We start from the raw sequence: 53,384 nt of genomic DNA, 5'->3' as shown, positions 1-53,384 counted from the left end.
TAGATTGAAGATATGTAAAATGTACCAAAATGACCTTTAATCTTGTGGTCTTAAACATGCATGTGGAAAGTTGAAACTATAGAGTTTCCAAAAAAGGAAAGAGACATTCCTTTTGAAACGGACGAAGGGGGTGTTGGATTGGCTTTTTTAAAGTGACTTGTATGCTATAAGCTAAAAGCCATAAGTTTGGGACACCCAACTTTTGGCTTTTTGGCTCTTTTTTTTAAAAAAAAAAACTTTTCCAGCCCTAAAAAAAGTGTTTGTTTCCCAAACAATTCCAAAACTAAAAGGAGCTTAAAATCCAAAAGCCACTTAAATTAAGCCAATCCAAACACCCACTAAAAAGGAAAGAAGGTCAAACAAATTGAAACAGAGGGACTATGACAATTGTAAGACAACAAGCTCTAAAGGTCATCCTTTCTTTCTTATACTCCCCGGTCCATGACCCATCAAATAGCTTCACATAAATTGACATAGTGCAATTCATATAAAAAATCAAATAGTTCTTTTTCAGATGAACAAGTAAATGAGCTTTAAAGTATTCCAAATATATGTGTGTTCAAGAATATTAAATATTATCAGTTATAACTAGGTATTTTTACATACTTGTTTTTCCTTAAAAATATATTACCAAATACGAATTTAGTTTTCTAAAGGCAAAAAAGCATCCTTGAACTTATTTCGGATTTTTAGCTACAGACTTATACTGTGTCCATCCTATTACCCCTATACTTCTTAAAACAGAATAAATAAACACCTAAAACATGAGGACTCGTTTTGTATGAACGGGTAAAATTTACGCACCTGAAGTGTATATTTCTATTTTTCTTTTAAAGAAAAATTCTCCCTATCCCTTTTTTTCTTCTTTTCTTTTCTCTTATTCCATTTTCTTTCCTTTGCTTTTTCGTTCCCCTTTCTTTGAAGTCTCAATCTCACCAACGCCCTTTCTTCCATCAGTAAAAGGATGATAATGGCTTCAAAAATCCATGTGAGGAAACACCTTAAAAAATCCTATGGACACCTTTCTTCTCAAGGATACTGAAGTTTGGCCCATCTTTTTACTCCTTTGATTAGTTGCTTTCACTAATTAATCTCCAATGCGTTTTATACCTTGGGGTAGTGATGAGATTGAAGATTGAATTGGAAGTGATTTTTTAGGTGGGGATTTTCTCTAGATTTGGAATTTTTGTAGTGAGAGGAGAGTTGGAAAGTAATGGCCGTGGAAGCCAGCGGTGAAAGGGAGGAAGATGGTGGAGACCTCCAGACTGATTTGTGTGTTAACGGCTATGGTGGATTGCTGTGTTAAAAAGGTGGCTATGGTGGATGGCTGTGCTGATGATCATTTTGGGAGACAAAAAATGATTTTTTTTTTGGAACGATGAAATGGTCCAGGGAAGAGGAAAAACAAACGGGAGAAAAGAGGTGATAGCCAGTTGTGGTTCTCTGTCGGTAGTGTTGCTGTGACCAGTGACTATAGGCAGTGGTGATCAATTTCTTTTTTCAAACGGATGATTAAGTAAGACGAAACTTATTAGAACTAGCTACCATGAATTTAAAATATTCATCCAAAATAGGAGCAAAACAAATGATGCCCTGAACAGATACATCCTTTTGACAAGAAAACAATATAGTAAGTGGTGATTGACCGTCTGTTTGGAAAAACAAAATAAATAGGAAATGAAAGGAAAAAGGAAGAGAAAAAAATCCGTCAATTTAAAAAAATAATGATAATTAATTTAGTGTAAATAAATGTGATGTATCCAATTAAAAAATGAAATTTAGATGTACTAATCAGTTTTAAACTTATTTTGCACGTCACATGCTTATAAGAGTGAGCAAACTTTCTGCGCTACATCATCAATCAAGAGTGTATTTATTCTGTTTTTAAAATCTGAACTACACCAATAACAAAATCTAATAATGCACTCAGTTTTAACTTTTGTATAGAGCTGCTGTTGCCTTCAAAGCACTTAGAAATTTCTCTCTTTCCATATAGTCCACCATATTACTCTGCTGGGACGATTCCCCATTTGCTTTTGTTAGTGCTGCCTTCCAGGGGTGTTCCAGCTAATGTAAGATACTTTAAGATATAAAAGCTCATAAAAAATGTAATAGCTCCAAAAGCAATACATCTTTGGAAGACGAGAAAAAAAGAACGGAAGAGAAGAGTGTTAAAAGAATAATACATTTGATAGAGAAAACTAAAAGAATTTGAAAAGTCACCTTGTAATAATTACCGGCAATTCATTTTTTTTTTTTGAAACAGTTTCTAAATAATTACTGGCAATTCTTACCTCTCTCTTGAGAATTGACGAGTTATTTCCCACCTCAATTACACTCAATTCCATGTTGAGCAAGTAATTATTGGCCAGCCAAACACATCAGAATCTTCAGGGAAATGACTCCCCTGCCTATTTTCAAGGAAAGAAATAGAAGCTGCTAAGAAGTTCGCACACCATGCACAGATTCTGTGTTCTAAGATACTATGTTTTTTTTTTTTTTTTTTGGGGTATAATAAAAATAGATATGTGAATGTAATAGCTTATTATATGGACTGATTGATCTCATTGGAGTTGACTTTTTTTTTGTTTACAAATCATGTAGAACCTCCTTGGTTCCTCTATTTAAATGAAAACAATTATTTGCTGATCGGAAGAAAGGATCATTTTATTTTGCCAAATTCCAATGATGCCTTGGAAACCACAGTATGCTAACCCTGAAAAGACTAAAAAAGAAAAAGTAAAGGAGGTAAGAGAACAAGCATGGAAGATGATGGAGATGGGTAATTGATATGACATTCAAGCCTTATAGTAGTCATTACTTACTGGCACCCAAGGGTGTGGCCTAGTGGTTAATGAAGTGGTTTAGAACCTTGAGGTGTCAGTTCAAAACTCAACGGAGACAAAAAACACTAGGTGATTCTTCAGCCTTAGCCTTGGTGGACAGAGCTACTCGGTACTTGTTGCTGGTGGGAGGTGGAAAGTATTCCATGGAATTAGTCGAGGTGTGCGAAAGCTGGCCCAAACAACACAGCCATCAAAAAGTAAAGAATAAAAAGTAAATAAAAAATAGTCATTGCTTACTGAAATGATGTTTTAGTTATCAGTAAGTAATTCTGTTTCTCATTCCTAATTTGCACCATTTATGGGCAGAAACCAATATGATCTGATTATCTTGACTGTTGCTTCTTTCATGTCAATTTTGATTGCTATGACCTGTGGTTTGTGTTTTCTTTTAGAGCATAAAAATGTATAATCTTTCTTTTATCTTTTAGTCTGGATGTGTTGCAGTTCTAAATGGTCTGCTCATGCCCTTTGACTTGCAGAGGTTTTGAAGATTATATGGCTTCAGGAGTAGAATCAACTTACCAACAGCTATGCAGTGAGATCACTGCTGAATTTAATGATTGTTCAAAGCAGGTCAGTATGGTGGTGCATCGTGCAGATATTAATCCAGCTTCTAGTTTGTTTTGAAGGAGGGGGACAGGATTAGAGATCGGATCTACCTGTGTATTAACAGTTCACTCATACTGTAATCCATACTTAATTGGTTAATCCTGCCTATGAGAAACCCCTCCTTAATTGTTAGGTTCTTATCAAAAGAAGAAGACCCTCCATCCGGATAGGGATGAAAAGTTCATCTTTGACCCTTTCCCTCCTGATGACCCACACCAAGCGCTGCCACTCCCAACTAATATTTATAAATTTTCTTACTGCATATAATAGTTGTACATAGTCGAATTATTCAGAGGTAGACAACTTTAGCCTATGTTGCTCGGACTCTTTAAAAATATCGATGGGTGTGTGTCGGATACTTCAAAATAGTGTATTTTTGGATAATCCGGCACCTGTGCGAGAACATATTTGGAGGGTTCGAGCAACATAGACCTCAGCTACCATCCTACACTTAATGCATAAGCAAACATGAGGTGTAGTTTATCCATCTTATCCACGAGCTCCTTGATAGTACCAGTCATGATCCCTTCACTTTCATCATTCACTATACCTCAACTCTGCCAGTGGTGTTATAATCCTACTGTCTGCCGCCCATAACTGTGGTTTGGCTTATAGCTCTGAACAATGGCATCATGTTTGCAATTTCTGAGCAATTTTCATCACTCCAGGTCCTTGAGATGGAGTCTCAGTTTCTAACTGCCCATTGCTTCCGAGAAGATCTGTCTCTACTTTTGAGATCTGTTCAAAATCAAGAAAAGATGAAGCTGCAGCTGGTATTTCTGTCATTGAATTTGCAGTTATTTATTATAGATATTAGCTGTGAAATAGTATATGTTCTGTTTGACTTTTTGTTTCTGTGCATCAGTAGAACATGCCCAGTGTAATCCCACAGTGGGGTCTGGGGAGGGTAGTGTGTAGGCATACCTTACCCGAGGTAGAGAGGTTTTCGGAAGACCCTTGGCTCAAGTAATGCATATCAAAGCAAATTTAAAAGGAGAAAACAAAAGCAAGGAAGACATCACAAATAATGGGGGAATCATTCTAAAACATACAAAGAAAAGGAACAATAACATAACAAAATGAAATGATAACTGAAGCGCAATAAACATGTAGTGGCAGAAATTGAGTGACCAGGAACTTTGAGAGTTTCTGTGCATCAGTGGTCTTCTTAATGTAGTAAAAACATTGAGAAAGTACATAAAATGCCCCTCCTAAACTTGTCCTGAAAACTTAGTTACATAATTCGACTTCACAGGTGATTATTTACCCCCCTATTTTTTCGTCCGAAGTGAATTTAATACCCTTTTGAAAATGAAGATCCAATCTAATGAGGGGCAGTATGTTACACACACAGCCACGTCATATGCCACCTCAAACAACATACCCAGTGAAAATCCACTTAATTTTTTAATCACTCCATTTACACTTTTTTCCACTTCCACCATCTCCAAATTTCATATACTTCTGCCATTCCCTCTTCTCCCACGGACATTCTACCACTCCACGACTCCCTTTGCTTCAACTGTTACTCGACTACTTCATCTTCTCCTTTTATTTTATTTTTAATTTCCAATCACCATTATCCTGAGCTGCCAACATCAATATACACCTACAGCCATTGCCAACAACCTACAATATATTGTCCTAGTCTAATATTGTTTTCAAAACTATCAGAGTATCAGTAACATTTTTAATCACAGAAAACAGGAGAAAAAAGTGAGAAAAATAATCCAGCACACACCTAGATCGTTGAGATAAAGTGAATAAAATGAATCACCATCTTGTAGGAAAAAATGGTGCCGATGAGCACAAATCTTCCCAGGGGCCAGGCAATTGAAAAATTTCCCTTGATTTCTAATTTATTTTATTCCACTTTTTCCTTCTTCATTTTGTTTAATTAAGGGCTTGTTTGGAATGCCATATGGTAATTGGATTTCAGTGTAATTGGGTGTAATTACACAGTTTGACCAATTTGTTTGGGCATGCAATTACTTGGAAGGGAATTGGGTGTAATAGGGAGTGGATAATTGCACTCTCCAATTTTCAAGGGGGTTGAGAATTGAGTGCAATTGCATCATGTAACAACGAGGTTACTTTTAAATTTAATTCCCGTGTATTTTTATTTTTATTTCTTTTCTTCATAATTTATTTTTTCTATTAATTTAATTTAATTTTTTGTATTTTTACATTTAAAATTATTTTTAAGTTCTAAATGTATTTTTCTTTTATTTTCTTTCTTCTCATTCCCAACTTTTAGTCCTTGTGATTCCATTTTTTATTTGTTTTTTTTTTTTTTTTTTTTTGTGTAGCTACATTATTATTCTAGTTTTTGAAATTACATATATTATAAAGAATGAGTCATTAACACACTTGATATAGAATGAGGTGATGTTATTTAAGTAGAATTTTGTTGTGGAATGAGGTTATAGACTTATGCTTTCCCTTTCTTTTGGATTGTATTTACTTAAGTTCTATTGAAGCTTACTTTGTATTATGTTGAATTGGACATAAGAGTATTCATAATTATGTTAAACTTTCTTTTTTGGATTTTGAATTTAAGTTATATTTTTGAATTCAATTAATTTGTTTTATTACTATTTGATTTGTTATTTCAAAAATGAGGTCTTAGGTTCAAAACTCAGTGGATACAAATAAAATACTAGGTGATTCTTCCCATCTGCCCTAGCCTTGGTGGAGGTGGCAGGTATCTAATGGAATTAGTCGAGGTGTGCGAAATTTGGCCTAGACACCAAGTCATAATTTTTTTTAATTTTTTTTTTGTTATTTTAAAAAATAGTGTGATAGTTGAAACACAAGAAACAACATATGGCCAAAACTACAAGGGTACAACTAGCACTACTATTGACACTAATAATCCTAAACCTTTGCAAGGCAAGACAACACTCTATCTCGACTAACCTTCTATCCTAATACGCAACCTCCACTTCTTCCTATTTAGAGTCATGTCCTCAATATTATGAAGCTACGCCATATCCTGTCCAATCACCTCTCTCTAATACTTTTTTGGCCTACCTCTTCCCCTCCGCGTACCCCCAACATCCAACCTCTTGCACCTCCTTTTCACATGCCCAAATCATTTGTCTCGCTTCCCTCATCTTGTCTGCCACATAGGCCACTCTCAGTTTCTCTGGATAACCTCATTCCTAATCTTGTTGCTCTTAGTATGCCAACACATCCATCTCAACATCCTCATCTCCACAACATGCATCTTCTGGACATGTGACTTCTTGATTGGCCAACACTCCACCCTATACAACACAATCGATCTAATCACCACTTTTAGAACTTACCTTTAAGTTAAGTGGTACCTACTTATCGCACAAGACTTTAGAGGCAGGCCTCCATTGCATCCATGCCTCCCCAATGTGATTTGTGACATCATCGTCGATGTCCCCACTACCCTGCATTACCAACCTAAGATACTAAAAAATTTCTCTCTTTGTAATATTCTGTGTGGCAAGCCTCACTTCCACGTTTGCTTTATCCAACGCAACACTGAATTTACTCCAAATATTCCATCTTGGTCCTGCTCAACTTGAACCCTTTGGACTCCAGAGTTGTCTCCAAACCTCCAACCTAGTATTAGCTCTGTCCCGTGTCTCATCAATCGGTGCTATGGCATTGGCAAATAACATACACCATGGAACCTCCTCATGAATAGACCGCGTTAACTCATCCATCACCAAGGCAAAGAGGAGAGCTAAGAACTGATCCCTGGGGCAGCCCCATCTCAACCGGAAAGTACTCTGAGTTTCCTCACACCATTCTAACTCGAGTCTTAACTTCATTTCAGATGTCCTTTATCGTCCTAATCTAAACCATCTAAACACCTCGTGCCTCAAGAACCTCTAGAGGATATCCCTTGGGACTTTGTCATAGACTTTTTCAAGGTAACTGAACACCATATGTAGGTCTCTCTTTCTTTCCCTATATTTCTCCACTAGTCTCCGCACAAGATGAATGCTTCAGCAGTCGATTGTCTCAGCATGAATCCAAGTTGATTCTTGTTAATGGACACCCCTCTCCTCACAGTCTTCTCCACGACTCTCTCCCAAACCTTCATAGTGTGACTTAACAATTTTATACCCCTATAATTGTTACAATTTTGGATATCACTTGTACAATGGAACCATTGTACTACATCTCTATTTGTCAGGCATTTTTGCGGTCTTAAAAATTGCATTAAACAACCCAGTTAACCACTTCATACCTGGCTTCTCTGTGCACTATAAAAATTCCACCGAAATCCCATCAGGTTTGGTCGCTCTTCCTCTATTCATCCTACTAATAGCATGTATAACCTCCTTAACCCTAAAATACCTATATTGCCCGAAGTCTTTCAAAGTACGCCAACTCACCCAATACAATGTTTTTGTTCCCTTCTCCTTTCAGGAGTTTGTGGAAGTAAGCTTGTCATCTTTACTAAATGGAGGTTTCTTCCACCAACACCTTGCCTTCCTCATCCTTATGCACTTCACTTGATCGAAGTCGGAGCCTTTGTCCCCTAGCTTGACTACGTTGTAATTACTAGGATGTGTAATTACTACCCTAGTAAATATGCCAATTCTAATTATCTAGTGGCTTTCCAAATAGACCCTAATACTAAATTCACCAACAAATTTCTCTACGAAAACATAGTGTAAGGAGGAGGATAATATATTTTGACCAATAATTTATCACCTATTGTTCCTCAATATTATGTTCCCGAAAACTACATTAACTATGGTGAAAGAGAATGTAATATATCTCTGAGTGAAGGTAGAATTGAAATTAATAGTGGTATTAAGGGAGTGGAGAAAGAAAGATATGTTTGTCTGTTTAGGGAAGAAAGGTGATTGGGAAGAAGACAAACAAGAAAGAAGAATAAAGAACAAAATAAAAAAATGGAAAAAGAATTAAAAAAACCTAAAATGAAATATGTTATAAAAACTAATTAAATACAGTTACTTTTTTTTAAAAAAAACAATAAGAAGATGACAAGTATATGAGTTTGGCTGCTTTTGGTATTTTCTCTTCTCACGCGATTTAAGACAAATGATAGCACATCTTTTTCCAGAACACCTGTTAGGGGGTATTAAATTCACTTTGGACAAAAATAGGGGGTTCTTAATAATCACCCGTAAAGTTGGATTGTGTAACTAAGTATTCGAAACAACTTTTATTACATGCTTAATGCTCAAAAGGTTTACATGTCAGATCTTGAATTATTTTGCCATGCATGACTGCATGGCTTAACCCAGTGGCGGAGCCATAACTTTTAATAAGGGGGTTCAAAATCTGAGAAGTAAACACATGAACTAGTGGAAGGGGGTTCGATATCTATTATACATACCTAAAAAATAATTTTAACCATGTATAAATAGTAATATTTTTCGCCGAGGGGGTCCAAACCCCCTCATTATATGCTGCCTCCTCCCCTTGCTTAACCCTCAATTTCTTTTTATGCTCGTGTTGGTACATTTGTTGCTTATTTGGTTCGAATAGCTTGTTTAGGTTTCATGACCAGTGATTAATATCCATATATTTAAAGCATTTGTTTGATATGAGAAAGACTGGTCCCATTTAATTTTTTTTAGTCATAACGTTGGTGGACTTGTTTATTATCTATCCCAGTAAAAAGGTGATGGAGATGAAAAGCTTATGACCACCTACAAAAGTTAGCATTTGATAATTGGAAGCAATTCTTGAGTACTCCATTTTAAATTAAATTGTAGTTCGAGGATCTGTCTGAAACATATTGCCAGAGTGCTTACCTTTGCAATTGGATGATGGTAAGGCAAATATCTTAAACTAAAGTTGGCAGGGAGACTGATAAATGGAATAGGCTGGTACAGACAGGCCTGATTCCAAACAGGAAAGGAACATGTACTGTATTTCAAGGGCTTTATAAAAGTTGAAGTGTATTTCAAGGATAAGAGATTACGATAAGGGGATAGTTGTTAACGTTATTAAAATAGGGGTGGGGTGGGGGTGAGGATATTTATCGAACAAGTTCTGGCTCTTCTTGTTACTGGACAGAATATGGTTTGGATACTCTTGCATTCCCTTCACCCCTAAAACCCCAAATTTGTTGCATTTCAATAAATTCATGCTGATGAAAACAAAAACAGTTAGGGTGAAACCTCATTATTCTCCTTTTGTGTGTGTGCGTGCACATCATTGTTTAAGTCATCTAAAGGTTTCATAATAGTGTGATGGATTTCTCTGAAGATAATTTCTTTTTGATAACCGAGAAATCCATTAGTGACCCGCCCGTTGGACCAATCACAACCTTTTAAACTCAGTGGATAACCCCTCTACCCTTCTCCACTTAAATACCGGGCTTCGCTTTGCATGGTGTGTGGCTTGATCCTGCGACCTAAGCCACAAATCCTCCACCTTTTGCCACTCAAGCTAGGCCTTGGGGGCCTGGAGATCATTTATTTGTATGACTTATTTTCTTGATATCGCACATCACAGTATTTAAAGAATATCACAGTACCTCATTCAGTTCAAATGTCAATCAGGACTTGACTTCCAATCTGTAAATGTGGTCCAGACTAAGAGAATGTTTGGATTGTCTTATTTTAAATGCTTTTAAGCCAAAATAGCTTTTAAGCACTTTTGTAGTGCTTAGGTTAAATTTGAAAAAGTGCTTATATGAACCGGGTTATAAGTTAAAATGATAAATATAAGCCAAAAGTCCTAAGTTAGAATTTCTAACTTATGGCTTTTGGCTTATAAGTCAAAAATCAAAAGCCAACCCAAACAGGCACTAAGCTTCTATGCCGCAACTTCAACTTAATTTTAACAACTTTATTCATTAGCCTTACATTGTTACCTTTCTTACATAGCTACCTTTCATAATCCTGAGAAAATTACTCTACAATTCCCTCTATCCCAAAACTTGTAATGGACATTTTTTTTCATACTTGAACTCACATCATAATTTTGTTCTCAACAAGAAAATTTGGTATATGTTTGTGGATTATCTACTAAAGAGAAGTTTGAGCGAAACTAACTGTGATTTAACTGTTTAGACTGTGTGCATTTTAAGTTACATTATCCGTAGAGGTTGGAGTTTGGAAAATAGCATAACATTAGCCTGTGCTAGTTTTGTTGATGTTTGAAAAAGTTTCATTCATAAGTGTTGTAATACCAGATAAGAAACATGTTATTTTTGTAATCAAATACCGAATAGAAAACGTGTTATATTTGTAATCAAATACCGAATAGAAAACGTATTGTATCTGTAATCATATTACAAATTAGGAGTTCGAGAGAAAATAGCCGAGATATAATTGCGCTTAGACTATATATCTTAAGTTACTTTCTTTGTAGAGGTTGGAGTTTAGAAAATAACATAACACATCAGCTGTGCTTGTTTCTTTGATGTTCGAAATTTTCACCGTCTTAACTGTTGTATTTGTAATCAAATACCAAATTAAAGGAAGTTGTATATCTGTAATCATAGTTGTACAATTAGGCGACAAACTTGAATGAGAGCTTTCTCTTCTTGTAAATGCTTTGCATCACTGAGTTTGCTCAGTTACAGGGATTCGATTTTTTTTGGTAATCAATTTTTAGTAGCCTAGCTCTGACCAAAGCAAAAAGTTTCAGAAAGTTATCCAGAAAATTTTAAAAAATATTTTCCAGAAAATAAAGCCGAAGCTAATGGTAGCTTCAATTAATAAGCATGATGAGAATGATAATAGATGTGTTGTTAAGAACGTTATAATGGCGGTAATGCACATACATTTAGACTTCTAAGAACTACTATGTTTATTTTCTATGGCGGTGTTTGGCTGGACACGACTTTAAGAAAGAAAGACTGACTTGTGATAGATTACCTAAAATATATGACAACGAAAAGTACCCTTAAGGATCTAATGATCTTAAACTTGTGTCACACTTCCGTTAGGAGGATCACTTTAAGAGGAAAATGGAGCTGTAATAGTTTGTGTTTCTAAATGTAGAAAGGTGTCGATCTCTTAAGCAACAAACTAAAAAAGGGAAGAGTTCTATATAAATCTGAACGTGGGAACTGGGTATAATTTTAATCTTCTCCAGAATCCATGCCCAAACTATCTTCCCATGATTAACTTCCCTCTTCTTATGTATCCTAGTTTCAAGAATTAGTCCAAATATTTGATGTTCAGAGTGCTGCTATGTATGTTGTCTATGTACGTGAGACACATGGCAAGCTTCCATTTCTTTTTATGACTTTGCTTGATGTTTTGTCACAATTTGTCTGGCAGACCGCCACAATACAAGTCTTGAAAAGAGCTGGCCGCCCCTCGGAGCGTCTGGTGAGTCATGAAAATTGTAGATTTAGTAAGCCAACTGGACATGAATGCGTGCATATCCAGAAGATAACCGAAGCTTCAGGCACTGAAGAAGCAGAAGCTGATGCAGAATTTGATAATGCTCTCAAGGAGGCTATCAATGGTGTTCAAGATGCAGTGACGGCAATAAATGAACATTTGGAAGAAGTTAGGTATGAGATTGCAGCACTTGAAGACTAAAGATGTAGTCGGTTGACTTTGCCTTTTAAGTTGTTAAAGGCACAATGCTATGAAAAGTCACCCCGTAATTCCATGGCAATCAAGACGTTGTTCATCATAACGGTTCCATTCGTATAGGCGGCAAACATTTTATTCTTGATGGTGGCACAGGGAGGTGATATATGTATAGCATTGAGAAGTCTATTTGAGCTCTTAAATTAAGCTTTCAAAATTTGGTGCTCAATTTTATCATAAGGAACCTAGGCATTGTTAAGCTAATTTGTCTTGAGCTTTTATGTCACTGTATAGTAAGAGATAAATATGTCAAGTTCCATGCCATTGATGAAAGAAGAGAAAATGGCGGAAAGCTCACTAACCGACTCAGATATTTGCACAAGTAGGAACGGTATTTTATTTTGTTGAATGACAAGTGCTATATAAGCTAACTTCCACCTAACCACAATAGTCAGTAGAGTCTAAAACTAACTCTAACAGCTTAGCACTTAACAATAATTAACCAACTAACAAGTTTAAGTAGTTAGTCTGCATTTATCTCAAGCTAGGCACATTGAGAATATTTTTCAGTCCTAGCTTGGACAAAAAATGCGTGTGTTGGTGAGTGTCTGCTAGTAGGCAAGTAGAGGACAAATATGATGGAACTAGTAGACTGCTGAGTCTTATCTCGGATAAAATGACAATCAATATCTATATGAAATGGATGATTAGCAGCAATTGCAGTTCTGCATAGCAGACTTGCTATGACAATTCACAAGGACAAACAAATAATTCTTTGAACTCACCAACTCTAGGTGCTAAGCTCCTATTAATCCTCTGTTGAGCTCCTTGATATAGTTACCTCCTTATATTTTCAAGAAATCAAAGAATCACCAAACTTGACCAAATATCCTGTTAGACATCTTTTGGTGTTGGGGAACAAGTTGTTTAGAGTAAATACCCAATCTAATACAAGCTTCCATGTGTGAAACCTTGGGATGTTGCATCAATTGACTAAGACACTGAACAACAAAGCTGATATCAGGTCTAATCACTGTTAAGTATAACAATCTCCCTATAAGTTTTTAATATTGTCACGACCCAAAGTACATCCAGTCGTAACATGGCATTTAGGACCTCGAGAGACCCAATACAAGCCACTTAGCATACACATACAAGATAATAGAATCTTAAAGAGTTCAAAAGACATATTTGAATCATAAAGAGTTCCATCAAAAATAGAAGTCTAACATAAGTCTCAAAGCCACTTTCCACTATTGGAAATTGATTGAGACCTAACCCATACATCACAATATGAAAAGAAAAGATTTGAAAGCAATAAAGAATCTTGGTCCTCGGAACATGAGGACTCACCAATCTTCAATGTCTATATGGGATCACTGGTCACGAGTGTGCGGAATGGAAGCGTCGGACCCAACATTAGTGAAACAATGTAGGCACAAGTATGCATTAGTACATGGAATGTACTAAGTATGATAACAATGCATAAAGAGTTATGAAATCTTGCTAAAAGGGACTTTATATGACATGCAATGATCAAGCTAAATCATAAAATAACATGTTAGAAGACATAAGTCGAAATCATGGTCAATGCATGCTAAACATCTTTAAAACACATTTGAGATACTTCTAGAAGTAACCTTAGTTCATTCTTGTGGGAAGTTTGCCATTAACTGACATAGACCATGTGAGCTATAACATGGAATCTAGTGTCTATTCCACATCGAAAAGAATGTCTATTCCACATCGAAAAGAGATGTCCTTACTTGCCAAGGTAAGAACCATAAACTTCTAGCTTAGGTGGATCCACTAGCTTTACTCTATCTAAGACAACCTATGGTGACACATAGTTATGTGATAGGGAGATTGCTACTAGAAACCCAACCTCAACTATGGGAGAACTTCCATCTTGATATCCTCTCGGTGCTAATTAAGCAAAAATCCCACGGAATAGTCATTAATCTTAACTTATCTTATTATCCATGGAAGGGCACATGAAGTAGCCAATCAAAGCTAGAATTCATTAGAGCCAATCCTAGGTGAGAAAACCTTTCAACCTTATGAATCATTTATGTGAGCAAATCCTTTCACAATAACTTCATATGTGAGAAATCCTTTCACAACAACAATTCATAAAGAAACATGCATATCTTCATAAATTCATCTTTCATATTTCAAAAGCTTCATCATATAATCAAAATCCAGAAAATTATGGATCATGCATGGGTTCAATTGCATTGAACTTAAAAACATGTAGTTATCTCAATTCATGCATAAAAATACATAAAACAATCAATTGGATCATAATTGAGAGCAACCCATGAAATTGAATAAAATCCTAATTTCAATTGGAGAACTCTAACTTGTAATATTGGAGAATTTAGGAACCTTATGGAGGAAAGAACTCCACAGGTGAATACTATCATACCTTGATGTCAAAAACCCCCAATCAATGGTAAATTTGGAGACTTGATCCTGAAACCCTAGACTAGTTTATCAAACATATCAAACCTATTTAAGAATGACAAGAAGGTACATCTATTAATTGCCTGTGTAGACTTTGGCCTATTCAAGAATGACAAGAAACAACATGCACTAATTAGTTTTTGTACATTCCGGGTTACCTAAAATGTTAACAATAACATACTTTTTGCAGTCTTCCAACTGGGATCTTTGAAGAGTAGGATGTAAACAGATCTTACCTTTACCTTCGTAAGTCAGAGACTGAAAAACTCTCGATTCAAAAGAAAAGTACCAAGGATACAAAAGAAATGCAACAATAAGAGGTTACCTAAATGTTACTGATGGTAATCGTCCATAAAATACAAAAAGTTAAATACATTCATGTATAGTTGGCTCATCACTTCGTTTGAGTTGGGTGTTGGTCTACAACCATTGCAGGAGGAATCAGTACTAAGTAATCATGAAAAGGAAATTGAACAGTTAGAGCAACAACAAAATACATGTTTTATCGCAAATACTTCTTAACTAAATCAATCTACAAAGAAAATAAAAACAACACTCAGCTGCAAAATTCTCTTTTGTATTCAGATTGCATAACGACAATCACAAGAAGCTCAGCTCAAAAACATAAAAAATTGAATTGTATCGCAACTTCAAGAAACATGAGAAATTGTAGCTATAACTTATAGAACAACCTTGAATTCCTTAAATACCTACAAAAATAACCTATTATATTCAAGAAACTCGCCTTGAAACTATATACTCAAGTGAAATCCCCACTAACCACATAACTGAAAAGTAGCAATAAGATGATTTTCAGTTCACTCGAGTAGCCAACATGGTCTATAGATATGATTGCACAAGTGTATAAACAAATTCGTAACAATGAACATGATTTAATTTTCTGACTGTTCTTCCCTCATTTCAAACAAATCATACTAATTACTCCCAAACGCCAAAAAAATAATAATCAAACCATTTAAAGACAAAAGCATAAAGCACCTGTAACAATTAGCAAAGTTCATAAAAAAAATTCAATTACAATACTTAGAAACCAGTAGAACACGAATTGAAAATATTGATTCTTAATTTCAGCTTCAATTCTACAAAATTTGAAACAAGTAGAAATAGGAATTACTTAACAAATCATATATATAAATATATCAAAATATATTAAAAACTCGAAGAAATTTAACTCGAAGCTCCAATTCTCCTTCAGAAATTCATACTAAGAACAATTCTTCTTTCACACACACATACACTATCATAGAAGGTTGTGAACGTGTGAAAATTTCAGAAATTTCTCAAACTTGTGAGAAATACCAAAATCCTACCTGAAACGAAGTTGATGAAGCAAGATCTTCTTGCTCTGAAGCAAACTAGTAATGGATGACCCACTTCTCAATGGACTCTTCGTTCAAGACCTTTCGACGATAACCCACACACCACCTCTTCCTTATATGCCGAGAAGAAACCTTGGTTTCTTTCCATTTCCTGAAAAAATCAAAATCCCAAAATATTTTTCAACCAAACAAATAGCTTAAGGGTTAGCATGAATGAAATTTCTAGGTCATAAATTGCATAATCACATAAGAGAGTAGAATCTAGAAAGGGCACTTAGCTGAAGAGATGGAGCAAAATTCTTTAAGAATGAAATTTAGGTCTCTATTTCTATTTTTTTCTAGTAATTACTCCTGAATATCGACAATGTCTTCCAATAATAGCATTACAATCAAAATGGTATATCATAACACACCCCTTAAACCCTATTATCAAGAACCCTAATCCCCTTTTCCAAACCAAAACACATCAATACCCAAAAAAGAAAAAAAAACTAATCAGATCTCGTCTTCATGAAGAAGCATATTGGGAATGCCTTTACTGAAAGGAAATTTCCGGCCAGTCTCGGACAAACCAAGGCACCCTCTTCAAGATGAAGCTCAAGAAGGGCATGATGAAACTTCTGAACAAAATCATCTAAGTCGAACAGAGCAACATCAATATTTCAGGCAGTTCGGCGTAACCCATGGTTCTAGAAGCTTCCGCTAGTTCCTTCCATTCAACCTTAAGGAACATGTTCTTGAGAAAATCAATATTAAAATCAACCTCCTTCTCTACCCATTTCACAACCTTGATCTTCAACAGAAATCCATTCGCGACTTCCTTGATGTTTGATGATAATATATTGTGAGTTAGCAGCCTCTTTTGGAAGTTGGAAAAAATTTGCTAATGCGAGGAACTTCTGATTTTATAGGCCTTGGACGGCGCCAGAGAAATTGTATTTTCAGTCGTTTACGGAGGAATCTTATAATTTTAGCCAAAAATGATACTATATCCCATAGTAGTCTTATTTTTTAGAAATCGGGGGAAAATTATATGGGAGGGACTCTTATTGCAATTTTTTTTATGAGAATTAATACGACACACTTATAAAGTGTTGTTTTTTGACTTATAAATATAGCACAATTTAAAGTGTGACTATATATATAAATAAGTGTTGACAATTGTTCTATGATTTGGCAACGCTTATTAAGTGTAGCGTATAACTTTAAAAAGCACACTTTCAAAGTGTTGCCAATATTTTTGTCGCCAAAAGCTGGATATAAAGGTCACACTTTAAAAGTGTGCTCTTAGATACTTTTTGCAACACTTTTTAAGCATTCTCTAGAATTAGTGTTGCCATAGGCCAAATTTGTTGTAGTGAGAATAGTCAATCCTAGGTGAGAAAACCTTTCAACCTTATGAATCATTTATGTAAGAAAATCCTTTCACAATAACTTCATATGTGAGAAATCCTTTCACAACAACAATTCATAAAGAAACATGCATATCTTCATAAATTCATCTTTCATATTTCAAAAGCTTCATCATATGATCAAAATCCAGAAAATTATGGATCATGCATGGGTTCAATTGAATTGAAGTTAAAAACATGTAGTTATCTCAATTCATGCATAAAAATACATAAAACAATCAATTGGATCATAATTGAGAGCAACCCATGAGATTTTTATTAAAACCCTAATTTCAATTGGAGAACTCTACCTTGTAATATTGGAGAATTTAGGAACCGTACGGAGGAAAGAACTCCATAGGTGAATACTATCATATCTTGATGTCAAAAACCCCCAATCAATGGTGAATTTGGAGACTTGATCCTGAAATCTTTGACTTCTTCTTCAACCTTTAGAGAGAGAAATTTTGGGGGAAGAACTTGGTCAACTTTTGGGATTTTAGGAGAATGAGTTCAATTAGGTAATTTGGGGGTTAAAAACGTTTATATAGGGCCTAGGGTAGAAGGTAAAACGACATAGTATTGAGTTAAATCAATTATGAAATTACCCAAAAGCCCTTAAAATAAAATTGCCGAACCTTCACTGATGGTTCAGACCTACAGTCTGTAGGTCCTTCTACGGATCGTCCTGGTCAACCGTAGGTGGGGTTCAGGGACTTGTTTTTAGACCTTCAAAACTAAGCGGCCCATGTACGGTTGATAGGTCTACCTACAGACCGTACATGGCCACCGTAGGTCCTAAAAACTTCCAAAAAATTTACTTCTTTTTTCCTTGTCACCTCTGCATGCCACCTACGACCCACAAGTGCTGTTACCAACCGTAGGTCACACCTAAAACCCAGAAACTGCATTTTCTATTCTTCTAAAATCTGAGGTGTTACAAATATCTCCATGGATCGGGCAAATATCATATCATAATTATCACCAATATGTTTATCAAATCCAACAATGATGTACTTGAGAGTAAGCTCCATGGGAGATTGATGTTTGCATAATCAAGACACAACTTCCGATGCAAGTTTCTACGATCGTACAATAGTTTAGTAACCCAACCAAGGGTTGGGGTCGAGTCCCAAGGGAGTGGGCGTGAGAATTAGTGGTTAATGACGAAAGTGCTAAAGCTGTTTGTAGCTAAAGACTTTGGCGAATGAAAACATCACAAATTAAAAAGGGTGACTCAAGCGTCAAATATGAAATGGGGGTTTGTAAGCAAGAAACAACCAAAACAGTGAGAATAAGGAAAATACAAGTATGGAGACGAGATTCTTAGGATGTGATAAGAATATGGGATAGACTAAAATCATTGGGTACATGCTTTTGATATTAAATTCATTCAGTATTTGTGACTAGGCTAGACTTTAAGGGGGTTAAGCTCTCTCTCGAGCAACTTACCCCGTTTCAAATGCGTTCCTCTCGGACACCCACTTGCTGCATGAAGAACAAACTCCACCTTAACCCACTCACTCTCTCGAGCTGAGTGTGTGGACATGGAACTAGGGTTCACTCTCTCGAGCTAAACCTCATATCGACCCACTCACACTGGCCATCAATTTAGTGGTCTTAGTTTTACGACTTCTCTCTCTCGCAAGTCGAAAACACATAAATAAACTTGTATTTGCAACTACAAATTCACTAAATTCATCCACAATCACTAAACAAAATCACATTTAAACTACAAATAGACTATCAGTAAGCAAGACCCAATAACTAATCTAACCCATATTCACAAAATCACACCGCAAGAATTGGCGTTTTAGCTACGCATGTAAAAGAGATAAAGACGTATACCAATATCAGTTTCCATCAATGGGTATGCAAGATTAAGTCTTCAAACAAGCCAAGAGTGGAGAACCCAAGAGACCCAAGTCCAATTCCTTGAATTTGAAACCCTTTGAAAGTTCCAAGTTCTTCAAAACCCTCTCCAACACTTAGAGAGAATGTTAGCAAAACTCTGTCTCAAACTTAATAATTTAAAAACTAGATAAAATAAGGTAACATTCTCCCCTAAGAATAAAACTGAACTAGTATTTATAGATTTCAGAAAATATGCTCTGAAGGATCTTTCAGCGATGTTAGTGGGTATCACTGATGCATTCGGCGATCCGCCCTTTGGTCTACTTCGTCGTCTTTCATCATTTGCCTTCAACATCTTTGTGTCCTAGATAATTGGGTGATGTAGTACTACTTCGCGGAGTCGCTTGGTGATACGCCGACTGCTTCTTTCATCGCCGATTTGCTCCTTTCCTTCAGGGCTCAGCACACTGGAACAAAAGGCGAATATTCGATCTATTGGCGATTCGCCGAATGGGTTCAGCGATTTGCAGATCTTCATTTCTTCATTCTTTTAGCTTCTTTTGCTCCTTTTTGCTCGATAGTGTCCATGCTTTCCCTCAAACTTCAAATACCTGAAACTTAAAAGGTTTTCATCAGATATCGAGATAAAACATGCATTTGAGGACACTAATTTCATCTAAATATAGCCTTAAATGAGTCTAAATCGTGGACTCATCAACACGCCCAACTTAAAATTTTGCTTGTCCTTAAGCAAACTCAAGTTTAGTCGTTCAAAAAAGATGTCTTGAACAGTGTTACAGAAGACTCGATCATGAGTGCACACAACAAGACTCAATTTACTTATACAAAGATCAATTGTGCACTCAAAGATTCAAGTAGTGACTCACCAATATCAGAGAATCTCATGCTTATAATACTTGCCTCAAATGCAAGTTCAAGCTCAACTAAAGTGTTTGAATGCCCTCACAGAAAGAATGATTCCATAATCGCTCATAATGACTTAATCATCTAAAATTCAGGAATCAGATGCAACACTCACACTCACAAAGATGAAAACAATGCATGCTTTCACCCATAGGTTTGCCCGTATTTTCCAATTGACATTTGTTTCAGCTTTCTCAAGATCAAAAAGGTCTTTTCAAGGCTTGTAATGGGGCTGAGTGCAGAGGTATGGTCATTTAGGCTTAGTGGCTTTCATCCTCATGAATTGTGGTGCTCACAACACTTCCTTCCCTTTTCCTTCATCATTTTCTTTAGTGCTCATAAGTCATCCTCATTCACTTTCCCATAGTGTGTTGGAAACCTCCTTTTCTTTTGCACTTTATTCTCAACTTTCTTTTTCATTCTTTTCTTTTCTTTTTCTCTTTTTCTCTTTTCTTTTTATATGGAGGAGTTCCATTTTTCTCAACACCATGGGTTAGCGGTGATTTCCTTTGCACTTCTTGATTTTCCCTTTTCTTCTCACCACACCCCCAACTTAGGCTTTTGGCCTAAGTTGGCTATTTATTAAACCACAAATCAAGAGGATTAACGGTAATGGATTAAAAAAGGTCTAATTTTTATCAAGTTTCTTCCAAAGAAGGTTAAGGTTCAAGGGGTGTTCAAGAGAGGTTCACACACTCACAAGGTAGGCCACATAAGCGGTATATGTCAAATTGGCTCACACTCTTCAAAGTTACCTAAGATCATGTCAAGAGAAAGCTTTACTAAGTCGATCGGACCAACGGGGAAAATTCTAGGATCTATCATGCATGTTTCAAAGTAAGCTCATCACACTAGGCATCGATACTATAGTCAAACAAAACTCCACACTTTCCCTAGTGTACAATGGTCATTACAAGAAACTTGATTCGATACCAGGCTAGTTAAAACGAGATGCAAAGAGTTCACATATTGTCTATGCAACTTCATTTGGCCTCATCGTAGCTGCGCATTCATGTTCATTTGATTTAGAGCACTATTCAAGTCATCGATATTGATCGGGATTGAGACTTAAATTTTGCAAAAGAACAGCCACACTCATCGCACAAGAGGTGGCAAAAATTTTCGGACGGGTTAAAATCATTTTGCAATAAAATAAATAAAAGGAGCCATAAGCTCAATCATCCACAGAAACAGATAAAACACAGTTTTAAAACAGAACAACCCAACTATATACACAAAACACAACTATCAACACAAAACGTGTGGGCCTCACCCCACCACAATTTAAAAGTATTTGTCCTCAAATGCATATAAAAGTATCCAAAAGTAAAAATATAATAAGACAGAGAGGGAGGTAAATAAAGGTCCTCTCTATGCAGTCTCTCTCTGTTAGGGTATCGGTGGCTGGTGTAGCAGTCTGTATATGGGCATCAGTGCCCGGAGTAGCCTCAGACGGAATAGCAATGCCAAATCCACTAGGAGCTGCTGTGGACGTCCCAGTCGGCAATGTCTGGATCACCGGCTGCACAACCGTCTCTATAAGATCTGGCAAGTCTCTAAATATGCCCTTATCTCTGCTCTCCTCAGCATGTACTGATATCAAATCCTCGTCGGTCTCTGCATTCGACTCTGCATGTGTTGCGCCATCCCCTTACACATCTCTGGTAGTCTCAGGAACATCCTTATAGATGCCCTCTCTATTAGGGAAGTGAAGTCAGTAGACTTAAGATAGTCTACGTCCTTCCTCAAACTTGCAATCTCGACTTTTAAAGCCGTCACCTCAGAGGCCTCCCCCTGTCTGCTCTCACAAGCAATGACTTGCACTGTCAAGGCATCAACAGAACTCTGAAGGAGGGTAAGTGTTGCTAGTATGGCACTGTCAATCATCCCCGGGATGGATCTCTCCAATCAGGTAGCTCTTACATCAGCTGAATAGGCCAACTGCCCTATCTTCAGGATCATGGCCTGAGTAATCCTGGTAGGCTGGGAGGATGAGGAAGCACCTGGAGCCTGTGAGGAAGAGGAAGAAGGAGCGGGTATACCTGAGGGCGCATAGGTCGGATTAGGCGAAGGTGCCTCTGCTGGTAATGAGTGACATTAACCTCTGAAGAAGTGTCTGCTAGAGCTGCTCTCCTCCAGTTAGCCTTCTATCGAGTGAACTTGGCCTTAATACGCAGGATGTCCATGGAGGATGAAGGGATGACTTCTATATCATTTGCAGGATCTCGGGGTAATTCGACACGCCGACATAACTTTGTGATCAAAACCGGGAACGACAAAGAGGTAAGTCTCTGCTTAGCTTTCATGGCCATCTCCTGCGAAGTCAATAGTCCTAAGTTGATCCGTCTCCTGTCCATGATAGAATCGAGGCAAACCGCCTTAGGGTGGCACAGAAGTAAGTCATTCTGGGATGGCATGATAGTGTTGCTCATGAAGCCAAAGCAGTACCTGGAGACGATGTTCATGTCCCTCTTCTCAATGGGAGCCCCTGCATCTATCCACCTCGGGGTGGTGTTAGAAATCATCGGAGCCAACCAACCCTTTAAGTCATCCAGGGACTGAACAATCGGCAACCCCTCGTAAGGGAGTGAAGAGTGTAGCGGTCTACCTAATACAACATTAATGTGCTCGCTGTGACACTCCATCTCGTTGCCTCTGACCATGATCGACTTCACTGGTCGAAACACACTTGCCTTGTTCTTGTTCTTAGGCACCAACTCCCCATAAGCAGTGTAAAACTCTCTTACCCAAGAGGGAATGTAGGGGTCTCGGGGCCGTGTGAACTACTCAAATCCATGGTATCGGAGAGTTTTAAGCACCTCAGAATGCTTGCCTTCCAGTTATATGACAGTTCTGGCAGCGTGGGCAAGATGTTGTATCATCACGTTGATCATAGTGATGGTTGACGGTTAAAGAATCTCCCAAATAGAGTTAATAGTGTATTTTTATCATATCACTTTATATGTTGAGTTCAAAGATAAGTAAGTATTTGTAAAGTTTAATTGATTTCACTCTATTTATTTACATTCAATTTAGTATCTTGCTTCAACTTCTTTAGTTGAGTTGTTTATTTTCCTCAACTATATTGCATACTCGCATATTTCAATGTACTGATGTCATTCGACCAGCATCTTTTTATGATGCATATATAGGTGTTCATGATCATCAACATGTGCTTCGTTGAGATCACTTTGAACTTCTTGTTAGCTTTAGTGAGCCTTCTTTGAATTCCGAAGGACTCCACTTTTGTATTTTAATTTAGTAGTTTTGAGGTGTCGTAGGTCTTATCCCAACATTAATGTTGAACTATAGAGGCTTCATAGATAGTTAGTGTTGTGTTTCTTTTACTATTTCCTTTGAACTATTTTTGCAAACTATTATTGTTTTCAGAGTATTTTCAGACAGTTTTGAGTACTATTTTGAAATAGTTTGAGAAGTTTTGAGATTTTTGAATTTAAATTATGTTTTAAATCTTAATCTGCTTGAGTTAGTCTTCTGCTAAGTAGTCATCCAAGCCAAGGGTTTTCTTGGGGATCAACAATGGTTCTCAAATGTTGGCCATGTCAAGGGTGTAGGCTCCAGGCGTGACAATGGACTTTATAATCAACAATAATCCTGCTCGTGCATTGGTTGACACTGCATCAACTCATAATTTTATTACCGAGGCTGCAGTGAAGAGGCTAGAGTTGAAGCATGCTCAAACTAATTCTCCCGTCAAAATCGTGATTGCCGATCCTTAAAATTTTCATGGTGGTGCCAGTGGTGTTGATGTAAAATTGGTAAATTGGAAAGGTACGACAAAATTTCCATTACAAAATAGACATCTATGATATTATTCTAGGGCAAGAGCACACAATGTCATATCTTGATCGATCCCTACCTTCATTTCCTCTTGGTCATAGAACAAGAAGGGGCTTGCATGGTGCCTCAATAACTATATCGGTAACACCTATGAAGTGCAAAAGATAACTTGACAATTTAAAAGATTTAGAAAATTGTTGGTGCAATGTTTTACGGAACCTATGCACATGCCATAGTTGGCTCCACGACTCGTGGAAGTGGCTCGGGGAGTGATTTCGAAAAATGGGAAAAATATTCAGTCTCTAATCCATTTTCACGAGCCAATATGATGACTCATGGTTAGATTCACAACTCATGGATGGTGGGTCGTAGTTCTCACCAGAGGGTCTTCAGATTCTTAGGTAGTACATGATCCTATCAACTTTGCTCAGTCTTGGTGAGTCCTCATGGTTCAAGGACTCGCCACTTATGTTACTTTTATATCATTCAGACTTTACTTCAGTTTCAGATGTTTCGAGTGAGCAAGGGCTTGTATTTAGATTTTTCATGTTATGTTGAGTTTACCATTCGAGACTACAACTTCACTTATATTTTTTACATAGTTATGTTGTTGTCTTAGTGTCATGTATGCCATGTGGTTTGGTTGGGGTCTCTCGGGACTCTAGGTACCATGTCACATCTAGGGTAAGTCTTGGATCTTGATAAACTTGTTATTAAAAACATCAGGTTCAAGTGTCTTAGGGTGTCTCAGAGCCGCGTTAAGTAGAATTTTGTTCATAGGTGTGAAGCGCACCATATTTATGAATGAGAAGGTATGAGACACTTAAGAAACTTTACTTCTTTTATAACTCTTAAGTCGTGTGATAGAGTTGAACTCTATAAGGTTGCCTACTAACTCATTTTCTATATGTTTCAAAATGATGCTTCCAAGAAGAGATCTGGTGAGAAGGAACTTGAATGCGGAGCAAGAAGCTAATCCTTTGGCCAAGCAAGTCACTCATACCGAGCTTAGGGATGCTTCCCAATAATTTGCCCAATCCATGATTTTTCAAGCCAATTGTGATGTTGTAGATGTCGTGAACCCAAATATAGGAATGGCGAAAACTAGGGTTCAAGACTCCACAAGGATGAATCCTCCAGAATTCCATCGTTCTAATGTGGATAAGGATCCACAAGAGTTCGTAAAGGGGATTTAAAAGATTGTTTAGATTATGTGCATTACTTCGATTGAGAGTGTAGAATTGGATGCCTGTTAATTGAATAGGGTCTCTGAAATTTGGTTCAATCAATGGAAGGAAGAAATGACTATTGATGCAAATCCTTTAGATTGGGACAAGTTCAAAGGTGCTTTTTTAGATCGATTCTTCCCTTTTGAGTTGAGAGAGACAACTATGCAAGAGTTCATCAATTTGAAGCAAGGTAATATGAGTGTGAATGAGTATTTTTTGAAATTCACTCAACTCTCCAAGTATGCTCCAGCTATGGTGGTTGACTCTAGGGCCCGTATTAACAGGTTCAGTTCCGATGTCTCAGAGATGGTTGTGAAAGAGTTTAGAAACAACCATCTTGATCAAAGAGATATATATTTCTAGGTTGATGACTCATGTTCAAAAAATTGAGGAATAGAAGCTGAAGGAGAATGACTACTCTTATTAGAGATCCAATGGTGATGGCCATTCTCAATTCAAATAAAGGCATTCAGGCCTGACTCCATCTTCTGCTAGTGTTCCGATGCCATGTTCAACAAGGATAGGGTGTCAAACCCTAAGTCTCAGAGTAGTGCTTTTATTGGACATTATTTCCCTACCCACCAAAAGTATGGTAACAACCACTCAGACAAGTGTTTAGCCGGTACCGATTGATGATGTGGTTGTGGTAAGGTTGGTCATAGGTTGAGAGATTACCCTTCCCTTGCTAGAAAGGGAAGAGACGGTCTTAGCCATAAACCATAAACCCGAAACCCTAAACCCTAACATGAAACACTAAATCCTAAACCCTAATACGAAACACTAAATCCTAAATCCTAATTTCTAAACCTTAAACCCTAAACCCTAGTATCTAAAGCCTAAAGCCTAAAGCCTAAAGCCTAAACCCTAAAGCCTAAATTCTAAACCCTAAACCCTAACCCTAAACCCTAAACTATAAACCTTAAACCCTAAACCCTAACCCCTAAACCCTTAACCCTAAACCCTAAACCCACAACCCCAAACCCTAAACCCTAAAACCACAACCCCAGACCCTAAACCCTAAAACCTAAACCCAAAACACAAAACCCTAAACCCTAATCCCTAAGCCCTAACCCTAAAATCTAAACCCTAAACCCTAAACCATAAACCAAAAACACTAAACTCTAAACCCTAAACCTTAAATCCTAAATTATAAACCCTTAACCTAAATGCTACACCCTAAACCCTAATCCCTAAAGCTAAACCCTAAACAATAAACCCTAAGCCCTAAACCCTAACTCTAAACCATAAACCCTAAACCTAAACCTAAACTCTAAACCCTAAACTCTAAACCCTAACCCTAACCATTAACCCTAAACCCTAAACCCTAAACCCTAAATCCCAAATTCTAAACCCTAAATCCTAAACCGTAAACCCTAACCCCTAAACCCTAAACCATAAACCCTAAAACCTAAACCCTAAACTCTAAACCCTAAATTTTAAATCCTAAACCCTAAACCATAAACCATAAACCCTAAACCCTAACCCAAAATGCTACACCTAAACCCTAAACCCTAACCTCCAACCCCTAACCCTTAAAACCTAACTCCTAAAGCCTAAACCCCTATACCCAAAACCCAAGACCCTAAACCCTAAAACCTAAACCCTAAATATAAAACCTTAAACCCTTAACCATAAACCCTAAACCCTAAACCCTAAACTCTAAACCCTAAACCCTAAACCCTAAACACTAAACACTAAACCCTTAACCCTAAGCCCTAAAATCTAAACCCTAAACCCTAAAACCTAAACTCGAATTTGAAACCGAAAATCCTAAGCTCTAAACCCTAAACCCAAAACCTTAAAGCTTAACCCTAAACCCTAAACCCTAAACCTTAATCCTAAACCGTTAATACTAAACTGTAAACCCTAAAACCTAAACCTTAAACCCTACACCCTAAACACTAAACCCTAAACCCTACACCTTAAACACTAAACCCTAAACCTTAAACCCTAAAACCTAAACATTAAACCCTAAACCCTTAACCCTAAACCATAAACCCTAAACCCTAAACCCTAAATCCTAAACCCTAAACCCTAAACCCTAAACCCTAAACCCTAAACCCATAAACCCTAAACCCTAAACCCTTAAACCTAGACCCTAAACCCTAAACTATAAACCCTAAACCCCAAAACCCCATCGCTTTCCTATTTTTCAATTTTTTTCTCTCTCTAAAAATCCTCTCTCAAAAATACGCTCTCAATAGGAGGAAGAACAACTGTTTCACCGGAATGGCCACAGAGCCACCGGGAACGGTGCTCCGACGACCGGACCAGTCCCAATCAACGCGCAATTCCAACATTGATAAACCCCAGTAGGGCGCTTCACTAGAATCATCAGCTAACTCTTCGAAATTGTGAAGAATTGAAGTGATCCATGTCGCGATTTCGGAAGAAGAGTTAGACTGGGCTCAAAAAATTATGTCCCTCAAACAATCTGGAATGATTCGTGTTAATTCAACTGGGAATCATGAATCTACATTTAAGGATCTATCTCCAGTCCGAAGATCAAACGATTCCATCACACAAATTGAGAGATCCATGAAGGTGAATTCTGGAGAAATTGCCGTTGAATCACCCAACGTGCGCCTTCAATTTCGACCGTCTTTCGATGAGAGAAATGAAACTGCAACCACTGGGGAATCTTCCCCAGGTCAAGGAGTACATCTTATTGAAATCTCGAACCATTTTGACAGTGAAATATCCGGCGACATAAATTCTGATAAAGTCGCCGGAGTTCTGGGCGATGATGGTGATGAAGTGCTATCCCAAAAGAGCCCCTGTGAAGAGAACAACATTCCTAAGGTAATAAAACCATTAATCCAACAGCAAATTAATGTTTATTCGTCTTCTAATTTGCAGGGACAAGTTACAGCAACCATGGATGATCATAACAGTGAGGAGAGGCTTGAACCAGTTTGAATTACAGGTATATTGAATCAGGAAAACAATCAGGACAGGGAACACACTCCAAATCACATGATGGAACCACTACAACATGATCAGGAGCAGTTGAGCATAAAAGAGACTACAGATGTAAATGGGCCAAGGCAAATGCAGGGAGATGAAAACGCAACAACTTATCACACTCAGGAAGCACAACATACGATCACTAAGGCAATAACAAGGGCACCACAGGAGAAACAACAAGGTAATGGAGGGAAAGCTATCTGGAGGGTGAAAGATAAGATCAACCCCAATGAGAATACAATGCAGCAAAGCAAAGAGTATGGAGGGACACAACCAACTAGCACCATCAAGGAGGCGGCAGGTAAGTCGGTTAACTTTGCTCCAAATAATTATGATCACCAACTCCCACCTTACAATAATATTCATAGTAGCCAAAATGTGCATGAGAAAGGCCATCTTTTTGTGCAGAATAGGGCGAAAGAACAACCTGAAAACAACATTCAAAAGGGCCATGATATAGACTCTAGTATCCCTCCTCCCATCAAAGTCTCCTATAATTTTGACACCTACAGACCTAACCACCAAAGAAATAACCAAAGCAGCCCCAGACAAAATCAAAATAAAATCCTTGTCAATACCCCCCACCAGAAATGTCAATCACCAAATTCCTGATCCTGCACCCCCAACTGTGACCCAATCTTTAGCTACTAGACTTAGAGCCAACCAAATTAAAAATGACACCCCTTTGGATATAACCTCCCCTATCATTACCACTAGACAAGGTTACCCTTCTATAACCTTCTATGAAGAGGACTTCATGCTTAAGATGCCTGGAAGGTGTAAGTATACTCTGGTGGGTAAATTCTCCAATGCTATGCCCAAAGTGGAAGTCATTAAAAGGAGCTTTATTGCCCAAACTCAACTCATTGGATGGGTCAAGATTGTCCATTTCAATTCAAGACATATCTATATCGACCTGAACAATGAAGCTGATCACATTTCAGTCTGGACAAAGCAGAGGATGTTCATTGCAGGTCACTTAATGAAGCTTCAGGTATGGACCCCTACCTTTAAACCTACTGAGGAAACCCCTATAGTGCCATCTGGATCACCCTACCTGAGCTCCCCTGGCACTGCTACTAAATGGATATCCTCACCCCATTGTTGTCCCCTATTGGTAAGGCTCTATACCTAGACTCTGCAACCATGCAAAAAACTAGGGGTAGTGTTGCAAATATGAGGGTCCAAATTGATATCACCAAAGAAAGACCTCAACATGTGTGGTTGGGTTTTTCTGAAAAAGACCTTTCCTTAGGCAAGTGGCAAATTATAGAATTTGAGGATGTTCCTCCTTACTGTCTATACTGTAAGCACCAGGGCCATATAATTGGAGAATGCCCCATGAAGGAAAGAGACGAGGAAATTAAAAAAAGAAAGGAAAAGGAAGCAGTTAAGAAAGGACATGAGAAACAGCTGAATCAGGCATCGAAAGGCAATCAACAACATGAGGATAGCAAAGCAAAAACACACTCAAACAGGCAAACCAATACAGGAGGACTAACAGAGGAATATACTATGCAAAAGGAGGAACAATGGCAAACTCAAACTAGGAGAAAAAATAAAACTCAACAGCAAAACCAGGATCCAGGTAAGAAACAAATCCCACAGGTACAGGTACAGATACAGCAGGCCAAAACTCCTCATGATCAACAGATAATGCAGAAAACAGGTATGAATTCTGTAGCTCCAGTGATTGAAATTGAGGAATCTGGTGATCAGATTTCAACTCCCCCATCCCCTGTGATTGTTGAAGTTGAGCATTGTGTTGGCAATGAAATCCCTACCCCTGTAATCCCCTCTGTTATGGCTGATGAAGTTGTTGGAGGGAGGATGGCTGTAAAGGAGAAAACTACTAACATGCAGGAATGGGAACCTATGGGAAGGGAATTGTCTCATGTTTTGCATGAGAACCAAACAACTGACCTTAGGATTGACCTTCAAGCCCCTGCTACCACTGTAAGTGCTGTCCAACAACATCAAGAATAGGATGTCAGTCAACAGGTACACAATACTAGAGAGACAGACAATCAACTCAAAGGTTCTATGGCAAAGGATATGGGCAACAAAGCAAGCTCTAGTAAACAGGTGGAAACTTCTAAAAGCAAGAACAAGCCTAGTAAGAAAAAGAGAGAAGCTACCAAGAGGAAAAAGGCTGAACAACAACACCAAGAACACAATCCTAACGACAACCATCAGGAAGGATTAAACCCTTGCAAAAAATTCATCATGATGGAGCAAGTAATGGATGTAGTTCCTCTTAAAGCTCAATACAACACCCCTACTCCTGGAAAACCTCTTGATCAAGCCAAGATAACTGTAAGAGATGAGTATGATGTGGAAAATTCTGAAGATGAAATAGATGATGATACTTTACCTGTAAATGCTCAAGATGATGATGATGAAGTTAGTGAGCTACTTAACAAAGCTTTTAGCCCCAACAAAGACACAGAATTAGACAAGGAGCTATAACAGGTCACCAGCAAACATGGACTCTCTCCCAGGGGCATACATTTGGAAAGGCTTCCTCTAAAAAAACTATCTCCACCCATTCCTGTAACTGCAGGAAGACCAAACACTAGACTTTTCACCTCTAAATCATCTCAATGATTAGTACAATCATATGGAATGCTAGAGGAATAAATACCTAAGGTGTTATAGAAAGACTCAAAAGTCTCAAAAATATGCATCAAGTGTCGATGATTGCAGTTTTGGAACCATTCTCTGACAGTACCCAGATAAATATGTTTAAAAGTATGCTTGCCATGGATCATACAGTTAGTAACATCAATGGAAAAATCTGGCTGTTTTGGACTAATGAGATCACTTGTAATGTGTTTGAAGCTGATGAACAACAAATTTCTTGTGAGCTCACCCACACAGAAGCTCCAGAGACCTACATCAAGACCTTTGTGTATGCCAAGTGTAAAGACTATCTCAGAAAACCTCTTTGGGATAGACTTCTTCATCTTGCTGATACTAAGGATACCATTCCTTGGTGTGCAGTGGGGGATTTTAATGTTATAACTGATACTGATGAAAAGCTGGGTGGCATCCCTTATAACATGAGGAAAAGCTTAGAATTTATTGGAGTTATTGAAGCTTGTGGACTCATGGATTTGGGGTTTAATGGATCTAGATTCACCTGGTCTAATCAAAGGGGTATTAATTTCAGAATCTGGAAAAGGTTGGACAGGGCTATGGTTAATGATAGATGGTTGAAGGATATGCCTCATACTAGCATTACTCATCTCCCTTCTGTGGGATCTGATCATTGTCCACTTCTGATGGAAATGAATGCCAGGCCTGAAAACCACATTAAATATTTCAGATTTCTCAATTGTTGGGCTGACCAACCTTCTTTTACAGAGACTGTTACAGACTGCTGGAAAAGGCCTGTAGAAGGAAATCCCATGTGGACCTTTCATAAAAAAATGAAGAGACTGGCATCTACTCTCAGTGTTTGGTCTAAAATGCAATTTGGAGATATCTATGATAAGGTCAAAGACTTTGAAGCAAGAGTCAAGGAGGCAGAAGACAATCTCATCCACAATAACACAGAGGAGCAGAGGGCAGAACTTCATGGTATTAATGCAGAATATATCAGATTCATGAAGATGGAAAACTCTATTCTTAAACAAAAAACTCAGTTGCATTGGTTTAGAGAAGGGGATAGTAATTCAAAGTACTTTCATGCATTGATTAGAGGAAGAAGGAGAAGGTTGTTTATTCACAAAATCCTCAATGACAATGCTGAATGGGTACAGGGTGATGAGCACATTGCTAAGGCTGCCTGCGAACACTTTCAGAATATCTTCACAGGAGAGGAAAAATTTATTGATGAAATTCCCATTAATTGTATTCCAAGAATGGTCGATCAGGACCATAATGATAGGATGAAAGAGTTACCAACTATGAAGGAACTAAAGGAGGTAGTCTATTTCATGAATCCCAACTCAGCTGCTGGACCTGATGGAATGAATAGATGTTTTTTTCCAGAAATGTTGGAGTATTATCAAAAAAGACTTGCTGGCAGTTATTCATGCTTTTTTCAGTGGTCAAATGCTCCCCAAATACTTCTCACATGCCTGCTTAGTTCTTCTTCCCAAGGTGAAAAATCCCAATAAACTTACTGAGTTTAGACCCATCAGCCTAAGCAACTTCACCAACAAGATTATTTCTAAGCTATTATGTCTCAGACTGGCTCCTATTTTACTTAGCCTGATTTCCCCTAATCAATCCGGCTTTGTTAAGGGTAGGAGCATTTCTGAGAACATTATGTTAGCCCAAGAAATTATCCACCAACTCAAACAACCCAATATTGGAAGCAATGTAGTAATCAAACTTGATATGGCAAAAGCTTATGATAGGGTCTCTTGGTCATATATTTGTCTAGTCCTCCGAAAATTGGGTTTTGATGAAGTCTTCATAGACATGGTTTGGAGAATTATGGCAAACAATTGGTACTCTATTATTATTAATGGCAAGAGACATGGCTTCTTCCATTCCACCAGAGGCCTTAAGCAGGGAGATCCCCTATCCCCAACCCTATTTATTTTAGGTGCTGAGGTACTGTTAAGATCCTTGAATAGACTTTTCCAGAATCCCCTATACCATGGTTTCCATATGGAAAGGAGGGGTCCTCAGATTAATCATCTGAGCTTTGTTGATGACATCATTATATTCACCTCGGGGAGGAAACATTCTCTCAAACTTATTATGCATACTTTGGCTACTTATGATAGGATATCTGGCCAGCTCGTTAACAAAACAAAAAGTCATTTTATGCTTCACTCCAATGCCTTCAGAATCACCAGTGACAGGGTCAGAAAATATACGGGATTTCATCAGAAAGAAGCTCCTCTCACATACCTTGGATGCCTTTTATTTGTTGGCAGGCCTAGGATAATCTACTTCTTGGAGCTCATCAACAAGGTAGTTAACAGAATCACAGGATGGCAATCAAAAATATTGAGTTATTCTCGTTCAAATGTGACTCCTGCATATAATGTTTCTGCTAATGAGTTCCATAGAATTGAGAATGATCAATTGAAGGCTTGGGTTGCTAAAGAACAGGGCAATTTTGGTGCTCTGAGGCCTGTTCATGGTACTCAGACTAAGGCTAATAATCAAACTAATCAACAGTAGGCTTACCATTCCAATTTTCCTAGAATTTCCAGCAACTTTGATCGACAGGTCCCTAAATCTGATACTATTTTGCTAGAATTGATCGTCCTCAATTTCCATCCAATACTGCCAAACCTGATCAAGTAGTTGAACCTGCTCTGTACACTGTAGTGCAGACCTATGCTGATCGACTTAGACATAATTAGGCCAAATGTGAAGTTATCATTAACTTGATAGCTCCTAACATTACTACGAAACAAGGTTTACCTACTGTTCTGTATGTGAAAGATGAGATCATTAGAGACTTAGCATCAACTTGTAAATATACTCTCATTGGAAAGTTTTGTACCACCATGCCTAAAGTGGATCTTATTAGGAACAATTTCATTTTACAATCCAGTGGAGTTAAAATTGTGCATTTTAATTCTCGACATGTCTATATTGATCTTGACAATGAGCTTGATTATAATATGGTATGGACTAAACAAAGGATGAATATCTCTGGCAAAGTGATGAGGATTCAAGCATAGACTCCTAGTTTAAGCCTGCTGAAGAAACTCCTATAGTCCCTATATGGATCTCTTTACCAGAATTACCTTGGCATTTTTATAATAAAGAGTTTGTGACAGGGCTGCTTTCCCCTATAGAAAAAGTGTTATACTTAGATTCTGCTTTTATTAAAAAGACTAGGGGTAGTCAAGCTAGGGTGAAGGTTCAAGTGGATCTCTCTCAAAAGAGACCTCTTTATATTCGGATGGGTTATATCAGGGAGAATATCACTGATGGGAGATGGCAGAAAATTGAATATGATAATATTCCTGATTATTGTTTCTATTGTAAGCATCAAAGGCATGTGGAAAATGATTTTACCATTAGACAAAGGGATGAAGAGAAAAAGAAAAAGGAAATGGACAATGTGAGAAACAAGAGTAATAAAGATATGGATAACAATCAACAACAACCTAAAGGTTACAAAGACTCTGGTCCAAAAAATGATACTACCAATCTTTATAATCAAGAAAGGGATCAGGGACAAAAGCAGGGGCAACAAGAGGATCAGTGGCAAACACAAAGGAGGAGGAATAATAATCAACAACAGGTAACAAGGGGCAACACCACACAACCAGACCAGTCCACTAAACAGGCAGGTATAATGGCTATTCCTACACAAAATACATATATTAATCTTGATGTGGAGGAGTCACCACCTCCTTTAGAGGAACTGGACATACACAATGGCAGCAAGCAGGATAGCAGGCTTCAGCCAACATTAAATCAACAGCAGGAACAAGGTGAGCAAATCAGAAATGTAACAAAAAACAATAACATTGCAGGAAAAGAAGTGAGTAAAGGGCATGATGTTACAGGTATTGACTCAATTCTCCCATCCCCTAAGCCCCTTGAAACTGGTATTGCTGTTGAGGAAACTGTTGGAGGTATGGATGGGAGGGAACATGAGACATCTACTAACTTGCAGGAAGGGGTGTCCAAAAGGGGGGGGGGAACTGGCTCATGCTAGACATGAGGAAGTGGATTTTGACCATAGTGGAGACTCTAGAGCCCCTGCTACCCCAATCAGAAATCAACAAAATCCTGGCACACAAGAGATTATAGATACTGGTCAACAACACAGTAGATTCAATAATAAATCTGGGGAAAGGTTGAGTAAAAAGAGAAGGGAGGCTATAAAAAAGAGAATGTAGAAGAATACTGGCCAGGATCCTGATGTAATTGATACAGGTACACCTATTAAGGATCAGGCTCTGTCTAAAGACCAACATGGCAAGCTGCTCCCTGATGATTATGGGGCACTTAACTCTGAAGATGAGGTGGATCTTGATAAATAATCTATGGATGAATCAGAAGAGGATACAGACGACACCATGAAGCAGACATGTCCAGTCTTAGGTTCCAATCTCCAGGATAAATGTTCTGATGTTCAAAGAGTGACAGAAGAACAAGGTTTATCCCCAAGGGGAAGGAAACAAACTAGACACAACCCTCATCAATCTATTACCAACATGTCTGACACCTCTAGCAGGCGCATGACTAGGTCTAAATAAAAAGGTTATTAATGCTTAAGGCCATCTGTTGGAATGCTAGGAGTACCAACACCAAAGGATCATTGGAAAGGCTACAAACTCTCAAGAAACTTTATCACCTGTCTTTTATTGCTATCTTGGAACCATTTGCAGATCAGTCTAATATTGACATTGTAAGAATTCAACTTCAAATGGATCATGCAGTCAGTAATTCTAATGGGAAAATTTGGTTGTTTTGGTCTAATGAGGTAACTGGTAACATTCTTGAAAAACATGAACAACACATCACAGTAACCTTTCAGCATATTGATCACCCTGATAAATTCATGATATCCTTTATTTATGCTAAATGTAAGGAGCGAATTGAATATTCTAATGGGAAAATTTGGTTGTTTTGGTCTAATGAGGTAACTGGTAACATTCTTGAAAAACATGAACAACACATCACAGTAACCTTTCAGCATATTGATCACCCTGATAAATTCATGATATCCTTTATTTATGCTAAATGTAAGGAGCGAATTGAATACGCAGCTCTAAGACGAGGGAAGCGCTTAAAAGCCCCTTTATTCATACATTGAATTTCGAGATAGCCGGATAGCAACGGTCTTCTTCTAGCTCCTCGCGGATTCTCTGTATTCTCTTCCGAACAGCGGATTTCCTCTTTCTATTAAGAAATTATAAAGAAAAAGTCCCTCGGACGAGGAAAGAAGGGGCTTTTGATCGAGATGGGTAGAAGAAGCACTGCAAAAACTGTGGGAATTAGGAACTAACTTCGTTCTATTACATGAGGAGAACTTTGTGGGACAGGTTTATGTTTTATGCTAATATTGAACTACCTTGGTGCACGATTGGTGATTTCAATGTTATCACATCTATTTAGGAGAAGCTTGGGGGAATGCCTTACAATATGAATAAGAGTTTTGAATTTATTGGAGTTATAGAAGCCTGTGGATTGACTGATCTAGGTTACACATGGCTTCCATTTACATGGTGTAATCACAGGGATGCAAAAGCTAGAGTTTGGAAAAGATTAGATAGGTCTATGGTTAATGATAAATGGTTAGATGTCATGCCTCAAACTACTATTGAGAATATGTCCTCTGTTGGTTCTGACCATAGTCCTCTGTTGTTGGAGATGGTCAAAACAAATAAGGGTCATACAAAATACTTCAAATTTTTACACTGTTGGGTTGACAATGTGAACTTTTTGAACACAGTTCAGCAAAGTTGGGACAAGGCCACTACTGGGGATCCTATGTGGAAATTACACAAGAAAATGAAAAGGTTAACATCCACTCTTAGCAGCTGGTCCAAACAAGAGTATGGAGATATTTTTACTAAGGTTTGGGAGTTTGAGGAAACAATTAGGAAATCTGAGGAGGAACTTATGACAAACAACACTAAAGTTCTTCGACAGGAATTACATCAGATGAATGCGACTTACATTAGGTATTTGAAATTGGAAGAATCTATCCTTAAACAGAAGACAGAACTACAATGGTTTCAGGAAGGAGATGCTAATACAAAATACTTTCATGCTTTGATGAGAGGTAGGAGGAGGAGACTATTTCTACATAAGATTTGTATTGAAAATGAGGTGTGGATACAAGGTGAGGAACAAATTGCTCAAGCATCGTGTGATTATTATCAACACCAATTAACTGGACAAAATGATAGAATAGATGAAAGAATCCTGCAATTTATTCCAACAATAATCACTCCTGATCAGAATGAGATGCTGCAAGCAGTGCCTACTATAGATGAACTCAGACATGTTGTGTTTTCTATGAATCCCTATTCAGTAGCTGGTCCAGATGGTATTGGGGGTAAATTTTATCAAGCCTGCTGGAGTATAATTGAAGAAGACTTATTGGCTGCTGTACAGTCCTTCTTCTATGGTCATATTATGCTTAAGTTCATGTCTCATGCATGTCTAGTTTTACTTCCTAAAACCGTGATGCCTTCCAGATTTACTAACCTTAGACCTATTAGCCTTAGTAATTTTACAAATAAGATTATTTCCAAAGTGTTGAGCATGCGATTGGCTACTGTTTTGCCCATATTGTTATCAGCCAATCAGTCAGGGTTTGTCAGAGGTAGAAGCATAACATAAATTATCATGTTGGCACAAGAGATTACTCATAGTATTAAAAAACCACAGATTGGAAATAATGTGGTGATCAAACTTGATATGACCAAGGCATATGATAGAGTGTCTTGGTCATTTACATGTTTGGTCCTAAGGAGATTTGGTTTTGGGGAAATGTTTATTGACTTAGTTTGGAGAATAATGAGTAACAATTGGTACTCTATTATCATTAATGGTCACATACAAGGTTTCTTTCACTCTACTAGAGGGCTTAAGCAAGGTGATCCTTTATCCCCTGCCCTATTTAGTTTAGGAGCAGAGGTATTGACAAGGATGCTTAACTCTCTACATCAGATTCCAAGCTATAAAGGTTTCTTTATGGAACCTAAGGGACCTCAGATCAATCATTTAAGTTTTGCAGATGATATCATTATATTTGCTTCTACTGACAGACAATCCTTGAAACATATTATGGATACTTTGAAGGAATATGAACAGACTTCAGGACAACTTATTAACAGAGGAAAGAGTCACTTTATGGTCCCAGACATTAATACACCTCAGGACATTCTACATACCATTCATGAAGTTACTAGTTTCTTTTAGAAAACTAGTCCTATTACTTATTTGGGATGTCCCTTATATATTGGTAGGCAAAGAATAATTTATTGCTCCCATCTAGTGGAGAAGGTATCCAAAAAGATTTGTGGATGGCAGGCAAGGGTTTTGAACTTTGGTGGTCGAATTACTTTGATCAAACATGCCTTGCAATCTATGCCTATTCATACTATGGCTGCAATTTCTCCTCCTAACACTACTATTAAGTACATTGAGACCATTATTGCAGATTTTTTCTGGGGAAGGGATTAGGACAAAAGAAAATATCATTGGGCTTCTCTTGATACCATGAGTTTACCATGTACAGAAGGAGGGTTAGGGATAAGAAGACTATCAGATATTTGCATTTCTCTGCAATACAAACAATGGTGGACTTTCAGGTCAAAGGTGTCTTTATGGAGTCAATTTCTTAAATCCAAATATTGTCAAAGAGCTCATCCAGTGGCCAAGAAATTGGATACTGGATAGTCTTTGATGTGGAGATATATGATGAAGAACAAGGGTAAAGTGGAAGAGTATATAGGATGGAAAATCAATTCTGGCAGCTGCTCCTTTTGGTGGGATGATTGGCTAGGAAGGGGTGCTCTAGCTAATCATACTACTTCTATATCAGTCTCAATAATGCTACAATTGCTCATTTTGTAGTAAATGGACAATGGAATGAAAGGAAGCTGAGGCAATAGATTCCACCCTTACTCATTCCTTCCATTTTAGATACTAAATTTCAGTTTGTGCAGGGAATTCCAGACACTGCAGTATGGAAACATACAGAATCTGGAAAATTTACTTGTACATCAGCATGGGATATTTGCAGAAGTAAAAAAGACACTGTTGTTCTTAACTCTCACATTTGGCATAAATATATACCATTCAAAATGTCTTTTTTATTATGGAGAGCAATACGACATTAAATACCAACCAATGAAATGTTAGCCAATTTTGGAGTGGAACCAGTGCGATGTTACTGTTGTATTAAGCAGGGATGGGATGAAGTGGATCATATCTTTATTCAAGGGCATTTTGCAGCACATATTTGGAAATATTTTGCAGGCAGTTTGGGTATTAATTGTCAACAGTCTTCTTTGATTAATCAACTGATGTGCTGGAGAAATATTAAAGGGAAGAATGCAGCTCATACGACACTCTTACAGACTTTTCCTATAGTAATTTGCTGGAATTTATGGAAGAACAGATGCTCAGCCAAATATGGAGGAAAGAAATCCAGTATCCTTAAAGTTAAATATCTGATTTTCAAAGATATGGTATTAATTCTTAAGTCTGGTTTTCCTTACCTTCAACTGCCAGTAACATGGTCAACATTAGTGGATTGTATTGAACTTTGTAAACAGGATACAAAGGTTACATTAGTTATGTGGAAAACTCCTCCTCCTAGTAAATATAAATTGAATACAGATGGTAGTGCGTTATATAATCCTGGAAAAATTGGAGGAGGAGGCATCCTAAGAGATGATAGAGGGTACATTATCTATGCCTTTGCTATACCATTTGGTGAAGGAACAAATGATCAAGCTGAGGTGCAAGCTGCCTGTTATGGTTTGAATTGGTGCATCCAACATGGTTACAATAATATCTTGTTAGAAGTTGACTCTGAATTACTAACAAAGTGGCTGTCGCAGATGTCTATTCCTCCTTGGAGGTTACACAGGTATTTACAGGAATTGGAATTAGTTGCTAACCCATGTGTATTCTTTCAATGTGTTCATACTTACAGGGAGGCTAATTATACAACAGACCTTTTGGCTAAACATAGTCACAAAAATGATAATATACAACATTATTATACTCCTCAACAATTGCCTAGAGCAGTAAAAGGGAGCTATATGTTAGAGAAAATGGGAGTACAAAATTTCAGAAGAAAAAAGTTGAAAAGGATCAAATACCCACCTTGATCATTGAAGTCGACAACAAGGAAGGCAATGCTAATAACATTATTAGCTTTGCTTTTCAGTGAAGTCGAAGGAACAAGAGCTCTAGATGGTGTTTATCAATTGCAGCAAGATGAGTTATTTGCAGAACTAGAGAGCATATAATTACTACACTTATTGCACTTGGATTCATGTGATACATTCTTTTCGAATGAGCTATATCGTTAGGTATAGTTGTTTGATTAGGCCTAGTTCTTTTTTCTCTACTTGTAAAGGGAGAGTCTCCCTTATTATGTATTATTAGTAACTTTGTATTAAGAGAGGAATCCTCTCTAGGTGCTTAGTTTAATATTACATCTTATTGTATAGGGTTGGGTCGACTAACCTTAGTAGGTAGGTCGACTCTTGACCCACCTTAGGATTGGAGATACAGTCTATGTCCCCCTCCTTGTATATTTTGAATTTTATATATGATAAGGCCTGGGGGTGTTGTTCCGCCCCTGACACCCTCAAGGGTTGTTCAAATATATATATATATATATATATATATATATATATAAACTCTAAATCCTAAACTGTAAACCATAGCCCATAACCATTAATCCTAAGCCCTAAGCCCTAAGCCTTAGCCCCTAAACCCTAAACCCTAACCCTAAACCTTAAATCCTAAACCATAAATCTTAAACCCTAAACCAAAAATCATAAAGCCTAAATCCTAACCCTAAACCCTAAATCCTACACCTTAAATCCTAAACCCTATGATCAGGACATGGAAGGGACTGTTTCATTCCCAGTTACTTCTGCAGGACACTACATCCATTTGGGTGTAACTCATCCTGCAGGGGCAAGAACAATGTATGAGGAAATTAATTCAATGCAACCAATGAAATTAAATGAGCAACAGGCCAAAGATCAGATCACACAACAACAGATTTCAGAAAATTTATCTGAAGAAGCTAAATCTTCGAATTTTTCCTTTGGCATTAAAGGTAACTCAATGAGCCTAACTCCAACTTCTATTCCTTGTGTAATACAGGACACATTAAAATAGGACAAGCCAAATGAAAAATCTGGGCATGATCAGCAACAAATGAATGAACAAACAGGTCAAAGGCAACAAACTAAAGGCAAAGAAGGGCAGTCAGGTATACCAATTAGGAAAAATATTAGTCAATCTGATGCTACTAACACTGAGGCTCATTTACACAATGTGGTAAATGAGCAAATCAGTAAAACTGTTGAATTGTTGAAACAGGTAAACAAGCAGGTTAAAAAAGACAAGGAGGGCCAAAAGGATCAGAATAAGGACATAAATCAACAGGGAGGAACAAATGGACTTCAACAGGGCAACGATAGAGCCAATATGGTTTATCAGAACAAATTCCCTAAGATCTCCAACAATTATACTAGGTATGATCCTAATCTTCAGATGAATAGAAATGCTACTCACCAAGATAACAGTAATATAACTCAAGGCAATGTGAAGCAACCAAACAATTAGCAACTTGGTCAGGCCCATAATAATGTTAAACAGGACATAGTTCCTAAACCTGCGCCTTTCACTATTGTATAATCCTTTGTTGCTCATCTATGATATAACCAGTCCAAGAATGAAATCCCTATTGTGTTGGATAGTCCTGTATTTACCACGAGACAGGGGCTGCCTGCAGTACGGTTAGAAGAGGATGATTATAATATTAAACTTGCTGAAAGCTGTAAACACACCTTAGTGGGCAAATTCACCAACACCATGCCCATAATGGAGATCATTGGGAAAAGTTTTACCCTTCAGACTCAGCTAACTGAGGGAGTAAAAATAACTCATTATAACTCTAGACATGTGCATATTGATCTTGATAATGAGTTTGATTATGTTATGATTTGGACTAAAAAAAGTATGAGTATAGAAGGTCAATTGATGAGGATCCAAGCATGGATTCCTGAATTTACACCGAAAGAAGAAACCCCTATAGTCCCCATATGGGTAGCCTTACCTGAACTCCCATGGCATTATTATAACAAGGTCCTCTTGACGACTATTTTGAGCCCAATTGGTAAGGTTTTATATCTTGACTCACCTTTCTCTCAGAAGACTAGAGGCAACATGGCCAGGGTGAAGATTCAAATTGATCTTACCAAGGAAAGACCTCCCCATGTTTGGGTGGGATTTAAGAATTCTAACCCAAACAAAGGAAGGTGGAAAAAAGTTCAATATGAAGGAATCCTGGATTATTGTATGTATTGCAAACACCAAGGACATATGGATAATGTTTGTACTATCAAAATAAGAGATGAGGACTTGAAAAAAAGGAAAGAAATTGAAGCTGAAAAAAGGAACAAGACTAAGGGTGAGCAAGAGAAAGGAGACACTAAAATCATACAGGTTCATGACAGTGATATATCAAGGGCAACTACAAGTTCACAAGTTCAGCATCATCCAGTTAAAAAGAGGGAGACTCATATACAGAATCAACATGAGCAGGAAATATTTGAACAAGTAGAAAAATGGCAGACTCATAAAAGAAAGCAAAACAAAAATCAGGAACAACCCAACCCCAAGGCTGCATGGAGACCTGTCTCACCTCAACATAAAGGAACCAAAGACAACATGCAAAAGGAGACAACACAATCAGGTATGCTAACTACAATTCATACTCATAATAATTATATTAATTTAGAAATGCAAGAACAACAAGACAAAGGCAATGCCGAGGAAGGCCCAACAACAAAACTTCAGGCCAAGCAATACATTCATTACAAAAGGCCAGCGATGGATCCATCCCTATTAAATTTTCACAATAACATAAGTATGCAAGAAAAACAGGCTGCAGCCAGCACAAGCAACAATACCACATGTATTGACTCAGTTCTCCCTATACCCCATTCCCCTTATACTAAATTTATTGAGAATGTTGTAATCACTGATGAAGTTACTGGAGGTATGGGTGGGAGGTGTAAGGATAATCCAACTAACTTGCAGGAAGGGGTTACCAAAGGCGGGAGTTTGACTCATGTTCTGCAAGAAGTTATTCACATTGACCATAGTATAGACCTTAGACCTCCTGCTACCACTACTCCAATGAAGAATACTCAGAATACTCCTAAAAAACACAACCAAATTCAGGGGGTCAACTTTGAGCAGGTCCAAAGGGATTCAAGTGTCAAGGAAGCAGAAAATGGTGCTAAGGCTCAAATTTAGGAAGCTGGTAACAATTTGAAGGGTGCTGGTAACTCTCAGATTCAGCAGTTGTCAAGGGTTACTAATGTTGAAGGTACTCCTAACAAACAACAATGGAGGGATAACAATATTGACACAAAGGAGTAGCAACACCAACCTAGTCATGAGAACTCAGGGAAGCATACCAACAATAGATCACAAGGCAGACCAAGTAAGAAAAAAAGGGAAGCTATTAAGAGAAAACAACAACAAGAGGCTGAAAGAAATGACAAGACTGATCAGGGCAAGAGGGTTGCAGGAAATCAGAATCAGAAACTACATACATGCAGGGCTAATCAGAAATCAGATTATGATGTTGTAAACTCTGAGGATGAATTTGATGAAGACACTCAATCTCTTAATGAAGAGGAAGAGGATGTGGATGTGGATGAGACTAGTGCTCACCTGATTAAGGCCTTTGGATCCACTTTCCAAAGTGAGTCTCAAGTAGAAATCCACATAGTTGCTGATCAACAATGTCTATCACCTAAAGAGAGAAAACAAGTTAGACAGCAAACCAGACAAGCATCTATGAGCACATCCGCTAATTCTAGCAGACCCAACACTAGGTCCAAAAACAAAGGTTTTTAATGATTAAAGCCATGTGTTGGAATACTAGGAGTACCAATACCAAAGGATCCTTGGAAAGAGTCCAAAATCTCAAGAAAATTCACAATCTCTCTATGATTGCAATTCTTGAACCTTTCTCTGATAACTCCCAACTAAAGAACTACAGACTTCAACTCAATATGGACAATGCTTTCTCTAACCAGAATGGTAAGATTTGAATTTTTTGGACTATGTATGATTGTAACATCTTAGAATCTGATGATCAACAAGTGACTTGTGAGATTAAACACACAAGGAGCCCCGAGTAATTCATGATCACATTTGTTTATGCCAAGTGTAAGGATGAGCTTAGAAGGCCTTTGTGGGACAGATTCATTCACCTATCCACTGTGAAAATTCCTTGGTGCACAATGGGTGATTTTAATGTGATCACGTCTATTGATGAAAAGAAGGGGGGAATACCTTACAATATGAACAAAAGTTTTGAGTTCATCAATGTGATAGAAGCAAGTGGGCTTATTGATCTGGGGTACAGTGGTTCTCAATTCACTTGGTGCAATAACAGGGCTGAAGAAGCAAGAGTGTGGAAGAGACTTGATAGGGCCATGGCTAATGACCAATGGTTAGAAAAAATGCCTTAGACTGTTATCACACACCTGCCCTCAGTAGGGTCTGATCACAATCCTTTATTATTGGAAATGATTGACAAACAGGAACACACTATCAAATACTTCAAGTTCTTGCATTTATGGGTGGAAAATGAAACATTCATGAGCACTGTCCAAAACTGTTGGGAAAGAGAAGTTATAGGGGATCCTATATGGTGTCTGCACCAAAAGATGAAGAGGCTGACTTCTACTCTCAGTTCTTGGTCCAAAAGAGAATATGGGGATATCTTTGCTACTGTGAAAGAGTTTGAAGAAAAGTTAGAAATGCAGAGACAGAGGTGCTTCACAATAATACTGCAGACAATAGAACAAAGCTCCAATGTGCTAATGCTGAATACATTAAATTTATGAAAATGGAGGCTGTTATTCTTAAACAGAAGACTCAACTTCAGTGGTTCAGGGAGGGAGATGCTAAGACAAAATATTTTCATGCTCTCATGAGAGGAAGAAAGAGGAAGTTATTCATTCACCAGATCAATAATGAAAGTGGAGAATGGATACAAGGAGATGTTAATATTGCTAGGGCTGCCTGTGAGCATTTCCAAAACATTTTCACAGGCCACCAGGATAACATCAATGAGGAGATCCTTCAATGCATTCCTAGACTGGTTACTGAGGAACAAAATCAGGCTCTAAAAGCTGACCCTACTGTTGAAGAAGTGAAACAGGCGGTGTTTGCCATGAATCCTCATTTAGCAGCAGGACCTGATGGTATGAATGGGAAATGTTTCCAGGTGTGTTGGGACATCATCAAAGAAGACCTTTACAAAGCAGTGCTAGCCTTCTTTTGTGGACACAGTATGCCTAAATACATGACTCATGCTTGTTTGGTTCTTCTTTCAAAGATTGATCATCCCAACAAACTGTCTGAATTCGGGCGTATAAGCTTGAGCAACTTCTCAAATAAGATCATTTCCAAGCTCATTAGAATCAGACTTGCTCCCATCTTGTCCAATCTCATTTCAGAAAATCAGAGTGGGTTTGTAAGAGGCAGAAGTATTTCAGAGAATATTATGTTGGCTCAACAAATAATTCATGGCATCCAGAAGCCCAAGGAGGGGGATAATGTAGTGATCAAGCTAGACATGGCCAAGGCATATGATATAGTGTCCTGGGCTTACACTTGTTTGGTTATGCGGAAAATGTGTTTTGGTGAGTTCTTCATTGACATGATCTGGAGGATTATGAGCAATAACTGGTACTCTGTTATCATTAATGGAGTCATGCATGGCTTCTTTCACTCTACTAGATGTTTGAAACAAGGTGATCCTTTGTCACATGCCCTAATTATTTTAGGTGTTGAAGTGCTTTCAAGGATGCTGAACAATCTTTATTTGAATCAGAACTACCAAGGTTTTCATATTAAACCTAGAGGTCCTCAGATAAACCATCTTAGCTTTGCAGATGATGTTATTAATTTTACCTCAGGAAAAAGACTTGCTATTCAGCTTATTATGAAGACTCTGACTACATATGAACAGGTGTCTGACCAGCTTATTAATAGAGACAAGAGCCACTTCATGCTTCCTGTAGATTGTCATCAAGACATTGCTGAAATGATTAAGGAGGAATCTGGATTTACACAGAAGGACAATCCTATTAGCTATCTGGGATGTCCTTTGTACATTGGGGGGCAGAGAATTATCTACTACTCTCAGCTGGTTGATAATGTAGCTAAAAGGATTAGTGGGTGGCAAGCTAGGATGCTGAACTTTGTGGGTAGATTAACTCTAGTGAAGCATGTCCTCCAGTTCATTCCCATTCACACCATGGCTGCTATTTCCCCTCCCAAAACCACCCTTCAATACATCAAAAGATTAACTACATATTTTTTCTGGGGAAGAGAAAAAGACAAGAAAAAATATCACTAGGCATCTTGGGAGAACATCACCTTTCCTTATGACAAAGGTGGTCTGGAAGTAAGACACCTCAATGATATATGCACTTCCCTCCAGTATAAACAGTGGTGGCACTTTAGAAGTACTAATTCTTTATGGGGGCAATTCATTAAGGCCAAGTATTGTCAAAGAGCTAATCTTGTTGCTAAGAAGTGGGATACGGGTCAGTCTTTGGTTTGGAAATATATGAACCAAAACAAACCCAAGGTAGAAGAACACATCATTTGGAAGATTCACTCTGGTACTTGCATCTTTTGGTGGGATGATTGGCTAGGGGAAGGCCCTCTTGCTCATAATACCAATGAAAGCACTAGGCTTAACAACACTGTTGTTTCTCAATACATTTTTAATGGAGGGTGGAATGAAAATATGGTTAGACAGCATGCACCTCCCTTGATGGTCCCAAAAATTTTAAATATGCAGATTCAGTTTCAAGAAGGTGTGTAGACTAACCTATCTGGAAACTTACTGATAATGGAAGATTCACTTGTGCTTCTGCATGGGAGAGTATCATAACTAAAAGGCCTACAATCAAGTTGTACAATTATATTTGCCACATACACATTCCCTTCAGGTCTCCTTTCTATTATGGAGAGCCTTGAGAGGGAAACTTCCTACAAATGACAAAACAACTTCATTTGGAGTGGCTCCTGTTAAGTGTTCCTACTGCATCAAGTTTGGATGGGATACGATTGACCACATCTTTGTGACTGGACATTTCGCTAATCACATTTGGCAATTATATTCAGCTATACTTGGAGTGAGGCAGGACAGAGTTTCTTTGAAGAATCTGATCACGAGATGGTGGACCATGGAATACAAAAATGAAGTACAAAAACTTTTGTTTCATGAGTTATATTATTCTCAAATTTACTATGTCTTTTAGGTATAGCATTTTGAGTAGGCTTAATTTCAAGTTCGTGTAAGGGGAAAGTCTCCCTTGTTTATGTATTATTAGTAACTTTGTATTAAGAGAGGAGTCCTCTCTAGGTGCTTAGATTAAATAATATGTCATACTGTATTGGGTTGAGTTGACTAACCTTAGTAGGTAGGTCGACCTAGGACCCACCTTAGGTTTGGAGGTAAGGTAAATGTCCCCCTCCTTGTATATTTGTTTATTATATATATGATAAGGCCTGGGGTGTTGCTCAGCCCCTGAACCCCTCACGGGTCGTTCTTCGAAAAAAAAAAAAAAACTAAACCCTAAACCCTAACCCCTAAACCCTTTACCCGAAACCCTAAACCTACAACCCCACACTCTAAACCCTAAAATCTAATCCCAAACCCTAAACCTTAAATTCTAAATCCTAAACCCTAAACCCTAAACAATAAAACCTAAATACTAACCCTAAACCTTAAATCCTAAATCCTAAACCGTACACCCTAAACCCTAAACCCTAAACCCGAAACTCTAACCCGAAACCATTAATCCTAAACCTTAATCCTAAACCATAAATCCTAAACCCTAAACCTTAAACTCTAAATCCTAAACCCTAAACCCTAAGCTTTAAACCTTAAACGATAAACCCTAACCCTAAATTCTAAACCCTAGACACTAAACCCTAAATCCTAAATCCTAAACCCTAAACCCTGAATCCTAAACCCTAGACCCTAAATCCTAAACCCTAAACCCTAAACCCTGAATCCTAAATCCTTGAATCAAAACCTTTAACCTACACCCTAAATCCTAAACCTCAACCCTAAACACTAAACCATAAAAACTAAATTATAAACCCTAAACCATAAACCTTATCCCTAAACCATTAATCATAAACCCTAAACCTAAATCGTAAACCCTAAATCCTAAATCCTAAAGTCAAAACCATACACCCTAAACCCAAAACCGTAAACCCTAAACTCTAAAATTTAAACCTTAAACTCTAAACCCTAACCCTAAACTCTAAACCCTAAACCATAAACTATAAGCCCTAAACCTAAAATCCTAAACCCTAAATCCTAAACCATAAAACCTAAACCCTAACACTAAACCTTAAATCCAAAATCCTAAACCCTAAACCTTAAATCCTCAACCCTAAACTCTTAACCCTTAACCTTTAACCCTTAACCCTAAACCTAAACCCTAAACCCTAAACCCTAAACACTAAACCCTAATCCCTAAACCGTAAATCCTAAATCCCAAACTCTAAACCCTAAGTCCTAAACCCTGAACCCTAACCACTAAACCCTAACCCCTACCCCTAAACCCATAAACCCTAAACCATAGACCCTAAACCCATAAACCCAAAACCATAGACCCTAACCCTAAACCCCTTAACCATAAACCCTAAACCCTAAAGCCTAACCCCTAAACCCTAACCATAAACCCTAACCCTAAACCATAAACCCTAAACTCTAAACCCTAAACACTAAATCCAAAACCCTAAACCCTAACCTAAACCTAAATCCTAAACCTTAAATCCTAAACCCTAAACCCTAAATCCTAAGTCCTAAAGTTTAAACCCTAAATCATAAACACTAAATCCTAAACATGAAACCCAAAACACTAAACCATAAACCCTAAACCCTAAACCCTAAATCGTAAAGCCTAACCCTAAACCCTAAACCCTAAACACTAAACCTAAACCGTAAGGCCTAAACACTAAACCATAAACCCTAAACCCTAAATCCTAACACTTAATTCCTAACCTCTAAACCCTAAACCCCTAAACCCAAACCCTAAACCGTAAACCCTAAACCCTAAACCTTAAACCCTTAACCAAAAACTCTAAACTCTGAACCCTAAACCCTAAACAATAAACCCTAAACCCTGAACCCTAAACCTAAACCCTAGACCCTAGACCCTAAATCTTAAACCCTAAACTCGAAACCTTAAACCCTAACCTAAACCCTAAATCCTAAACCTTAAATCCTAAACCCTAAACCCCAAATCCTAAGTCCTAAAGTTTAAACCCTAAATCATAAACACAAAAATCTTAAACATGAAACCCAAAACACTAGAGCTAAAACCCTAAATCCTAAACTCTAAACCCAAAACCCTAAACCCTAAACCCTAAACCCTAATCGTAAAGCCAAACCCTAAACCATAAACACTAAACACTAAACCTAAACCTTAAGCCCTATACACTAAACCATAAACTCCAAACCCTAAATCCTAACCATTAATTCCTAACCTCTAAACCCTAAACCCCTAAACCCAAATCCCTAAACCCTAAACCCTAAGCCTTAAACCCTTAAAGAAAAACCCTAAACTCTGAACCCTAAACCCTAAACAATAAACCCTAAACCCTAAACCCTAACACTAAACCCTAAAAACTTAACCCAAAACTATAAATATTAAACCCAAAACACTAAACCCTACACTCTAATTCCTAAACTCTAAACCCTAAACGCTAACAGTAAACCCTAAACTCTTAACGCTAAGTCCTAAACCAAAAATACTAAACCCTAAACCCTAAACCCAAATTTTAAACCCTAAATCCAAAACCCTAAACTCATAACCCATAATCCTTAATGCTAAACTCTAAACCCTAATTCCTAAACTCTAAACCCTAAACCCTAACCCTAAACCCTAAACCCTAAACCGTAAACCCTAAACCATAGCCCTAAACCATTAATCCTAAACGCTAAACCTAAACCATACACCCTAAACCCTAAATCTTAAATCCTAAAGTAAAAACCGTAAACCCTAAACCCTAAATCCTAAATCCTTGAATCAAAACCCTAACCCTAAACCCTTAACCCTTAACCCTAAACCCTAATCCATAAACCGTAAACAATAACCCCTAAACCTTAACTCGAAACCTTAAACCCTAACCTAAACCCTAAATCCTAAACCTTAAATCCTAAACCCTAAACCCCAAATCCTAAGTCCTAAAGTTTAAACCCTAAATCATAAACACTAAATCCTAAACATGAAACCCAAAACACTAGAGCAAAAACCCTAAATCCTAAACTCTAAACCCAAAACCCTGAACCATAAACCCTAAACCCTAAATCGTAAAGCCTAACCCTAAACCCTAAACCCTAAACACTAAACCTAAACCTTATGTCCTAAACACAAAACCATAAACCCTAAACCCTAAATCCTAACCCTTAATTCCCAACCTCTAAACCCCTAAACCCTAAACCCTAAACCCTAAACCCTAAACCCTAAACCCTTAACCAAAAACCCTAAACTCTGAACCCTAAACCCTAAACAATAAACCCTAAAAACTTAACCCAAAATTATAAATATTAAACCATAAACACTAAACCCTAAACTCTAATTCCTAAACTCTAAACCCTAAACGCTAACCGTAAACCGTAAACCCTAAACACTAAACCCTAAAACCTAATCCCTAAACTCTAAACCGTTGCCCTAAACCATTAATCCTAAAGCTTAAACCTAAACCCTCAACTCAAAACCCTAAACCCAAACCCTAAACCTTAAATCCTAAACCATAAACCCAAATCGTAAACCCTAAACCCTAAATCCTAAACTCAAAACCCTACACACTAAATGATAAACTCTAAACTCAAGACCCTAAACCCTCAACCCTAAACCCTAAACCCTAACCCTAAATGCTAAATTCTAAACCCTAAATCTTAAACCCTAAACTTGAAGCCTTACCGCACTCTCATTTCTCAAATTTTTTCTTTCTCTAAGTTCGCTATTAAGAAAAGTGCTCCAGCAGCTGTCTCTAACGGCTACTCACTCAACAGACGCGTGCATCGCCGGAATGGCGCGTGAGCCGCCGGTGGAGCTCTCCCGGCCACCGTACCAAGGTCAATTGGAGCGCCATGGCAATGGCAACAAACCCCAGTTACTCACGTCCCATTATACATCCCAAAGCTTCTCGAAATCACAAGATACAGATGCGGTCAACACAACATTTTTGGAGAAGGAGCTGGAAGGAATTAGAAAAATTATTTCCTATGAAACTACTGGATGGAATCATGGAAAAGTGTTAGGAGTCATGGATTCTACTAGTCCCGATCTGTAACATAGCAAAAAATCAATCGATTCCACCGTCCCAATCGATCGCAATCACGAAGAGATTTCAGAGAGAAACGCGAACGAATCGCCTGAGTCGCACCGTCAAATTCATGTCACCTCTGGTCAAATTCGAACTGTATCAACCACTGGGGATTACTCACCTCAAGATGGCGTACATCCCACAGAAATCTCAGTCCAAATGGACGGTGGAATCGTCGGCGGGGAGAATTTCGGTGTAAATCGATCCAAGGTCGCCGGAGTTCATGAAAAATCTAGGAATATGAATTTTTCCCCTCCAGTAGACATACATCTTTCAGAGATTTCAAGCAATCTTGATGGAGGAAACATCATTGACAATCAAGTGAATCAACCAACTGATCATCCAAAGAATGTCAATGAAGGGACTAGTAGAAATGTGCATATCAGTGAACGAAGTGGCTCATTGTCATGACCCAAGCCTAGGGCCTAGACGTGACATGGCGAATGAGGAACCCGAAGGAACCCCAAACAAGCCTCTCGAACATGTCATCACACTTCATCGGTCGCGGAAGTACAATTAACATTAATTAACGGGAAATAGGGACTAAGGGCAAACCATTTCAAAAAGACATCATAGAACAAGAGTCAAGCTCATTTACAAAATACTTGTCCAACGCACACCTCTACATACATAGATAGGACGGGGGCCATGACTTACTACCGGCTCCCCTCATAGTCAAAATACAATTGCAAGCTAAAGTCTCAAAACATAGGAGTAGGAACCATAACATAGCCCTCGATCATTGAGGACTCACCAACAAACTCGGATAAGCACCGTACTAGCCACGTGAATGGAGAGAAGGATCAAGAGTAGCTCCGGTCCCTACATGGTGACATCATGTAGGCAAAATATGCGTTAGTACTTGGAATGTACTAAGTATGCGGGGTGCAACACAACAATAGACAAGGACACAATCGAAATACAAGAAATAGTTTCATAGGCATTATGAATAACAATATGAGGATGCATGATCAAAGTGAAGTCAAAACATGTTTAAGTAAATCCATACTAATAGTAGATATCATATGTGTATGCATGATCCAACCAATCTATAACCCCAACTTAGGATGGGGGATGCCGTTCACACCTGGACACCCTGGTGGCAAGGTATAAACCCCTCACATGGTTGATGTTGGTCACACCCCAAGCATCCTAGGTGGTGAGATATAAACCTCTCACATGGTTGATGTTGGTCACACCCTAAGCATCCTAGGTGGTGAGATATAAACCTCTCACATGGTTGTCCGGTTCTTTTCCCCCGGACCGGGCATGGTCATGCAACACTTTATATAGGAAATTCCCATTAGGCTCTAATGCAATCTCACGTATGGAATGAACATATACACAAGCTTAGTTTTGTCATCAACACATCTCTGGATTGCCATACATCTCATAACTCAAGCTTTAAAGCATCGATTCATCAATTCTCCATAGTTGGACATTTTGTCAAACACCTTGAAGGCATGTAATGGAATCAAAGAGCATGGAAAATAGGATAGTAATTATGCAGCCAAACCAGTGAACAACCTACAACAACACCTTTTTAACACCCTCAATGCCACATGAAAATCTCCACATCCATTCCAAATTTAGGTTCAAGTTCTAGAGTCACAACATGCTCAAAACAATCACTTTTCATGTTTAAAATTTAATGTGCAGAAAATTATTACAAAGAACAAGACTAATTTATGAATCTTAACTTAAACCATGAATTAGTGAGTAGAGTAGAGTCTAGGCACTTGTCACGACCCAAGCCTAGGGCCTAGACGTGACCGGCGAATGGGGAACCCGAAGGAACCCCAAACAAGCCTCATAGCGTATCATTACACATCCTTGGTCGCGGAAGCAATTAAAATGACCATAAGCAATAAGCATAATCAAAGGGGGAAATCGGGACTAAGGGAGCAAGAGAAAAAAAGAAGAAATGGTACATAAATACCATAGATGAGTCAAGCTCAAGCATAATACACAACTTGTCCAACACCACCTCTAAACATGAGTACTTAGCGGGGGCCAAGACAAACTACCGGGCTCACCCTCATAGTCAAAACATAACTAAAAAGAAAAGTCTTATACATAGCAAAAGATCATGAGCAACGTCCCCGGAATGGAGGACTCACCAATAACCTTGATAGGAAATCGTATTAGCCACGCGGAGGAGGATGGTCAAGCGGTGCTCCGGTCCCTACATGGTGACATCATGTAGGCATAGAGTATGCGTTAGTACGTTTGAATGTACTAAGTATGTGGAATGCAATGCAATGCTACAATAGATGGACATCATAGGAAAAATGCATAATCATACCCGATAGATAGCACATAAATGAAATGATGTATATAATGACGC

General features: G+C 37.9%; 1 protein-coding gene and 1 pseudogene across 1 annotated transcript; one reads left to right on the top strand and one right to left on the bottom strand.

Moving 5' to 3' along the window:
* The first annotated feature begins 3,281 nt into the window (after positions 1 to 3,281).
* On the top strand, positions 3,282 to 12,317 carry LOC125839170 (uncharacterized). The gene is made up of 3 exons (XM_049518140.1): positions 3,282 to 3,419; positions 4,124 to 4,228; positions 11,714 to 12,317. The coding sequence occupies exons 1-3, from the start codon at positions 3,297 to 3,299 to the stop codon at positions 11,978 to 11,980; spliced, it is 495 nt and encodes a 164-aa protein (XP_049374097.1). The 5' UTR covers positions 3,282 to 3,296; the 3' UTR covers positions 11,981 to 12,317.
* Positions 12,318 to 16,157: 3,840 nt separating this feature from the next.
* LOC125839165 (multifunctional methyltransferase subunit TRM112 homolog A-like) lies at positions 16,158 to 21,836 on the bottom strand (annotated as a pseudogene).
* Between the last annotated feature and the right edge of the window lie 31,548 nt (positions 21,837 to 53,384).

This window comes from Solanum verrucosum, unplaced genomic scaffold, assembly GCF_900185275.1.
Source record: "Solanum verrucosum unplaced genomic scaffold, falcon-dt-bn FXZP01000167.1, whole genome shotgun sequence".
In the NCBI taxonomy this organism is placed as follows: Eukaryota; Viridiplantae; Streptophyta; class Magnoliopsida; order Solanales; family Solanaceae; genus Solanum; species Solanum verrucosum.
The sequence above is the reverse complement of the archived record's forward strand: the minus strand, read 5'-3'. Positions and strand labels throughout refer to the sequence as shown.

What these genes read in the sequence shown, in the direction of transcription:
- LOC125839170 (XM_049518140.1), top strand. Translation starts at nt 3,297, where the DNA reads ATGGTCTGCTCATGCCCTTTGACTTGCAGAGGTTTTGAAGATTATATG. An exon ending in TTAATGATTGTTCAAAGCAG is followed by an intron (nt 3,420 to 4,123) that starts GTCAGTATGGTG and finishes TCATCACTCCAG; the next exon opens with GTCCTTGAGATGGAGTCTCA. An exon ending in AAAAGATGAAGCTGCAGCTG is followed by an intron (nt 4,229 to 11,713) that starts GTATTTCTGTCA and finishes TTTGTCTGGCAG; the next exon opens with ACCGCCACAATACAAGTCTT.